We start from the raw sequence: 72,089 nt of genomic DNA on the forward strand, positions 1-72,089 counted from the left end.
GAAGGATGAGGGTGGCAAAGGAAAACACTGGTGAGGCTGGTTCCCGAGATGTTCCATTTTAGGAATTGAAAATGGAAATTGATACCCACTAACTTAGCCCCACTTGCCTGTCCGGATTTGTTTCATGTAAATGCAAGACGATCAAAGTATTCTGGACCTGGCTTCTGCCAAACCATTAACTGGCTACTTTTCACAGTATAAAATGCAATATTTCCTCAAATCTCCCTGATTTATGATGTGTCAAATTTTGAATGATTTTGTACATTTTTAATTTTTTTAAATAGAGAAAACGGGTATAATGCTGTTCTCCTTGTCTTGTTACAAACCCGAATATCTTCTCAAAAAACAAGACTGGGTTATCATTCGCTTTCAGTTATGTAAAACCTGCAACTGCAATCGGTAAACTGATAAGGACTGATCAGCAGCAGCTTCAGCAACCGTCTTAGCGAAGATGAATAATATAGGATCACATGTTATTTTCTTACATAGAAAGGCAAAATGTGAGGAATGGGAATGGATGTTGCTGATCAAAAGGGAAAACAACAACATTAATATCTCCCGAAATATCAAACAAGGATAACAACATGATTTGAAAAACATGCTTTTGCCTCCCAAGCAAGGTTTCCCCCTTCCCTTTTTTTTGAAATGGCAAAATTTTTTTTAGAAGGATATAAAAGAAAAGAGGTGGTGGAAGAAACAGAATTTGTCCTGTGGCCTAAAGCTGACAAAAACTCAGTCTTCCATTTTCTAATAAAAGGATTTACACCAATTTTTTTCCAAAATTTATTTTTTTAATCCATACATAAATCCATATAATTTCAAATATCGTAATGTTACAGTAAATACGTAGTTATGCACTTTAGTCAATGTTAAATTCTTTATATATATAAAACACTTTTTCCCAGGTATATTTTTCTAAAATTGTGTGCTTGTAAAAAAAAAGAAAGAAAAAAAATATAAATCTAATTTTGTCATCAGGAGTACCAATTAATTTCCAACCCCCCCCCCCCAAAAATAATCATTAATAGCTTATTTTACCATAGTAGTTATTCTTTCTCGTCTTTTTAATTTTAAGCCACATTTGCTTCTTCACCTTTCTTGATCTTATAATTTATCATTTGTTTTGTCTTGTCCTAACCAAATGCCCCATAAAAAATGATATTTATATAGTTTGACTTACACCAAATTGTCATATCTCAGAAGATATGCTAGTGTATTAGTAAAGATGGGTGCTATATATACACGTGGATTCACATGGTAATTCTGGTGGATGCTATTTTGTAGGGTTTGTGTTACTTACTCATTCCTGAGAGCAATTACAGAGATTTCCCCCAGAGTAGAGGGACTAATTAAAAAATGCAATGCAAAACCAGCAATTTACATGCAGATAGTCCCTATGTAATAGTGCCTGCCTTATTTAGTTAGTGATTGTTCAGTTACGACAGTGATGAAAAACAGAATTACCAATCTTCACTATTACAACTTTTGCAAGTCTGTAAACAAAGAGAAACTTAAGTAAGAGCATAAGCAGAGTCCTAGTTTTATTTCACAGCCAAGTTGCCAGTCCCAATTGTGATCACTAAACCAGGACTACCTATCCTTCCATACAATGTTGGGATCCAAGTACAAAAGGGTGAGGAAGTCTCTGAATTATATACCGTATTTTTGGAGTATAAGATGCACCTTTCCCTGTCCCAAAAGAGGCTGAAAATTTGGGTGTGTCTTATACTCCGAATGTAACTTTCGAAGTTTTTCCCCCAGCCCCTAACTAGGTGCTAAAGCTCTTCCAGGCTTGCAGGATTTTTTCAATGCTACTCCCTCTGAAGAATGTTTTTTTTTTCCAGCCCTAAATCTTTGCAGGCTTTTTTTATTGCTACTCCCTCTAAAGAAGACTTATTTTTTCAGCCCTAACCAGGGGATAAAATAATGTGCTGAAGCTGACCAGACTAAGGATGCTAGCCAGTTGAATACCTGGAAGGTAGAATTTTTAACCCTATTTTCCTCCCCCAAAACTAAGGTGTGTCTTATACTCCCCAAAATACATTATGTTATTTTTGCAGCAATGTGTCAAGCTCTTCCCCTAGATCCCACCAAGCAACATTGTCTAGTTGATGGGACCTGTAGAAGGCCAAATATGTGGGACCTAAACAGCCGCTTATCTGTACAGTGGTACCTCTACATAAGAACTTAATTCGTTCTGTGACCAGGTTCTTAAGTAGAAAAGTTTGTAAGAAGCAATTTTTCCCATAGGAATCAATGTAAAAGCAAATGTGTGTGATTGGGGAAACCACAGGGAGGGTGGAGGCCCTGTTTCCTCCCAGGAGATTCCTAGAGAGGCCCCACAGAGGCTTCTCCCTGCCTTTTCCGGTTACAGTTTCGGAGGCTCGGGTTTGTAAGTGGAAAATGGTTCTTGAGAAGAGGCAAAAAAATCTTGAACACTCGGTTCTTACTTGGAAAAGTTTGTAAGTAGAGGCATTCTTAGGTAGAGGTACAGTACTTACTTTGTTTATGTTTATACCTGCTATATTGTACATTTTTGACAAACAAGTAAGTAAATATTTTCTTTTAAAAAAATTAGTCCATTCTAAGTACCACAACTAAATGTCTTGGTTTGATAAAAAGGCACCAGGATTCAGAAAAAAAGGCCCGAAAAAGACGAACGCGAGGCCTTTTCTCCAAAATTTCTCCAAAAGTCCACGATGGCGGCAACGGGGGAATGGGCTCCCCTGCTTTGAGTGAAAAAAACCTATTGCGACCCCGCCTCCTTGCAGCCACCTTTCCAGGGAGGAACGAAGGCGGAGCCGCCGACACAGACCGCGGGGGGAAAGGAAGGAAAGGAGCAAAATGACTGGACCTCCAGGCGCAGCGCTTCGGCGGCTACGGCGTCTCTTCTCACACCTCGGCCGCTCTGCAACGCTGGCAGCGGTTCCGAGATCGACTGCTGCCTATAGGTAAAAAAAAATGCCCGCGGGATGCGCCACCAACCCACCTACGAGCCTAATAGCGCAAGCGAGGGGGACGAAACCGCGATGCGCACGCGCGATTGGTAGCAGAGCAAAGTCGCCAATGTTTAATGCCAGAGCAAAATGTTGGTGGGCCGGGTGGAGGTGCAGTGGCGAAATGTGTGTGTATGTTTTCATTTCATCAATTTAGAGGGCCCGAGGGCTTCATTGGAAAGCTGGAGAGAGTTTTGAGCCCTACCAAGCACTTGGCAGTGTTGTTTAACGGGATGTTTTGCCTGTTAACAATTTAACACAATTTAGCACAATTGCGCTGTGTTTTAAAGAGGCTGAACGGTTTTGGTGATCCCGCGCAGGCTTTTCTTGAAGAGCACCAAATCTATAATAGGAATCCCGAATTTTAGATCAGTTTAGATAAAAGCCTTAAGGCAGTGTTTCCCAACCTTGGCAACTTGAAGATACTTGGACTTCAACTCCCAGAATTCATCAGCCAGCATCCGCTGGCTGAGGAATTCTGGAAGTTGAAGTCCAAATATCTTCAAGTAGCTAAGGTTTTGAAACACTGCCTTAAGGCTTAATTCTGAATTCATTGATTCATTTAAATTTAATTAGTTGAATTTAAGAATCAACACTCTGTACAGATCGTTTCCTTTATCGGAGGCTCCGCAAAATTCGCCTTGGAAGAATAAAATTGATATACTGTATTGGCAAGTGGGAAAAGCTCCCTCCAAAGCTGCAAGAAGATTCGTTAGGGGAAGAACAATTATTATTATTATTATTGTTGTTGTTGTTGTTGTTGTTATTTATTAGATTTGTATGCCGCCCCTCTCCGCAGACAATTGCATCTATTCTCCCCCCCACCCAAAATATATTTTAAACGAACAGCTGTCGGAGAATAAGATTCTGAACGAGTTAATAAAATTAAAATTACTTTTTAATTAAAAATGACATCCTAACTTTGACTTATTTATTATACTAACAAAGCTGAAAGTTTTCTTTAAAAAATGCTCTGGACTATGCACCATTGCATAATTTATTTATTATTCAGATTTGTATGCCCCCCAACTCCCAAAACACTCTTTATCTGGAAGCAAATTCTATAAAGATTTCTTTGCAAGCAGACTGCAAATGGCCTTCCAGTTGCAACAACCAGGCTGCTTTTCAAGAAATGCCTTATAGTACTGCATGGCAAAATTCTTAATGGAAAAAGCAGTGTAGCCATGCACAGATTAGTTTGTCTCTTATACCAGTGTTCCCCAACCTTGGCCACTTGAAGATATCTGGACTTCAACTCCCAGAATTCCGCAGCCAGCAAATACTACAGGTCAGATCTGCTGTGGAAAAACTGTTTGCCTATAAGAGTTTTAGGGGAAGGAGGAAATCCCAAAAGTCCGCCAGGGCAAGGAGACCTCTAAGGCACAACCAGTTCCCACAACATTCTTAACCTGTGTACAGTATTAATCCAATATATAGAATAAAATTATTTATTGGACACACAAGGAATTTGTCTTTGATGCATATCCTCTCAGTGTAAAAGAAAATATACAATATACATTGATCACGTGATCAAAATTCAGGCGCTTGGCAACTAGTTCATAGTTATGACTTCTGCTGAGTCCCGTCCTGCGGTCATGTGATCCCTTTTTGCAACCTTCTGACAACAAAGTCAAGGGGGAAGACAGATTCACTTAACAACCAGGTTGCTGACTTATCAACTGCAGTGATTCACTTAACAACTGTGGCAAGAAAAGTAAAATAGGGGCAAAATCCACTTGACATATGTCTCACTTAGTGGAAACTTGGGGCCCATTTGTGATCCTAAGTTGAGGATAATGTATCTTTTCTTTTATGTACACTGAGAGCATATACACCAATGACAAATTCCTTACGTGCTCAGTCACATTTGGCCAATAAAGAATTATGCTCTATTCTATTCTCATAACAACCATGAAATCTTGCCAAACAATTCTCCTAGTGCAAGGGTAGGCAAAGTTGGCTCTTCTATGACATGTGGACTTCAAATCCCAGAATTCCTGAGCTAGCATGATTGGCTCAGGAATTCTGGGAGTTGAAGTCCACAAGTCAACTTTGCCTACCCCCGTCCTAGTGTGATAAAGGCACAACTGCTCTTCTTCCTCTGCTTTCCCCTCTTCCCTGCCCTAAGCCGGAATCTTTGGTGAAATGAGTTTACCTCAGAGGTCTTCAAACTTGGCAACTTTAAGACTTGTGGAATTCAACTCTCAGAATTCTCCAGCCAGCTATGTTATGCTGGCTGGAGAATTCTGGGAGTTGAAGTCCACAAGTCTTAAAGTTGCCAAGTTGGAAAACCTGTAGCTTGCCTCCTCTGTTGGATATGTCATTACCCCTCCCAACTTGATTCTTTCCTACAGGTCTCACCTTTCTCAACAATTAATTACCCTGAGGAGACATCAGATAGGAAAAACCTAGAATAAATGATTTCAGTATTGCATAATTTCTAGAATTAAAAGTATTTAAAAGCAGTACTGTTCTTAATGGCATGCTGTATTCATAAGTCTTAAGTAGGTTGTGGCATTTCCACATCAAATGTGGATGAAGGTTTTTTCCCTCAGATCTTTTGTATTAAAAATATGGACTGTTTCCAAGTGTGTTTGGGTGTGCGTGCAGGGTTCATGTATAACCCCAGATAAGTGAGGAGTATTCATTATCTTTTGTGCCATGTTACTGATCTTTATAAATGTCACAAAATAAAATTATGTTCTGTAGTTCTTTCAGCAGATTAAAACAAAACTCTTAGCCATTTACAATTAGTATTTTGTAGGGAAAGCAAGACAGAAGGTCAGCATAGAGCAATTACTGGTAGAAATTAAATAAATGTTTCATTTTATGCTAATCTGCAGGTCCTGAGCTCAGTCAGAATTGATGAGATTTAATTTGCACATGTTCCATTCATTTAAATGGGTACACTCTGTTGAACTAGGACAATTTCAATTCATTTGAGGAAAGATTTTCCAGTTGAACAAAGTACTGAACTCCTTAAAGGCAAAAAGATCTTGAAATCTTTTCTAAAATGACTTTTGCATGAGCCTTGGGATTTTTGTTTCGTATTATCATTCCTTAGAACAGTTTCTGGTATTTTCCATGCAAATTAATGGCAATTAGTTGATTTCTACTTGTTCTGACAATATTTTTGAATCTTGATTAGGAAGAATACTTGTAAGAGAGTAATAAAGGAAGAATTGAGCTTTCTTTCAATTTTTGTGATTCTGTTGCCTGTGCTTGTATTTTTAACAGCATGGGAAATTTTAGAAAACCTGGTGTAAGCAAATTCAGAACAGGATACTGTAGTTCTTATTTGTAAAAGGCTTTAGTAGCTATTGTGGATTTTTTCCACCATCGGTGTACTATTGGAAGCCCTGTAGGTCTGAGTTGGGGATAGAAAACCCAGGAGAAAGTCTGTCTCTCTGATCCAATGTGGCTTCAATTTGATGGTAATAATCAGTTCTTATTGTGATTAAATATGGTTTCCTTACCTAATGTCCACAAAATTTGTTGGAATTGACACTCAAAAATTCCTGTTAGTTTTGCTAATTGGCAATTTTGGAAAACACATTTACCAAATCCCTCTCCCCTTTCCATTCAGTTGTGTCTGATTCATGGAGACTAGACACATCCTTTCGGTTTTCTTGGAAGGTTTTTCACAAATGGTTTGCCATTGCCTCTTTCTTAGGGCTGAAAGAAAGTGACTGGAGCAAGGTTACCCAACTGGCTTTGTGCCTAACAGATACCTTGCTGCAAAAATCTGAGTTGGAAAGTTGGACTATAGCTTTAAGACACAAAAACATACCTCACTTGAACATAGGACTAGATAATTGTGAGTGTCAGGGAGCAGAGCCATGCTGTATACCAGAGGTGTCAAACTGAAGGCCAATGGGCCAGATTCGGCCTGTGAGGTAATTAGAGTGGACTGCAAGGCTGTCCTGGAAAGAACAAAGGACCAGCCTGTGGTACCTCTGCCAGCAAAAACAAGCAACCAATCTCCATTTTTGGCTGAGACGGCCTCTTGCAACCCTCTGCCAGTGAACGGCCTTCCCAGCCAAAAATGGAGATTGGTTGCTTGTTTTCGCTGGCAGAGCAATAAGGCCACCACAGGTACCCCTCACACGAGTGAGGTCAAGCTGGCCATGGCCACCTTGGGTACACCCACCCTGACCCCCTGAGGTCAAACACAAACCTGATGTGACCCTCAATGAAATCAAATTTGACACCCCTGCTGTATACAGTGTCTTTGTCAACCTCCATGCTGCTTGCTTGCTTCAGCTGCCTTAGAAATGGGAGGGAAGGGGAAGGTCTAGGTCAGTGATGGCGAACCTTTTTTTCCTTGGGTGCTGAAAAAGTGTGGGTGTGCACTATCGCACATGCGTGAGTGCCCATACCATAATTCAATGCCTGAGGACGGTGGAAACAGCTTCTTTCGCCTCCCGGAGGCCCTCTGGAGGCCAGAAATGGCCTGTTTCCCAACTTCTGATGGGCCCATTAGGCTCATGTTTTGCCCTCCCCAGGCTCCAAAGGCTTCCTTCGAGCCAGGGGCAGCTAAAAATGCCTTCCCCCATCACCCCAGAGCCTCTCTGGAAACCAAAAATGCTCTCTCAGAGCTTCTGTGTTAGCCAAAAATCACCTTGCTGGAACAGACATGAATGTTGAAACTGAGCTAGGGCAACAGCTCACATCCCAGCAGATATAGCTCTGTGTGCCACTTGTGGCACCTGTGCCATAGGTTCGCCATCCCTGGTCTAGGTAATTGTCCAACTCTGGTAATGATAGATTCTGAAGAGGATGAGCCAGGGCCATCTTGGTACCCATGGCCAGTGGTTTTGCCAGCTGATGCAGAGAGTGAGAGTGAGGGAGAGATAGACCTGGATGAACCCGAAGGACCACGAGAGGTGGCAAATAAGCCACTGACAGTAGAGTCTTACTTAGAGGAGGAGGAAGAAGATCTGGAGCCTTTGCTAGATGCCCGCTTTACAATATTAAGAAAAAGACAAGAATACTTGTATGGAAAAAGGAAGTAGTCTGTAGTTTGTTAACTCTAGGGAATTGTTGACCACTTCCTATAGGTATTTAAGGGTGGAGTATGGGTAATTCGGGGTGGAGTTACAACGTTTTGCAATGGAATCGGGTGATGTTTGAGGTCTCAGCCAGGTTACGCTAGAAAAGGTGGCGCAGTGGGTAGAGTGCAGTACTGCAGGTCATGAAAGCTGACTGCTAGATCTGCGGGTCAGCGGTTCAAATCTCATCACCGGCTCAAGCCTTCTATTCTTCCGAGGTGGGTAAAATGAGGACCCGGGTTGTGGGGGCAATATGCTGGCTCTGTTAAAAAGTTGTAAGCTGCCTTGAATCTAAGGAGCTTTGGCAACAGCCTAGCCGCGGAAGTGTTATATCTTAAATATCCTCACTGAGAAACTGCCAAGATTATCTCACATGCATGACTTTAGCTTGTAAAAATGAGACTTTACATATAAAAAGACTGATTTGAAATATCAATGCATGGATTCCTCCTTTGTTTTCAAAGTTGCGTAGCCCCGGGATAGAACCGGTATTTGGGAGGAGGAGGAGTGAGCAGTCCTGTAGATGTCTCCATGTGTGGTTGATTAGGGAGTTAGGGAGGAAAGTTCTCATCATAGCTAGAGGTATAACAAGCAGGAAGAGGGAGATTGTGATCCTGCTATATAGAGCGCTGGTGAGACCACATTTGGAATACTGTGTTCAGTTCTGGAGACCTCACCTACAAAAAGATATTGACAAAATTGAACAGGTCCAAAGACGGGCTACAAGAATGGTGGAAGGTCTTAAGCATAAAACATATCAGGAAAGACTTAATGAACTCAATCTGTATAGTCTGGAGGACAGAAGGAAAAGGGGGGACATGATCAAAACATTTAAATATGTCAAAGGGTTAAATAAGGTTCAGGAGGGAAGTGTTTTTAATAGGAAAGTGAACACAAGAACAAGGGGACGCAATCTGAAGTTAGTTGGGGGAAAGATCAAAAGCAACATGAGAAAATATTATTTTACTGAAAGAGTAGTAAATCCTTGGAACAAACTTCCAGCAGACGTGGTTGGTAAATCCACAGTAACTGAATTTAAACATGCCTGGGATAAACATAGATCCATCCTAAGATAAAATACAAAAGATAGCATAAGGGCAGACTAGATGGATCATGAGGTCTTTTTCTGCCGTCAGTCTTCTATGTTTCTATATACTGTGTGGCTGAATGGACATGTTTGCAGCCAACTCAAGGTCAACAGTTTCTGAAGATTAGATGCGAAGGCTCTATCTGAAGATGTGGCCCATATGACATCAGGAGGGGGGGCACTGGGGTTGGATGGCTCTTTGAGGGGAGAGATTTGGGATTACTACTTTTTTAATGTAATTTTTGAACCTTTTGCCTCAGATCTTGCTTTCAACTTCTTGCTATCAGTTCTCATGCAATAAAAGTACCTTTCTCTGCCATTTTGGTGTTTTTCTTTCCTGGGTTTTGAGTGGAGGCTCAAAGCGGAGGGGAGAACAATTAGAGCTATTTCTTCCAGCACTGCCATAACCTCAGCGAAAGTAGAAGTGAATGGTGTCCACCTGCACTACCAACAGACTGGAAATGGGAATCACGCTGTCCTTCTAATGCCTGGCATGTTAGGTATGGATCTAACACTTGTCTTATGCTACTGATTTGGAATGAATAATAAATACATGCAAAAACTATATAGATACATTTAGCAGAAGATCTTTTTTAAAAATATATATATTTATTAAATTTTTTCATATATTTTTTTTAATACATGGTCATATTTACAGATGAATCTACATCATATATACATTCCTATCGATATTGTCTTTTAATTGCTTTTAAATTAATATTTTATTTCAATGCTTCTTTTAAGTTTCTTTTTTTTTGTCCATTGGTACCATTTTGTCCAGGTTTCATAATAATCCGATTCTTTTCGATTATTAAGCTCCATTATCAATCTGTCCATCTCTGCACAGTCGTATATTTTCTTGATGATTTCATTGTCTTCAGGTATTTGCGGATTTTTCCAGTTCTGTGCAAATACAATCCTTGCAGCTGTTGTAATATGCAAGCTTAAATATTTTACATTTTTAGAATAGGTACCTCTCATAATACCCAATACAAAAAACTCTGGCGTATATTCTATTTTTGTATTTGTTATTTGACACAACCAATTATTTATTTTTTTCCAATATTTTCTTGTCTCTGGAAATAACCACCATAGATGAAAGGAGGTGCCTTGAGTGTTATTACAGTTCCAACACATTGGACTGTAATTTTTGTGCTCACTATAAAGATCTTCTGACAAATGATTCTAAAATAATTTCTTTTAGACAAGACTAACTATCTAACTAGATTAACCTAACCATCCAAATAGACTGAAGGTGAGATAAAATTGATTGGTTTACTTTGGGTTGATAGCAAGAGATCGCCAAGGATTTTGCATTACCGTTTCCTAAATGAGGGTAAGTAAAATGATAAGAATAATTCTACCTGCCTTGACTGACCTCGGAGTTATTGCTTAAATCTCAGCCCTGATTGTCTATAAAGTAGAAATACTCTATGATACAAGTATTTTTCTCCCTGCTGTCATACTAGCTGCATTAGGTAGAACAAAGGTGGCTTCGCACCGGTTCCAATAGGTTCTTTAGAACCATTAGTAATTCAGCGATGATGTCACCAGACTGGTCTGTCAGTGTCTCCGTGGGTGCCGCCATCTTGGATTTTGCTTCTGCGCATGCGCAGAAGCAAAATCCAAAATGGCGGCACCCACAGAGACACTAATTTTTGAAAGCATGCACATGCTGCTACCCTAAGCAAACTGGCAGCAAAAGGATCCAGAACCCACCCCTGAAGTAGAACCAGTGATGAGTTACTACTGGTAGAGTCTACACCATAGCTCCGGTAGCAAAAATGGGTGACCAGCAAGCACACCCGCATGCCCGAGTGAGATTTTGCCTCTGAGCATGAGCAGAAAGCAAAATCTTGCAGGGGAACGTGTGCATGTGCAAAATTTCAGCAATTTTTTTGCTTCCACGTACACGAAGAAGCAAAAACAATAACCAAAATCTCACATGCGTATCCTCTCGTGAGATTTTCCTTCCAGGGCATGTGCGGAAGCAAAATTGTGCTCGAACGCATATGCATGCACTCCAGTCACACAGAGCTGAGCGCACAGCACCCAGGTAGCAGCGGTAAGTAGGAAACCCCGCCTGAGTAGAACACTGCTTAGCTCTCCACTAGAGAGAGAGAGTGATGTTTTATAGTCACTAAACCAGTGATAGTGAGTTTTTGAGGAGAAAGCCAAAGAAAAAGAAAAGATTGGCTGTACAACGGTTGGAGAATAACTCACAATTGAAATTGATCATAGTGTTGCAAAAGGGGAATATCTCTTAACTTTAGAGACAAAAGGATACAGGTAGTCCTTCATTTACATCAGTTCATTTAGTGACCATTCAAAGTTACAATGGCATTTGAAAAAGTGACTTATGGCTGTTTTTTACACTTATGATCATAGTTCCCTCTAAGCTGAGCAGTGAGCAATCGCTCACTTAAAAATCATCATCAACTCAGAGTTTTCCAAACCTGCCCAGAAGCCGAGAGGGAAAGAGTGAGAGGGAAGGAGAGAGAGAGGAAGAGAGAGAAACAGATAGAAAAAAGAGAGGAAGGAAAAGAGAAAGAAAAAGAATGGGAGTAAGGAAGAGAGAAAGAAAATCAAAATCTAGTTTGAAACTAGCTCAACTATTTAAGTGGCATTTTGATATTGATAGAGTTGCCCTATTATGAGCTCACTGTTATAGACACACAGTACAGTATTTTATTTTGAAATTCTCTGAGGCAAAACAGGGTGGGTTTTTTATTTATTTGTTTGTTTGTTTGTTTGTTTATTTGTTTATTTATTTATTTATTATTTCTGTGCCGCCCAGTCCCAAAGGGACTGCCGCTCAGACACTATAGTTTTCTGCCCACCCCTAAAAAAAATTAGAGGGAGCACTGCTTATGATCGATGCAGCATCTCCTTGGTCACACAATCAAAACTTAGATGCTTTGGCAACTGGATCATATATATGATGGTTGCAGCATCCCGGGGTCACACGATCAATTTTTGAAACTTTCTGACAAGCAAAGTCAATGAGGAATCCAAATTTACTTAACAGTCATGTTACTATAGTATTTTTCAGAGTGTAAGACGCACCTAGGTTTTTGGGGAGAAGAATCTGCTCACCAGGTATTCATCTGGCTAGTGGCCTTAGCCAGCACATAATTTTATCCCCTGGTTAGGGTTTTTAAAAAAACCTTATTCTGAGAGAGTAACAATGAAAGAGCTTGCAAGCCAGTAAGAGCTGGGAATATCATTAGCACCTGGAAAGAAACATTTGGAGCAAATAGAACAATGGAAAAAACCCAGCAAAGACTTAGGGCTTGAAAAACATTCTTCACAGAGAGTAACAATGAAAGAGCTTGCAAGCTGGTAAGAGCTGAGAACATTGTTACCGTGTTTCCCCGATAGTAAGACAGTGTCTTACTATCTTTTTACCCGCAAAAGCCCCACTAGGTCTTACTTTCGGGGTATGTCTTACATACCCCCCCCCTGCCGTTTCCCGCCTCCACTAACCAAATTGACAGGGTGAAGTCGGGAAGACCCAGGGAGGCCGCCCAGCAGCTGATCTGCTCGGTTCCCTCCGCTTTGACAGCGCTGGTCCGCTCGCTCGTTCCCGCAACCGACCCGCTTCCCCGACACGCGTCTGGAGGGGAGGAGCCGCTCTGCGCAGTTGGGCAGCCCCACCTGCCTGCCGGAAAGGAGGCGGGCGAAGGAGGGCGCAGCTCCGGCCGCCCGCTCGGCTCGCTTCTACAACTTCGGACCAGCGCCGTCCTTCGCCTCGCATTTCCGGGTTGGCGAGCCTGGATTGTTTTTCCTGCGAGCGCTGGTCCCCGCTAAGCCTTCTGCGCCTGACTCTGCGAGGCGAGAGGGAAGAAGGAGAAGCGCTTCTCCTTCTTCCCTCTCGCCTCGCCGAGTGAGGCTTCGGACCAGCGCCGTCCTTCGCCTCGCATTTCCGGGTTGGTGAGCCTGGATTGTTTTTCCTGCGAGCGCTGGTCCCCGCTAAGCCGCAGAAGGCTTAGCGGGGACCAGCGCTCGCTGGAAAAACAATCCAGGCTCGCCAACCCGGAAATGCGAGGCGAAGGACGGCGCTGGTCCGAAGCTTCACTCGGCGAGGCGAGAGGGAAGAAGGAGAAGCGCTTCTCCTTCTTCCCTCTCGCCTCGCAGAGTCAGGCGCAGAAGGCTTAGCGGGGACCAGCGCTCTCAGGAAAAACAATCCAGGCTCGCCAACCCGGAAATGCGAGGCGAAGGACGGCGCTGGTCCGAAGCCTCACTCGGCGAGGCGAGAGGGAAGAAGGAGAAGCGCTTCTCCTTCTTCCCTCTCGCCTCGCAGAGTCAGGCGCAGAAGGCTTAGCGGGGACCAGCGCTCTCAGGAAAAACAATCCAGGCTCGCCAACCCGGAAATGCGAGGCGAAGGACGGCGCTGGTCCGAAGCCTCACTCGGCGAGGCGAGAGGGAAGAAGGAGAAGCGCTTCTCCTTCTTCCCTCTCGCCTCGCAGAGTCAGGCGCAGAAGGCTTAGCGGGGACCAGCGCTCGCAGGAAAAACAATCCAGGCTCGCCAACCCGGAAATGCGAGGCGAAGGACGGCGCTGGTCCGAAGTTGTAGAAGCGAGCGGGCGGGCGGAGCTGCGCCCTCCTTCGCCCGCCTCCTTTCCGGCAGGCAGGTGGGGCTGCCCAACTGCGCAGAGCGGCTCCTCCCCTCCAGACGCGTGTCGGGGGAAACGGGTCGGTTGCGGGGACGAGCGAGCGGACCAGCGCCGTCAAAGCGGAGGGAACCGCCGCCAGGGCGCTGCGAACTGCTCCCTCGCTTTTAGTACCGTGTTTCCCCGAAAGTAAGACATATGTCTTACTTTCGGGGTATGGCTTATATAAGCCGACCCCCCTGAAACCCCCCATATGTCTTACAATCGGGGGGGTCTTACTATCGGGGAAACACGGTAGCACCTAGTTAGGGCTGGAAAGAAACTTATTCAGAGCATGTTAGAGCAATGAAAAAACCTTGCGAAGACTTAGAGCTTGGAAAACATTCTTCGCAGAGAGAAACCATGAAAGAGCCTGCAAGGTAAGAACTGGGAACATTGTTAGCAGCTAGTTAGGGCTGGAAAGAAACTTATTCGGAGCATATTAGAGCAATGAAAAAAACCTTGCGAAGACTTAGAGCTTGGAAAACATTCTTCGCAGAGAGAAACCATGAAAGAGCCTGCAAGGTAAGAGCTGGGAAGATGGTTAGCAGCTAGTTAGGGCTGGGGGGGGGAAAGCTACTTTCAAAGTATAAGATGCACCCAAATTATCAGCCTCTTTTAGGGAGGAAAAAGGTATGTTTTATACTCGAAAAAATACAATAATTTTTAACAAACACAGTGATTCACTTAGCAACTGTGTCAAGCAAAGTCGTAAAACGGGGCAAAACTCACTTAATAAAAGTTTTATTTAACCACATACATTTTGGGCTCAATTGTGGACGTGACTTGAGACGTAACTTAATTTGATCGTGCTTTTGGGGACTTAGTTTTTCTTTTGCATATACTGTATTAATATGCGTATCATATCTTTCTCTCTTGCGTTATGATGATCCTGCAGTGTTTTTTGTGTGCTGATTTAGGCAGCGGTCAGACTGATTTTGAACCACAGCTGAAGAATATGAACAAAGAGATTTTTACTGTTGTTGCCTGGGACCCTCGAGGATATGGAAAATCAATCCCTCCCCTTCGAGATTTTCCTCTGGACTTTATGAAAGAGACGCAAAAGATGCTGTTGACTTGATGCAGGTAAATATGTTCAAGGTTCTCTGAAACCTGGTTTTGTATCTTTTGGTTACTGAGAATTTTGCACATTAAGTTTGGAAATAAGCATGCAGAACCTCCAAGGCTGTGCCTTTGAAACTTGGTGAGAATAAAGATTGAACCTGTTCAGAAGTAGCAGAATGTTTCTATAGAGGACACTTTTTTGGGGGGGGGGGTGTATCTGTGACAGTGATTGCCTAGACAAGTGTTCTGAGCCAGCTCCCAAACACAACAGGCACTTTGTATTTAATGAAACAGTCCCCTTTATTAGGAGTTTCAGCAGCCACTCTCTCACAGGAGGCTACAAAGCCTCCAAATGCTGTGGGAAGTGACACTCCCTCCCTTTCCCCCAGAATTGGCTCCAACACACCAGGAGTCAGTCTCTCCCTCTCTCTCTCTCTCTCTTTCTCTCTTTCTCCTCTCTCTTTCTCTCTCCTCTCTCTTTCTCTCTCCTCTCTCTTTCTCTCTCCTCTCTCTTTCTCTCTCCTCTCTCTTTCTCTCTCCTCTCTCTCTCTCTCTTTCTCTCTCTCCTCTCTCTCTTTTTTCTGTCTCTTACTCTCCTCTCTTTCTTTCTCTCTCTCTCGTTCTTTCTCCTCTCTTTCTCCTCTCTTTCTCTCTCTCTCTCTCTTTCTTTCTCTCTCTTTCTCTCTCCTCTCTCTCTCTCTTTCTGTCTCTCTCTCTCATTCTTTCTCTCTCTTCCTCTCTCTTTCTCCTTCTCTCTCTTTCTCTCTTGCTCTTTCTCTCTTTCTCTTTCTGTCTCTCTCTCTCTCTTTCTTCTTTCTCTCTCTCTCTCTCTCTCTTTCTTTCTCTCTCTTTCTCTTCCTCTCTCCCTCTTTCTTTCTTTCTCTCTCTCTCCTCTCTCTCTCTCTCTTTCTCATTCTGTCTCTTTCTCTCTCTCTTTTTTTTGTTCTGATTGGACCCGGCCCAGATAGAACATTCACATACAATATAATTCAGTAATATTATTCAATATATTGTTTGGGCTTTTCATTGTCGCAATTTAGCCATGTTAAATTCCTTTTATATCAGTGAGAAGGTATTGCTTTCAAAGAATACGTTAAGTATAGGCCAGGCCCCTCATCCATTAAAATGAGTTATCTGTTTCTTTTATAATCAACAAGGCCCTGAAGTTTGAGAAGTTCTCCTTGTTGGGTTGGAGCGATGGTGGAATAACCGCACTCATTGCAGCTGCAAAATATCCAGAACTGATCCGCAAAATGGTGGTTTGGGGAACCAATGCGAAGGTTACAGAAGACGATTTGAAAATTTACAATGGTATGTATCTGTCAGCCCTTGAGGTAGTCTAGACAGGAAATCAAACCAGGAGTAGTAATTTAATTTAATTTAATTGACTTATATGCCACCCAAACCCAATGAGACTCAGGGTGGTTTACAAAAGTAAATAGTACATACAATAAACAAAGTCAAATAATTAGTAATAAGAAGAATAAAACCCATAATAAACATTAATGGAATACTGTGTTCAGTTCTGGAGACCATACCTACAAAAAGATATTGACAAAATTGAACGGGTCCAAAGACGGGCTACAAGAATGGTGGAAGGTCTTAAGCATAAAACGTATCAGGAAAGACTTCATGAACTCAATCTCTATAGTCTGGAGGACAGAAGGAAAAGGGGGGGACATGATTGAAACATTTAAATATGTTAAAGGGTTAAATAAGGTTCAGCAGAGAAGTGTTTTTAATAGGGAAAGTGAACACAAGAACAAGGGGACACAATCTGAAGTTAGTTGGGGGAAAGATCAAAAGCAACATGAGAAAATATTATTTTACTGAAAAAATAGTAGATCCTTGGAACAACCTTCCGGCAGACGTGGTTGGTAAATCCACAGTAACTGAATTTAAACATGCCTGGGATAAACATAGATCCATCCTAAGATAAAATACAAAAAACAGTATAAGTGCAGACTAGATGGATCATGAGGTCTTTTTCTGCCGTCAGTCTTCTACTTTTCTATGTTTTCTATGAACTATCTAATCAAACCCATATACATACAGAACAGTTACAAATCAAACAAGATAAGCAAGTGTGGGCTATTGGCCGGACTGGGGGAAACGCAATGGGGTCGCGAAAATGGAGCTCCACCCCAGAGCACCCAATTTGCACTGAAAGATGTTGAAAGAAAATGCATAAGCCACGCCCACAGTGTGGTAGTAAAAATTTTGATAGCCCTTCACTGGAGATAAGATGTTCCATTCATGGCCCCCCCCCAGTCTTGCCGGCAAAGCCAAATCTTCACAACCTTTCGGAAGGATAGTAGGATGGGGAGCAGTACGGACATCGGGGGTTAGTTGGTTCCTTAACATTGGGGCATCCACAGAGAAGGGTCTCCCCCACAGGCCCGTCAACCTGCATTATTTAGTAAACAGGGACCTGGAGGAGACCAACTCCTATTGAACCTTTTATTGAAAGGTTCGATAAGGTTCAACAGAACTTTGCAAGCAACAGGATTTTGCAAGTCTGAAAGCACTTCTTTCCTTTCTTCCTTTTGGTTCTCAGAGAACCAGGTCGTTTCTGTGGGTTGAGATACCTCTTGGACTGACCTTTGCTCTGGCTGTGGTTCTTCCTCTTGTTTCTCAAGATTATTCTCACAGAGTATTATAATACAAATGGGAGGGATTGTGTAGGTCTGGTTATATGTGTACACCTTCAAGTTTGTCTTGACTTCTGGATGAGTTTGGCTGAAGAACTCTAGGAGTTAAAGTCCACAAGTCTTAAAGTTGCCAAGATTGGAGAGCCCTGGTCTGGACATGTCCACTGCAAGTTATCTTGGCAACTTAAGTGGCTTGTTGCCTTCCTAGGACTTGTTGTACATACCCCTGGTCAGTTGGAAGATGATGAAGAAATTGAGGACTCTGATACAGATAGTGGTTTATGAATTAGTGGTGGGCCTGGGGGTTACAGGTAGTAGAACAGATGGACAGGATGGGGCTATGAGCCCAGGATCTAGTGAGGAAGAATCAGACGTTCGCTGGGTAAACCCTAAATTCAGAAGGGCCCAAAAATGTACAGAACAGTTGTCTGGAAGAAGATATTAAGGGGGGGAATGGATAAAATACTGTAGTGATGTATTTGGCACGTCAGGGGATCAGTGAGGAAGAAGGGTGGAGTTTCAACATTGCAGAGAGAAATATGGAAGTTTTCTGTGCCGCTTTCAAGTAAGCAGAAGTATTCTGTGTTGATTAACAAGTCAGTTCTGCTGTTTTGTAATCATGCTGTTAGGAAATAAATCTTGTTAAGTGGAAAAGGTTAGAAGGAATGCGAAGAATGCAATTAAGGAAGATAACGGGCCAAGAGATGTGTGCCAGTATGAAATGTGTTTGAATCCAGAAGAGAAGAGAATAAAATGGAGTTTCTTTGTTTATGAAATAATGCATTTAATAAGAGTTATTTGTAATTGCTGAAGTTCTGCCAGAAACCAGAACAGGACTGACAGAAGGTGATCGGCCCAGGGTTACCCAGCTGGGTTTGTGTCTTTTTTTAAAAAAGTTTTTTTATTAGTAGTACAGTGTTCCCTCGATTTTCGCGGGTTCGAACTTCGCGAAAAGTCTATACCACGGTTTTTCCAAAATATTAATTAAAAAAATACTTCACCGTTTTTTCCCCTATACCATGGTTTTTCCCACCCGATGACATCATATGCCATCACCAAACTTTCGTCTGCTTTTAATAAATATTTTTTTAAATAAACTTTAATAAATAAACATGGTGAGTAATAATCTAAGTGGTTGCTAAGGGAATGGAAAATTGCAATTTATGGGTTTAAAGTGTTAAGGGAAGGTTTGTGATACTGTTTATAGCCGAAAATAGTGTACTTACTTCCGCATCTCTACTTCGCGGAAATTCGACTTTCGCGAGAGGTCTCGGAACGCATCCCCCGCGAAAAGCGAGGGAACACTGTATAGTTAAAAACATTGGACGTGGTAAAACTTCCCTCGTTTAAACAATTCCATTCAGTATAAACTTACAATAAATCAAAAGTTTCCCCATATAACATTATAAACATTATGTACAATTTTATACATTATAACTATATCTATTCCAGTCTATCTTTCACAAAATAACTATCATGTTTTCCCGAAAATAAGTTCCATCATATTATAACTTCTCTTACACTTATTCAATGGATGCTATTCAGCAACCGTTTTGGGGTGACCAGGACTGTGTCAGGGAAGAATAACTGAAAGAACCACTAGAGGGCTGCTACAACCTTTTAGAAAGGCATTTGGCAGATAAAATTCACATTTGTTTGCAGTTGGAAGCCAACTGGACAGATTCTGAAGAGTAGATGAGGTAATTCCCTGCAGTGTCATGTCAAAAGGCATTTGAGTTTGTAGATGTTGATGAAGTAGACATTCCCTGTGAGATGATATTTCATTTTTGACCTTGAATCAACTTTTAGGCTCTTCGATATGCGGTGTCCTAGGTTTAAATCTCTCTCTCCAGGTGACTGGAATTAAAGAGGGAATGGCAGGAAACTGGCGGGACCTTCGTGCCGCTCTCAAATTTCCTGGGAAATTTTTCCAGGCTCGGGTTCTTAAGTAGAAAATGGTTCTTAAGAAGAACCAAAAAAATCTTGAACACCTGGTTCTTATCTAGAAAAGTTCTTAAGTAGAGGTGTAGTTGAGGTATCACTGTATTCCCTTAATTTTTTTGATCAGTGTACATACATACGTACTGTGGCCATCCATCCATCGCTGGTGGTTCAGTGAACCACAGGTGGCCTTTTCTACCACTCCACCTAAACCTGTGACCAGGTTCTTAAGTAGAAAAGTTTGTAAGTAGAAGCAATTTTTCCCATAGGAATTAATGTAAAAGCAAATAATGCGTGGAAACCCATTAGGAAAGAAATAAAAGCTCAGAATTTGGGTGGTATGAGGAAGAAGAAGAAGAGGAGGACGACAGTCACTGGCGAAGGAAGAAGGTGAAGTGAGGAGAATCAAAAAAATCAAAACATTTAAGACTTTAAAAAAAAGAGAAAGACTCTGAGGTGGCGAGGAGGAGCACACACATCCCTCCGTTCACTCTGGGCTGCCAAAGCCTCCTTAAGCGCCATTGAAAGGCTCCTCTGGCAGCCCAGAAAATCCTGAAATGGCCGGGATTAAAGAGGGAATGGCAGGAAACTGGCCGGGCCTTCGTGCCGCTCTCAAATTTCCTGGGAAATTTTTCCAGGCTCGGGTTCTTAAGTAGAAAATGGTTCTTAAGAAAAGGCAAAAAAATCTTGAACACCTGGTTCTTATCTAGAAAAGTTCTTAAGTATAGGGGTTCTTAGGTGTTGTGGTTCCGTCTGAGGCCCCTCCGGGAACGGCTGACCTTCTGTCGGTTTCCAGCTCAGAGGGAGAGGCTGAGGAACAGGAGGTGCAGACAGACGAGGAGGAATCCCAGGCTGAAGAAGAGGGAGGACAGCCAGAGTCCCACCAGGGGGAGCTCTCCTCAGCAAGCAGCCTGGATTCCTTAGAGGAAAGTGCACAAGCCATAATTGATCTGCGACAACGAAGAGCTAATCAGAGACGGAGTCAATTGGCTAAATACTTTCAGCATTAAAGTGGCAGCAGCTGGGTTTGGGTGTGGTGCTCTTGGGAAAGGCTAAAAGGCAGACCCACCCTTCCTGGCTTGTGGAGTTTTATCTTTGAGAGTCGTGGGACCTGACTGTGAACTTTGGTGTCTTGGAATCCTGGTTTGTGCCTTTGACTATTGAAACCTTGGGGGGGTGTGCCAGCAAGAAGCTTGCTGTATTGTCTGGACATCAGGACCCTGCTGTACCGTATTATATCCTGTCTGTTGGGAAGAACAGGTTTTCCTCTGTGCTTATTTTTTCCAGTTATAAAATACTTTTGGCTTTTACCAGAGTGTCTGGCTGTTTTTTCCAGTTGGTGTTGAGGTCTGAGGGAACCCAGACAGAACATTAGGTAGTAGTACCACTGTATACTACTCAAAAAAACAAAGGGAATAACACATTCTAGATCTGAATGAATGAAATATTCTCATTGAATATTTCATTCGCACAACTATTCCATTTGCACAACATCATGTGAAATTGTCAATCAGTGTTGCTTCCTAAGTGGACAGTTTGATTTCACAGAAGTTTGATTTACTTGAAGTTATATTCTGTTTTTTAAGGGTTCCCTTTATTTCTTTTTTGAGCAGTGTATATACATTTATGTAAATGTTCTACAGTGACAATTGTTCATTGAAGTCAGTAGAAAGCCTGCCTTATGGTTCCCAATAATCTAGAAATCTGTTAAACCTTTCTGCCTATTACAAACAGATTTCCATGCAAATATTTCCAAAGAGGTAGTAATATTTTATAGGAGCAGCAATAAGCCCAGAGAAATTCTTAGTGCCTGAAGATTAGAAAAAAATCTTACTAAAGCATACCACAAACTTTTATGGATCAAATCCAAGTAATCAGATGATAGCCTGAAGACCATAACTGAACAAATTGGGTAATCCAAATTGAATACAGAGGTTTTCTTCAAATAACTCATTGCTTGATTCAGTTCCTCAGAATAACATAAAATAAATAAAAATATCTGTTCTGCTGCCAGCATATCAAAATATGAGATACTGTATACAGTGGTCCCTCAATTTTCACGGGTTTGAACTTCGCGAAACGTCTATACCACGGTTTTTCAAAAATATTAATTAAAAAATACTTTGCGTTTTTCCCCCCTATACCACGGTTTTTCCCACCTGATGACATCATATGTCATTGCCAAACTTTCATCCGCCTTTAATAAATATTTTTTTTAATAAACTTTAATAAATAAACATGGTGAGTAATAATCTAAATGGTTGCTAAGGGAATGGGAAATTGTAATTTAGGGGTTTAAGGGAAGGCTTGTGATACTGTTCATAGCCAAAAATAGTGTATTTACTTCCGCATCTCTACTTCGCGGAAATTCAACTTTCGCGGGCGGTCTCGGAACGCATCCCCTGCGAAAAGCGAGGGAACACTGTACTACTGTATATGCATTTAATAAGAGCCGGGGTGGCGCAGCAGGTAGAGTGCAGTACTGCAGGACACTGAAGCTGACTGTAGATCTGAAGGTCAGTGGTTTAAATCTCATCACCGGCTCAAGGTTGACTCCGCCTTCCATCCTTCCAAGGTAGGTAAAATGGGGACCCGAATTGTGGGGGCAATATGCTGGCTCTGTTAAAAAGTGCTATTGCTAACATGTTGTAAGCCGCCCTGAGTCTAAGGAGAAGGGCAGCATAAAAATTGAATTAATAAATAGATAAATAATAAATTTAAAGTCTCTCTAATTATTTTCAGGCAATTTAATCATTTTTAAAATACCCAGCTTGTTCAAAATGCTCAGACAGAGATTTAAATATTGCATACCAGGTCAGAGATAATACTGAAGGAAAAACTATATTTTGTCATTAAATGTAGGTATCCGTGATGTTTCAAAATGGAGCGAAAAAACAAGAAAACCTTTGGAAGAAATGTATGGATATGAATATTTCAGCAAAATGTGCTCAGCTTGGGTAGATGGAGTCTCCCAGTTTATGCAAAAGTCAGATGGTAAGAACCTGGAACTGCGGCCCAGTTTGTTTTATCTCATTTATTTTAAAAAGTAATACTTTTGTGTTCTCCATATCCCTACCGGTACAGTTGACAGATGCAAACTCTTTATTTTATTTATTTATTTATTTATTTATTTATTATTTTGATTTGTATGCCGCCCCTCTCCGCAGACTCGGGGCGGCTCACAACAAAGTGAAACAATTTACAACAAATCTAAATTACAGTTTAAAAATATTTTTAAAACCCCATTTTCTAAACAAACATACATACAGACATACCATTCATAAATTGTATATGCCCGGGGGAGATGTCTCAGTTCCCCCATGCCTGACGACAAAGGTGGGTCTTAAGGAGCTTACGAAAGGCAATGAGAGTAGGGGCAGTTCTAATCTCCGGGGGGAGTTGGTTCCAGAGGGTCGGGGCCGCCACAGAGAAGGCTCTTCCCCTTGGGCCCGCCAACCGACATTGTTTAGTTGACGGGACCCGGAGAAGGCCCACTCTGTGGGACCTAAGCGGTCGCTGGGATTCGTGCGGCAGCAGGCAGTCTTGGAGATATTCTGGTCCAGAGCCATGAAGGGCTTTAAAGGTCATAACCAACACTTTGAATTGTGACCGGAAATTGATCGGCAACCAATGCAGACTGCGGAGTGTTGGTGAAACATGGGCATACCTAGGCAAGTCCATGACTGCTCTCGCAGCTGCATTCTCCACAATCTGAAGTTTCCGAACACTTTTCAAAGGTAGCCCCATGTAGAGAGCATTACAGTAGTCGAACCTCGAGGTGATGAGGGCATGAGTGACTGTGAGCAGTGAGTCCCGGTCCATATAGGGCCGCAACAGGTGCACCAGGCGAACCTGGGCAAACACCCCCCTCGCCACAGCTGAAAGATGGTTCTCTAATGTGAGCTGTGGATTGAGGAGGACACCCAAGTTGCGGACCGTCTCCGAGGGGGTCAATAATTCCCCCCCCAGGGTGATGGACGGACAGATGGAATTGTCCTTGGGAGGAAAAACCCACAGCCACTCCGTCTTATACGGGTTGAGTTTGAGTCTGTTGACACCCATCCAGGCCCCAACAGCCTCCAGGCACCGGCACATCACTTCCACTGCTTCTTGTGAGGGGATATCAGCAACTTTTTGCTTCTGCGATGCGCAGAAGCAAAAAAATTACCAAAATCTCTCTCATGTGCATCCCCTCACGTGATTTTACTCTTTGCGCATGCACAGAAGCAAAATCTCGCTCAGATGCACCCACGCGTATGCTGGAGACATGGAGCTGTGATACGCGGAGCTGTGTGCCTCCACCTGTCCCCAATACATTGTCCTTCTGCCTTTGCTGCAGCTTTCCATTCCTACCATCTTTCTCTTAATGTTGTTTTCAGGAGAAGTTGCCTGTGAAAGGGAGACTGGGGGAAGAACCTACGGGGTGCGTTCTAAAAGTAATGCAATTATTTTTAAAGTAATTTATTGAACAGATTTTTATTTATTTATTTATTTTATTTTATTAGATTTGTATGCCGCCCCTCTCCGAAGACTCGGGGCGGCTCACAACAATAATAAAAACAATATTCCAGCGAAAACAAATCTAATATTAAAAAGCACATAAAAACCTATCATATTTAAAAAAGCAAACAACATATACATACCCAAACATCAATATAAAAAAGCCTGGGGGAAAGGTGTCTCAGCTCCCCCATGCCTGGCGGTATAGATGGGTCTTGAGTAATTTACGAAAGACAAGAAGTGTGGGGGCAGTTCTAATCTCTGAGGGGAGTTGATTCCAGAGGGCCGGGGCTGCCACAGAGAAGGCTCTTCCCCTGGGGCCCGCCAGATGACATTGTTTGGTCAACAGGACCCGGAGAAGGCCAACTCTGTGGGACCTTATTGGTCGCTGGGATTCGTGCAGTAGCAGGCGGTTCGGGAGGTACTCTGGTCCAATGCCATGCAGGGCTTTAAAGGTCATAACCAACACTTTGAATTGTGACCGGAAACTGATCGGCAGCCAATGCAGGCCACGGAGTGTTGCAGAAACCTTTTGCACAAACACTTAAAATTCTTCAAAGTACTGTCCTTGGGCCTCTACACATTTTTTCCAGTGACTCTGCCATGACCAGTACTCGCCCTGGAAGGCGTCTTCGGGGATCTCTCGCAAGGTCTTTGTCACGGCTGATTGGATCTCTTCTATGGACGAAAAATGGGTTCCTTTCAGGGCTGGGAACAAAAAGAAGTCTGCTGGGGTGACGTCAGGACTATAGAGGGGGTACAGCAGCGTTGGCACCCGGTGTTTGGCCAGGAACTCACGGACTCGTAGTGCGTTGTGCGTAGGCAAGACGCGTTTTTCGTCCATAGAAGAGATCCAATCAGCCATGATGAAGACCTTGCGAGAGGTCCCCGAAGATGCCTTCCAAGGTGCATACCGGTCATGGCAGAGTCGCTGGAAAAAATGTGTAGAGGCCCAAGGACAGTACTTTGAAGAATTTTAAGTGTTTGTGCAAATCTGTTCAATAAATTACTTAAAAAAAAATAATTGCATTACTTTTGGAACGCACCTTGTATGACATAGTTGCTTTCTGAGGATCACGGTGTTATGCTTGATGAAGTTGAATGAGCTCATTCAAGCCCTTTGCATCCATAGAGACTGGGAATGAATAAATAAGTCTCTCCAAACCTAATGTTTTCAATAGGTATTAGACCATAAATCCCAACACCCTCAATCAGCATTGCCCTCCACTCACAGTAGCTGAGTTGGAATATTGTAATTTAACACAGCTGGAGGGCATTTAAGGAGCTGCCCTTAACAGTAAAGTGTAACCTTGGAATTCCTCCCCTCTGTGTCCTCATTTTCTCGTGAGTGGAGAACTGGAAGTGCCAAAGGGTGAAGTATTCATTGAAGTACAGTACAGGCAGCCCTGTATTTGGAACAGTTTGTAAAGACCATCTCGAAACAGATTATTGTGTGGAAAGATTATAAACTAATTGTAGATAGTCCTCAATTTATAACCAGTTGACTGCCACACATCTTCCCCATAGCTGCATTTCAGATATTTGGCAACTGATTTGCATTTACAACTGGTTGCAGCACCCCGTCGTCATATGATTATGAATTGCAATGGTAAAAAATGCCCATTAGATATGCTGTATTTGCTTAATGTCCACATGTCCACTTTACGGCCACATGTTGACTATTGCAATGCGTTCTACACGGGGCTACCTTTGAAAAGTGTTCGGAGACTACAGTTGGTCCAAAATGCAGCTGTGCAAGCTGCATTGGCTCTCAATAGGTCTACGGACACAATTCAAGGTGTTGGTCATCACCTTTAAAGCCCTTCATGGCACTGGACCAGATTATGAACGGGACCGCATTCTGCCACATCCCTCCTAGCGGCTGGTCAGTCTTCTCACAGTTCCTTCGGCCAGGCAATGCCGACTGGCGGGACCACATTGGAGGGCCTTCTCTGCGGTGGCTCTGGCTTTATGGAATCAACTCCCCCTGGGAGCCGCACAATGTCCATCCTCCTGGCCTTCCGAAAGGGATTAAAAACATGGATTTTCTGGCAGGCCTGGAGCCGGTGATTGGTTTCATCTTGTCCCAGCTGAATGGATGAATGTTTTAATTAAGGGTTCTTAAAATTGTTTTATTGTTTTTTTAGATTGCTGTTTTTATATTGCTGTTAGCCGCCCAGAGTCCATAAGGAGTTGGTCAGCCTACAAAGGTAGAATAAAATAGAATAGAACAGAACAGAACAGAACAGAATTTTATTGGCCAAGTGCGATTGGACACACAAGGAATTTGTCTTTGGTGCCTATGCTCTCAGCGTACATTTAAAAAAAGATACATTTGTCAAGAATCATGTGGTACAACAATAATTGTCGTAGGAATCAAATAAGCAATGAAGAAATAATCAATATTAATAAAAATCGTAGGATACAAGCAACAAGTTACAGTCATACAGTCCTAAGTGGGAGGAAAAGGATGATAGGAACGATGAGAAAAACTAGTAGAAATAGAAGTGTAGATTTAGTTAAAAGTCTGACAGTGTTGAGGGAATTATTTGTTTAGTAGAGTGATGGTGTTCGAGGAAAAAACTGTTCTTGTGTCTAGTTGTCTTGGTGTGCAGTGCTCTGTAGATATATGGATGGATGGATGGATAGATAGATATATGATAGATAGATAGATGGATGGATGGATGGATAGATAGATAGATAGATAGATAGATAGATAGATAGATAGATAGATAGATAGATAGATAGATAGATAGATAGATAGATAGATAGATAATGACTGTGATGCAGTTTACAACTGTCATAAAAACAGTCGTAAAATCAAATTTAGTCACATGGTGCCTCACCTTATGATTGCAATGACTTAACGACTGAAATTCCAAGGCCGTATTGTGGTTGCAAGTCAAGAATTACCTGTACTATTCTGGAACATTCTGGTGGATTGGGGGCTGGAGAGAGGGCAAGGTTCTAACAAAGAAAACACAACTTTTAGTGAAATAAATTATTCAAGCCAACCTTTCATGTAAATTCACACAGCACCCCTGCAAGTGTTCCTTTCACTGATGAAGAATAAACTTCAAAGCAATGGTTGCCTTCTAGCTGTGTAAACAGTTCTCTAGAGTCAGCGTTTCTCATAGGCTGACATCTTAACTTCCCTTAGAGAGTAATTTTTTAAAAAAAAATTACCAAGAATTACTCACGTGAACTGTTTCCTGCATGGAACAAAAATGTTTTGGGGCCCAACAAATAGTAACTGAAAGGGTTGCATTTCATTCTTTCTTTACTGAGCCATATATACTCTACAAAGCACATGATATAAGCCTCAGACCGGTTTCTACCTCTTAAATTCCAGGCTGGATCATAATAACAAGACAGGTGTGATTGCTCTAATTATTCTAATTCGTTCATAACCTGAGGCAATGTTTGGTTTACCTAGAGAAGTGTGTGGGAGGGGGTTGAAAAAAACCTTCATTTAAAAACGTCCTAAAATAAGTCTCCATCCCCCCCCCCCCAATAACCTTTGCTAGGAATGTAGACGAGAATAAGAAGTTGCTTTATTGCATATGGATACCTTTATGTTGTTTTACTTCCATTCTAAATACGGTACCCATTAACTTTACCTATTTCTGCTTCTCCAGAGGTAAGTCAATCATTGCCAGTAGTGGTTTAAAAGCAATAGTTGTTCAGAACTAATTACCATTTGGTGGGTTTTTTCCAACAAGGTCATCTTAAGTGCTTTCTTCTTGAAACTGTTTTCCAACATATCAAGGACAGAAAATTAGGGTATATAGAATTAGCACCCAGTCTGGGAAATAAAGCAGTGATAATTACTACCTCCTGTTTAACATTTTAGTGATTCATAGAGTCACTTTCAAGGTAAGTGCCAAATAAATGTAAGAAATAATTTCCAAATGTATGTTTGGTTTTATAATAAGGGTTTTAACTGTTTTAATATTGGATTTTTATATGCTGTTTTTATTACTGTTGTTAGCTGCCCCGAGTCTATGGAGAGGGGCGGCATACAAATCCAATGAATGAATGAATGAATGAATGAATGAATGAATGAATGAATAAATAAATAAATAAATAAATTTTCTATATTTATTTATTTATTTGATTTTTTTTTTTAATGCCATCCTTCTCCTTAGACTTTGGGCGTCTTACAACATGTTAGCAATAGCACTTTTAAACAGAGCCATATTGCCCCCACAATCCAGGTCCTCATTTTACCCACCTTGGAAGGATGGAAGGCTGAGTCAACTTGAGCCGGTGATGGGATTTGAACCGCTGATCTCTAGCAGTCAGTTTTAGTGGCCTGCAGTACTGCACTCTACTCACTGCGCCACCTCAGCTCATTTATATGCTGGACAAGGCCCCTTTTACAATGGTAGTTCTGTCTAAAATGCTAATCTGTTATTTCAAAGTTGAGATGACATTTTTAGATGTCTTTTTAATTATGGTGATGGCACAGTCGTCTTGTTTCAAAAGCCCATGTAGGTATTTTGTTTTGTGCCTGTGCTCAGAGCCGCCATCAGGAATTTTGGGGCCCCATACAGCCTAAGTGTCTGTCCCCCCCCCCCCATTTTAAAACTACTTTATTTTGCGACATACCAATTATATATTAAACGCCAACCCCCCCCATTTTTCAATTTGGCCGGGCCCCTGACGCCAGTAGCAGTAATACTGGCTTATCGGTGGCCCTGCCTGTGCTTACACCAGATCATGTATTTGAACATTGTTGTTCCATGTATGAAGAAAGAGCATCAAGATTTAATCTTCTAGATATATTCCATTGGCTCTTAACCTTCCTAATGCCGTGACCCTTTAATACAGTTCCTCATATTGTGGTTATCCCCGATCATAAAATAATAAAATTATTAGGAAACTCGGGTGGGTTCTAACCTCACTGATTTGCTTCCTCCTGTGCTGCATGGCTGCACCTCGGCGTGCATGCACTTTGCATGCGCACGCATGCGCAGTGCTGGGAAAAAAAATTGCCAAAAAAAAGCCAAAAACAAGATGCTGACGCATATGCAGTGCCAGAAATTTGGCTTCTGCACATGTTCAGAAGTTTCTATGGTACAGATTTTTTTTTTTAACAGTAGTCTATATGCATGTGGGTGGACCTGCCTGGAGCAATGTCTTGGTTTGTTTGTTTGTTTGTTTGTTCATTTATTGGATTTATATGCCGCCCCTCTCCGTAGACTCGGGGCAGCTAACAACAGTAATAAAAAACAGCATGTAAATCCAATACTAAAACAACTAAAAAACCCTTATTGTAAAACCAAACATACATACATACAACCATACCATGCATAAATTGTAAAGGCCTAGGGGGAAAGAATATCTCAGTTCCCTCATGCCTGATGACAGAGGTAGGTTTTAAGGAGCTTACGAAAGGTGAGGAGGGTGGGAGCAATTCTAATCTCCGGGGGGAATTGGTTCCAGAGGTAAGACCATCAGAAATATGTGTTTTCTGATGGTCTTAGGTGACCCCTTATGAAAGGGTTGTTCGATCCCCAAAGAGGTCACGACCCACAGGTTGAGAACCCCTGATATATTCGGAGATGGGAAGGATGCAGCCACTTTCTGAACCATGGTACAAGTGTCGTTTTTAATTATGTAGACAACATTTAATCGCATATAAATTGAGCATTGTTCATTTTCCTTTATATAGAAACAATGAAACAAGATAAACAGAATGAAACACAAACACTGGTAGTTTATTTGGGTTTTTTCCCCCAATTTTCATTTATAGTGGTCACAGAATTTGGTTATTTTGTCAGATGAATGTAGGCTACTTTTTGGGGGGAAAAGGAACTAAATTAAATCACCCCAAAGGCAACATAACCTTCAGTTTCCACAAAAATTAACCAGGTTCTCTTTAGGCAATCCATAAACATGATTTATTATGTAGTGGAGAGGCAGTAACACTTATGTATCAACTGCAATATATTTTGCTTGCTTTGACTAGATAACGGAGAGGGGCGGCATACAAATCCAATAAATAAATAAATAAATAAAATGTCATTGCATTAAACTGAATGGGCTCTTATATTTAACTATCTGCATTTGATTAACTGGGGTGTTCATTACTGGAAGGGAATCTGGAGAGAACAAAAAATAAATAAAATTGCAGCTGTGATTAAAACAATGCAAAATATTGTTCTTGCCCAACTGCATTCATTTGCTGTTCCAAATTGCTCTTGACAGTGATGTTTAATGTTAAGAGAAACGCAGCTGTTTTGCAATGGGGATGTACATTCTATTTTCACATTTTAAAAATCTGTTTTAAATAAAAATATTAATTTCAGTTCAGTGTCTATTGAGATTCTCAGTCATCCGGGTTATGGTTGTTCCAAAGGTGTTTTTTCAAGAGGCAACTGAACTGGTTTCTCTTTGAGGATGTTTCGCTTCTCATCCGAGAATCTTCTTCAGCTCTGACTGGATGGTGGGGAATGGAAGGATTTATACTCCCTGCAGACAGCTGGTCATTTGCCTTCTTTTAGTTCATTTCGTTCCTCCATAGGTGATATCTGTCAGCATATGCTGCCTCTTATTAAATGCCCAACACTAATTATAAACGGGGAGAAGGACCCATTGGTACCCTGTTTCCATGCAGAAATCCTCCATAAGTATATCCAAGGTTCACGGTAAGTCTCATACTTTACTGGTGGGATGAGAATCTGATGTAATAAATATTTCTGACAACATACATACCCAGGTGGTGGGTGCATCATCACAGGGCACTGTTTTATGTTGTATGATGTGCAGTCTGTGTGTAACATTTAAAAACCAATAAAAAATATATTTTTTAAAAATGATGTAATAAATATTTCTCATTTTATAAAATGGGTCTCCAAACCTAGCAACTTTTAAGACTAGTGGACTTCAACTGCCAGAATTCTCCAGCTAATATGCTGGCTGGAGAATTCTGGGAGTTGAAGTCCACAAGTCTTAAAAGTTGCCAGGTTTGAAGACCTCTGTAAAACTAACTCCCCTCCCACATCTTTCAGCATTTGTTATAGGTGACTTCAGGTTCTATAAAAGTTTTAAGAGATATACAAATATTTCCAAGATGGCTAAGGAATTAGGATTTGTACATTAAATTCACCTTACAGTTTCCCTGAAGCACAAATCTCCATTCTGCTTGAGAATGCAAATTGGGGGGCAGTTTGCCTTGCTATGGTACTAGGAGTCTGCAAGTCCTAGTCTGGATTTAGGAATGAAAAACCAGTTGGGTAACTCTGGACCAGTTGCTTTCTATCAGCCCAACTCGCCTTTACAGAGGGTTTGTTGCAGGGAAAATAGGAGGAGGAAGGAATATTAGGTACATTCCTTGCTTTTGAGTTATCTGTAAAAATAATAAAGGCATGATAAAAAATAAATTTGGAATTAACAGCAATAAAATGAAACATGAACTGGATTATCCTCTACTACCACCCCCTTCATTCTGGCAACATACATATTGCCAGGTAAATCCACCCATAATGGATTCACAATAAATGGCATTTATTGTGAAACCATTAAAGTCCAATAGCAATAGCACTTAGGCTTATATATCGCTTCACAGTGCTTTACAGCCCTCTCTAAGCGGTTTACAGTGTCAGCATATTGTCCCCAACAATGTGGGTCCTCATTTTACTGACCTTGGAAGGATGGAAGTCTGGGTCAATCTTGAACTGGTGAGATTCGAACTGTTGACACTCAAGTCAGCAGAATTAGCCTGCAGTACTGCCTTCTAACAACTGCACCACCATGGCTCTTGTTAAAAAGGTCTGAGTCAAGTAACAAGAACAACAAGAAACATCAAGGATTGCTTCTTAGGAAGCAGACTATGGGCTTTTTGGTAGTGGTAAGGCAAATCTTTAGCCTTCTTTCACAGAACAGAAGCCTGTTTCTAAGGACAAAACCAGGCCCTTATTGGTCCCCAGTTTGTTGCTTCTAGAAGCTTCAGGCTTCAACCTCCATTATGCCTACAAGCAGCATAACCAAAGGGAAAGTGACATTTGTTTATTCAGTGTTTCCTTTGGAAGGGGTTAAAATAAACCATAATCTTATTTAGGTTCTTCAAAGAATCAGATCAGTTCTATTGCAATACCTGCACTTATAGAGGCCTAATGAAATGACCAGGCCTTAACCCAGAGAAGACTTATAAATGCAATGATTTGGCTTCAGATCATCAATTTCTGTTCTGGATTGGTTTCTTTTGCTATCAGCCTATTTCTTCATTTCTAAGTGTGTACAGTAATCTTTACCAATCCAGTGTTCCTTTGGTGTGCTAGAAGTCGCAACGCCGAGAATGACCAAGTGGGATTTTCATGGGCTGCCATTTCTAATTGTAGTGTCATTTTGGAAAACAAGTTAAAGTTGGCTAATACCAGTTTCCTTGCATAATTTAACCTATTCAACTTTTGCTGTTGCAGGTTGCATTTTATGCCTGAAGGAAAACATAATGTACATCTAAAGTTTGCAGAAGAGTTTAACAAAATGGTAGAAGAATTTCTTGTGTAAAGCATCTTTGCTGTTCCTGAGACTGGTATAGTTCTGCTAAAACTGGCAACAGCGAAATGTATTTTAAGGGAAAGAATGCAGCAAGGATTTATTTTAAGCAATAGCAACAGCATTTTATATACTGTTTCATAGTGCTTTTACAGTCCTGTCTAAGCGTTTGACCGAATCAGCATATTGCCCCCAACAATCTGGGTCCTCATTTTACCCACCTCGGAAGGATGGAAGGCCGAGTCAACTTTGAGTCGGTGGTGAGATTTGAACTGCTGAAGTACAGATAGCAGTTAGCTGAAGTAGCCTGCAGTGCTGCACTTTAACCACTGTGCCACCCTGACTCAGTTTGTTTGCCCTACTCATCTTTTCTCCAAATGAGAGCAAAACTGATGTATGCCAATCATTCTAAGACATGGAAAAAATGATTTAAAACTGCTAGACGCGGGAATATTTTTTCAAAAGCTTTGTCGAAATGTTAAGGGAGCCGTGTAAGTTTCAATAAATTTTTTTATTGCCCAGATTCAATCTTGAAAAACCCCCAACACAAACAGAAGTCATTATCCAAAGTGCATGCCTTGATACAGAGTCCTCAACACTGAACACCACACAAAAGCCATTATAGAATTTTACTGCAGACATTCTTGAAGAGTTTACACAATGCACAAAAGAAAGCAATGCTAAAACAATTCCACAGAAAACATGCTCAATCCCAGCTGTCTGAATTCATGCCTGCTCTACTAGTATTCTAGTTGCAACTGTGCCCGTTTCTTCCTCAAATTCTTAAGGTTTTTTTAAAGACATGATCTGAAACATACAGCAATTCTGAATAGTAAAAAAATACCTTAGTTCTTAAAGTGAGGGAATAAGCTCCTAACCTTACAAGCCAATGATTTCCCTGTATTACAAAAAAAAAGTGTTTTAGAATCCAGTTATTGCAATACCTGCGTCTTTTGAGGAGCCTGTATCCCAAAAGTTGGAAATGATCAGTTCGAATTACAATTAAAGCGTTGCAAGTTACACACAGAATTCCAATTGCAACTGTAAGCACTTCTATCCAGTGTGTGTTCATGTGAGGGCACAAGACAAGGAAAAAGTATAATTTACCTACTGCCTCTGCAATTGTGAATATTCTCTTTAGCACTTGCAAAAATATTTCATGGGGTAGACCAAAATTTTTCCCCCCTGCTTATTCTGATAGACAAATCTACTAAAAATCTATTTCCTGATTACTGCCGTTCCAGTGGAGTCAAGATCAATTGTCAATAATGAGGGATAAGCAAGTCTTCTCCAATGTAACTTCCTCCAGAAGTGTAGGTCTTATGGTTCCCCATGAAAGAAAATCTTGTGCGGTCTAGAAAATCTGGGAATTGCAAATTACAACACATCTAAAATATACCAATCTAAAGAAGCTTTATTTTCAAAGCACTCTGTAAATCTCTTTCTTAATTTAGATAAAGTACAACATCTCTCTTTAATAAAACTTTAATCCCTGCAGGAATTTTCCTTGAAAATTATCTTAAATGCCAATTATGGGTGCAGAATCTAGAGTTACATAAACGTGGAAGTGAGTTTATTCTTAAGATTTTAATATAAAGTGTAGAGCTGGTCCGACTACCAGCATTGTTGTTGAAGAGTTCAGCTTTCAAATTGAATAAGATTTGTAGCTCCCTAATTAAATCATCTTGCGAGTTTATAAATATTAAAGTAATAGAGCAGAGTCGCAAAAACTGCTGACAGGCAACAGTGAAAAGCATCAAGAATAACTGGAAAAGCATGGACTCATACAGCTGAACAACCCTCACCTTGGACACTTGCCTATGGACTAACCCTACCAAACCTCTAAGCTTCATCCTCCTCTCCTTCCTCCTCAAACTCTCCTTGTTCATCTGCAGTAGCATCTTGATACTGCTGGTACTCGGAGACCAGGTCGTTCATATTGCTCTCGGCTTCTGTGAACTCCATCTCATCCATGCCTTCGCCGGTGTACCAGTGCAAGAAAGCCTTCCGCCGGAACATGGCCGTGAACTGCTCCGAGATCCTCTTGAAGAGCTCCTGGATTGCGGTGCTGTTGCCGATGAAGGTGGCAGACATCTTCAGGCCTCGTGGAGGGATGTCGCACACGGCCGTCTTCACGTTGTTGGGGATCCACTCCACAAAGTAGCTGCTGTTCTTGTTCTGGACATGCAGCATCTGCTCATCCACCTCCTTCATGGACATTCTGCCCCGGAAGATGGCTGCCACCGTCAGGTACCGGCCGTGGCGGGGGTCGCAGGCCGCCATCATGTTTTTGGAATCGAACATCTGCTGAGTCAGCTCTGGGACTGTGAGGGCTCGGTATTGTTGGCTGCCGCGACTCGTCAGGGGAGCGAAGCCCGGCATGAAGAAGTGCAGGCGAGGGAAAGGCACCATGTTGACCGCCAGCTTGCGAAGATCTGCGTTCAGTTGGCCGGGGAACCGGAGGCAGGTGGTCACTCCGCTCATGGTGGCAGACACCAAATGGTTGAGATCGCCGTAGGTGGGAGTTGTGAGTTTCAACGTGCGGAAGCAGATGTCATACAGCGCCTCATTGTCAATACAGTAGGTTTCATCCGTGTTCTCTACCAGCTGGTGGACAGAGAGGGTGGCGTTGTATGGCTCCACCACCGTGTCTGACACTTTTGGAGATGGCATTACACTGAAGGTGTTCATGATCCTATCAGGATACTCCTCCCTAATCTTGCTGATGAGGAGCGTTCCCATGCCAGAGCCGGTGCCCCCACCCAGCGAGTGGGTGAGTTGGAAGCCCTGTAAGCAGTCGCAGCTTTCCGACTCCTTCCTTACTACATCCAGCACTGAGTCCACTAGCTCGGCTCCCTCTGTGTAGTGGCCCTTGGCCCAGTTGTTCCCAGCACCACTCTGGCCTAGAGAAATAATTAGAAAGAAAAGAGATGCTTACAAAACCATTTGCACGCCAGGAATGCTAAAATAATATTCATGTTTGATCTATGGACCAAATTCACTCCAAGCTAAATTTGTCATCTGGCCCAGTAACAGTCACGTTATTCATTCCTACACCTACACCATGGAGAGATGAAAAATGACGGAATTCAATCTAGGAGAAAAAGAGTGGAGGACCTTTGTCTAAGATACAAAATTTTGGAGATCTCCCATATTCTGTAATTTGAGGCTAAAAGATTAGAAATAGATCAGGGAGATTTTTCATTAGATAGCAAATGTGGAGATCATATTAATTAAAGCAGTCTGTGGTTATATCATCTTTTTGTCATACTCATTTTGGTTATGGCTATATAGAGGTTGAACTATACTGCTCAAAAAAAAATAAAGGGAACACTCAAATAACACATCCTAGATCTGAATGAATGAAATATTCTCATTGAATATTTCATTTGCACAACTATTCCATTTGCACAACAGCATGTGAAATTGATTGTCAATCAGTGTTGCTTCCTAAGTGAACAGTTTGATTTCACAGAAGTTTGATTTACTTGGAGTTATATTCTCTTTGAGTGTTCCCTTTATTTTTTTTGAGCAGTGTGCTTAATGGATCTTACAAATGGTACACTTTTATATACACTGCTCAAAAAAAAAATACTTAAACAACACAATGTAACTCCAAGTAAATCAAACTTCTGTGAAATAAAACTGTCCACTTAGGAAGCAACACTGATTGACAATTTCACATGCTACTGTGCACATTCAACTTTGTACAGAACAAAGTACAGTGATCCCCCGCTCGTTGCGAGGGTTCCGTTCCAGGACCCCCCGCAACGAGCGGGTTTTCGCGAAGTAGCGCTGCGGAAGTAAAAACACCATCTGCGCATGTGCAGATGGTGTTTTTACTCCCACAGCGCTAGCAAGGAACCGAAGATTGGGGGCGGCGCGGCTGTTTGCCGCCGGCATGGGGGGCTTCCTAGCAGCCCCCCAAACCCGGGTTGGGGGTCCGGGGGGTGCTGGCAAGCCCCCCATGCCGGCGGCGACATTTTAAAATAGCCGCGCCGCCCCCAATCTTCGGCTCCTCCGCGCTGGCTCTCGGCGCTTTCGAGCTGAGTCCGGGAGCGAATTCTCTTCCGGACTCAGCTCAAAAGCGCCGATAGCCAGCGCTAGCGAATGGCTTGTCCACGCTAGCTATCGGCGCTTTCGAGCTGAGTCCGGGAGCGAATTCGCTCCAGGACTCAGCTCAAAAGCGCCGATAGCCAGCGCTAGCGAACGGCTTGTCCACGCTGGCTATCGGCGCTTTCGAGCTGAGTCCGGGAGCGAATTCTCTTCCGGACTCAGCTCAAAAGCGCCGATAGCCAGCGCTAGCGAACGGCTTGTCCACGCTGGCTCTCCGCGCTTTCGAGCTGAGTCCTGGAGCGAATTCGCTTCAGGACTCAGCTCGAAAGCGGCGAGAATGAACCGCGTGGGCGGGCGAAGGGCGGGCGGCAGCGAGGAGTTTGCGTGGGCGGTGGGGAAACTCCTCGCTGACGCCAGCAAGAGGGGGAAGACCCAGGGAAGCCGGTTGCCATCTACGCATGCGTGCCCATAGAAAAAACGGGCACGCATGCGTAGATGGTATTTTGACTTCCGGGTTGAAAAATCGCGAAGTACCCTGTTCGCAATGGTTGGGGATGCAATAAACGGGGGATCACTGTATTCAATGAGAATATTTCATTCATTCAGATCTTTGAGTGTTCCCTTTATTTTATTTTTTTTGAGTAGTATATTGCATTAGAGCTATAAGGTGTATGTAGAGGAGGCTTGTCAAACTCATGTCGTCATGGCATCACTTGATATGTGATTTTTCCCTTCGCTAATCGGCGTCGCCGTGGCCAATACTTGATGCATCCAGCCTACAGGTTTGACATCCCTGATTTAGAGGAAGGGGAAGCCCCCAGGTGTTATAGTTATAGTAGTTTATCGTTTATTAGATTTGTATGCCGCCCCTCTCCGAAGACTCGGGGCGGCTCACAGCATAGCAATAATACAATACATTACAAATCTAACAATAAAAAATTAGATCCATTTAAAAGACATTAATAACATAATAAAACCCCTAGCTATGCAGTCACACACATTCAACCTAATCTATCATGCAGTAAGGCCAAAAATATGATAAAAAGGGGAAAGATGGTAATTATCCCCATGCCTAGTGACAAAAGTGGGTCTTGAGCATTTTACAGAAGGCAAGGAGGGTGGGGGCTATTCAAATCTCTGGAGGGAGTTGATTCCAGAGGGCCGGGGCTGCCACAGAGAAGGCTCTTCCCCTGGGTCCCGCCAGCCGACATTGTTTGGTCGACGGGACCCGGAGAAGGCCCACTCTGTGGGACCTAATCCGCTGCTGGGATTTGTGCGGCAGGAGGCGGTCTCGGAGATATTCTGGTCCGATGCCATGTAGGGCTTTATAGGTCATAACCAACACTTTGAACTGTAACCAGAAACTGATCGGCAGCCAGTGCAGGCCGCGGAGTGTTGGTGAAATGTGGGCAGATCTTGGAAGCCCCACGATGGCTCTCGCTGTTGCTTATCTATAGTTCCTAGCAGGTGAGGCCATTGATGAGGACTGCTGGAAATTTCAATTTTGCAACCCCCAGGGACACACAGTGCCTACCTTTGACTGGGAACAAATTGAATAGTAGGAATGATGCTGCAGCTATTTGAGATGCAATCGGAGAAAAACATAATGAGTATTACATACCAAAGACAAAGTTATCAGGTCTGAAGATCTGGCCGAAAGGTCCAGATCTCACGGAGTCCATTGTGCCCGGCTCCAGGTCAACAAGGATTGCTCGGGGAACGTACTTATTTCCTGTGGGGAAGAACAAAAGCTAGTTTTATCTGACAGCTTTATAAAAGACCTCCCGACTACAGTACCCTTGGCGACTTCAACGTTTTAAAGGATGGCATGAAGTAATCCTTTGTGCGACTTTTTTTTAAAAACAAATCTCACTCTGAAAGTACAACAAGTACACCAGCCATGATTAATATTCTGTTAAGTTTCCTGCACCAGGTTGCATCATATTATGGCCTCTTTGTCTCAGATGGATATCTCTAATACAGTGTTCCCTCGATTTTCGCGGGTTCGAACTTCGCGAAAAGTCTATACCACGGTTTTTCAAAAATATTAATTAAAAAAATACTTCGCAGGTTTTTTCCCTATACCACGGTTTTTCCCACCCGGTGACGTCATATGTCATCGCCAAACTTTCGTCTGCCTTTAAAAAACATTTTTTTTAATAAACTTTAATAAATAAACATGGTGAGTAATAATCTGAATGGTTGCTAAGGGAATAGGAAATTGCAGTTTAGGGGTTTAAAGTGTTAAGGGAAGGCTTGTGATACTGTCCATAGCTAACAATAGTGTATTTACTTCCGCATCTCTACTTCGTGGAAATTCGACTTTCGCGGGCGGTCTCGGAACACATCCCCTGTGAAAAGCGAGGGAACACTGTACTGTATGTGCACAGAAACAGAACTGCATCTCCAAAGTGCTTGAAGGGGGAGAACTTTACACCTTCACCTCTTCAAACTCAGATTTAGTGTTGTGCTTAAGAAACAGGCTATAAAACAAGAAGTCTGCAAAATTTTTGTTCTTTTCTGGAGCGCAAAACCTGAGTAACCTCTTTCTCAGCCTTTGGGGGAAGGCTAGCTACTTTAAAAAATCCTGCCAAGAAAACTGCAGGGACTTGTCCAGGCAATTGTCAGGAGTTAACAATGACTAGAAGGGAGCAACAAAGTTGATGTAGTTTAAAAATACTCTGGATTTATTACCAGTTACATAGAACATGCACGATGTGCCACTTGCTCTCAGACTATTCTGAAATCGGCTTTAAAAAAGCTTGTCGTAACCTCACCAAAATTCCCCAGTGATTTCCTGCCCTATATAAAATCAAGACTTGAAAATATTATTATTATTATTATTATTATTATTATTTATTAGATTTGTATGCCGCCCCTCTCCGTAGACTCGGGGCAGCTCACAACAACAATAAAACAATGTATAACAAATCTAATAATTTAAAAGTCACTAAAAACCCCTTATTAAAAAGCAAAAACATACACCCAAACATACCATGCATAAACTATATGGGCCAGGGGGGTGATGTCTCAATTCCCCCATGCCTGATGGCAGAGGTGGGTTTTAAGGAGTTTACGAAAGGCAAGGAGGGTGGGGGCAATTCTAATCTCTGTGGGGAGCTGGTTCCAGAGGGTCGGGGCTGCCACAGAGAAGGCTCTTCCCCAGGTCCTGCCGAATGACATTATTTAGTCGACGGGACCCGTAGAAGGCCAACTCTGTGGGACCTGACCATTCGCTGGGATTTGTGTGGCAGAAGGCGGTCCCAGAGATATTCTGGTCCAAGGCCATGAAGGGCTTTATAGGTCATAACCAACACTTTGAATTGTGACCAGAAACCAATCGGCAACCAATGCAGACTGCGGAGTGTTGGTGTAACATGAGCATACCTAGGGAAGCCCATGATTGCTCTCGCAGCTGCATTCTGCATGATCTGAAGTTTCCGAACACTTTTCAAGGGTAGCCCCATGTAGAGAGCATTACAGTAGTCGAACCTCGAGGTGATGAGGGCATGAGTGACTGTGAGCAGTGAGTCCCGGTCCAGATAGGGCTGCAACTGGTGCACCAGGCGAACCTGGCAAACGCCCCCCCTCGCCACAGCTGAAAGATGGTTCTCTAATGTAAGCTGTGGATCGAGGAGGATCCACTTAGTCTTAACTAAGCCAGAGAAAATTAAATATGGCCCTAATGAGTCTAAACTAAATCTCTCAGGTCATGCTGATTACTTATAAATAATAATAATAATGATAATAATGATAATAAAAAAATAAATTTATTGTCATTGTCAAAACAACGAATTGTCATTGGCAATGAAAGTCGTGTGACACCCAGAGACCAGTCCCACCATACATAAAATTTAAAAATAGAATAAAAAATAGAATAAAAGGAGTCCGTTTAATTCTTATTTCCAGAAAGAGGCAAACCTTCTTTAGAGATTCGCAACTGCCTGTCTTAGTTGTTTTCACTAACCACACAAGAGGAGGAACGGTGAAAAACACAAAAAGATGGTGGAGGGAGGGGCAGTCTGGCCAGCCGTAAGGGATGGCTCTGGAGGAGTGGGAGGTGGTGTGATGAACTACAGTGAAGCAGCAGTTTCCCAGGAAGGAGGGAGATCATTCCAAAGCCATTGGGGTGGGGGGAGAGAAGAGGCAGCACAGCCTGGAGCTGGATAGGAGGCTGAGACAACCACTCCTTAGAATCTCCCTAATGGGCATATATATCCATTAAGATGAGAGTAATATACATTTACTCTGGCAAGATTCTGTTTATTGTGTGTAAGCAAGTAAAGAACTGAACTCTAGATGGCTTGCTCTACCTGTTCTTGGGTTAAGCCTGACCACAGCATTGCCATTTGCTTTGGGGAGGGCGGAATAAAGGAAAAGAACAAGAACTGGGAAGTAGCAATCTTTTCCTCTGGATAATTTAAAAATACGGATGACCAAGTGACAATTTCAGCCACCGTGTACTGCTGGCCTAGTCTGTTCCTGGGGAAGGAGATGTCAGGTTCATTCATGGCATACGAATAGACCCAGAAAATTTTATCTGGGAGAGTCTTACTTGCTTTGTTATGAAAATCCCAAATAGTTTTTATTTAATTACCAACATTTCCCACTTGAATAAACACTAAACTCCGTGAAGACCTAGCTTTGCCGACAGGCCTGTTGGGGGCATGAATGTAACCTTTTGTCATAGCTGAATTGTGCCTGATTTCCTATGTGTGTGTGTTTGATTTGATACTTTGTTAAGGGTTTTCTAAAGGGGTTTTACCGTTTTGTAACTGTTTGACTTTTGGCTATATTGTATTGTATCATTTGTTGTTGTGAGCCGCCCTGAGTCCCATTTGGATTAGGCAGCGTAGAAGTCAAATTAATTAAATTAAATTAAAATTGCAATCCTAGGGTTCCTCAGATGAAAAGTGCTAATCTGGACTACCCATTCTCACCTTCTGCACCAACATATAAGACACAAGCAGGGAAGGATTTGACACGTTGGAGACAGACCACAGGCTATATGTTAGAAGGAATAGGCTATTCAAGCCTTTAAAAGCAAGACGTCCAAGGCACTTTCGCCCATCAATGCCCAACATGGGTTTGGCTTTCCCTTCGTGGTTGACAACAACTCATTATTTCCTCAGTATTAACCTGGAGGTCGAAGTGGGGTTAAAATATCCTCATTTTGATTGATTGCCTATTTGACCTCTATGACAATCATTAAGTATTGTACCACATGATTCTTGGCAAATCTATATTTTCTTTTATGCCCATTGAGAGCATATGTACCAAGACTAATTCCTTCCGTGTCCATCACACTTGGCCAATAAAGAATTCTATTCTATTTCCCCCAATGCATCAGAAGTAGTAATATCTTAAAAAGGAGGAACAAGGCAAAAGCAGAATGTCTCCCTCTCTATCTCTGATTGTGTGAGTGTGTGTGTGTTAAACCAAGGTATACAATTCAGATATTTTCCTGCTCCGAAGCCACCCTGTGTAGGTTTTGTTTTGCCCGATTTCTACTGCCTCGCAAGGCTTTTACAAAAAGCCTCCAAGCATTTTGAAACAGCAAGAGACGGCGGGAGTTGAGTTACCAGCTGCTTCATTGTAGTAGACGCTGATCCTCTCCAGCTGCAGGTCGCTGTCTCCGTGGTAGCTGCCGGTGGGGTCGATGCCGTGCTCATCGCTGATGACCTCCCAGAACTAGAATGAGATTATTTTTTTGGGGGGGGGGGGGAGCATTATTCGTCAGTTCCTTTAATAACACCAAACAAGGCTGCACCGGCACGTGCTTCTTTGCAGCCACACCTTAGCCGCATTCTGCAGCCATGCCCACCTCCCCGCCGGGGTTCGCTCACTCATGCCCAAGTGCGGCTCCAACCTTACCAAAAAGGGGGTTGTGTCACTACAGGTGTTTGCAATGCTACAAGCTGTGGCAAGGGTTCAAAAGCCACTTAAGAGTGGCATCATTTTTAATAGGAAAGTGAACACAAGAACAAGGGGACACAATCTGAAGTTAATTGGGGGAAAGATCAAAGGCAACATGAGAAAATATTATTTTACTGAAAGAGTAGTACTGTAGATGCTTGGAACAAACTTCCAGCAGACGTGGTTGGTAAATCCACAGTAACTGAATTTAAACATGCCTGGGATAAACATATATCCATCCTAAGATAAAATACAGAAAATAGTATAAGGGCAGACTAGATGGACCATGAGGTCTTTTTCTGTCGGCAGTCTTCTATGTTCTATCATTAGCCCATCCACCCTCCTCCAAGAAATCGAAGTTATACGTTCGGCTTTTCTTTTCTCCATGCGGAAGAGAATCTGCTAATTTAAGGTTTGTCTGCAAACCCCACACACTCTTTGTAGCAGGCTGTCTCTTTCTTATCCAGGTTTCATCCCCCTTAAAAATGGGCGAGGCCATCCAAGGCTGTTATTAAAACCAAGCCCGGTTCCCAGCTGAAGACACCTTCTTACTACCCTTCTTACTACCATGGCTGAAAAGAGAATTTTACTAATGAAAAAGCTTGCTTCTTTTTTCCTCGGCGTGGAAGAAATGGGGATGGTCCTCTTTGTCTCCAAATAGACCCATTTCTAAGATGCAGGGAGGAAGGGAGGGAGGCAAGCATGGCAGAAACCCCCCAGATTTTGCAAATACACACACACAAACACTCACATAATCTGAAAAACAAGCTCAACTAGCAGAGAGGCATATATACATACATACATATATGAGAATAATTTAATCTGAAAAAAAGCTCAACCAGTTGAGAGACTTTCATCTCTGTGTCTCTGTGTGCATGTATATCTATATCAGGCTCCTTTCCTTTTCACTTATCAGCAAAAATATGTAATTATATATATATAATTTAATATATTTAATAAGCCTGAAATAAATCTATAGTAGGCTCCCTTTTCATTATCAGCAAAAATATGTTTTACACACACACTTCTCTCTCCCTATATATATACACACATAAAAAAGCTCAACCAGTGGAGAGGCTTTTATATATGTGTCTCTGTGTGTATGTTTATCTATGTATGTATATCTATATTTGGCTCCTTTCCTTTTCACTTATCAGCAAAAATATGTTTTTTATATATATATAAATATAAATATAAATATATAAATATATATATATATATATATATATATATATATATATATATATATATATATATATATATATATATATATATATATATATATATATATAACACATATATAATAAGCCCGAAATAGATCTACAGTAGTCTCCCTTTCTTTTCATTATCAGCAAAAATATGTTTTGTACACACACTTCTCTCTCCCTCCCTCTCTCTCTATACACACACACACACACACACACATACATACATACATACATACATACTATACATACATATTTTTGCTGATAAGTGAAAAGGAAGGGACTCTAGTATAGATATACATACACACACACATATAAAAGCCTCTCCACTGGTTGAGCTTGTTTTTTCGGATTAAATTATTCTCTCTCCCTCCGCATTAAAGGTGGCACTATATAGAATTTATTACAAGCGCAGCAACCGCCGCCGCCTCCTTCCTTCCCACCCACCCCGTCCCTCCTCTCTGCCTCCTTTCCCCAAAATCGGACAGAAATCACCTCACGGCTTTCCCACGCCCAACCTTTGACAAGGCGACGACCTATTTCTCTCCCCAGAATCTCGGGACTACAATTTCCCAGCTAGGGAGGAGGCTACGCGTGGCATAATAATTCCTCTTTTATTTTTATTTTTTTTGGAGACTGTAAAAAGCTGACCAACAATGGAAACTCCACGCCCGCCCCCTCCCACTCCGCCGCCGCCAAACGCTACCTTGGCTCCAATCTGGTTCCCGCATTGGCCGGCTTGGATATGCACGATCTCACGCATGGCTGCGACTGTCGCTTTCGAGCTCTCCACCCAAACAGGGCAACCTTTCAGGCGAGCGGCTCCGTCTCTCTACCCGCCGAGCATCAGCAGCTGGGGAAAGCGGGCGCGCCTCGCCCCGCGGTGCTAGTTATACCGGCCTCGGCGTCGACTCCGCCCCCTCCATTCACAAAGGGGCGCCGCCCCGGCCCTCCTGCCCGCTTCGGAACCGGGCGGGGCTTTTAAAGGAGCCGCGCGAGGTATTTATTTATTTGTTTGTTTGTTTGTTTGTTTGTTTGTTTGTTTGTTTGTTTATTTAATACAAGTATAGAATTATAGTTTGTATTAACATAACAAAGTATAAACATGTGATAAAAAGGATAATAGGACAGAATGAGCTACATTTGAGCTACACCTTTAACTACTTCAACTTTAACAACAACAACACAAGAGCATGCAATAGATCAGGGTTTCCCAACCTTGGCAACTTGAAGATATTTGGACTTCAACTCCCAGAATTGAAGATACAGTATTTGGACTTCAACTCCCAGAATGGAAGATACTGTATTTGGACTTCAAGAGCCTTCTCTGTGGCGGCCCCAGCCCTTAGGAATCAACTGCCCCCAGAAATCAGAACTGCCCCCACCCTCCTTGTCTTTTGTAAATTGGCCCACCTGTATCGCCAGCCATGGGGGAATTGAGACACTTCCCCCAGGCTTATATGTATTGCATGTTTGTTGTATGGTTTTTAATGATAATAATAATAATAAAAGACAAAAAGATACTGTGAAATTTCCTGAAGTGTCTGCTTATTTTATTTACAGAAATATTGGTGGAGGGATGAGTTTGGTAGAAGGTTACTCTCCCTTCTGCCCCTGCCAGTGAATGTTTGTAGAAATGTAGATTTGCTTTCTTGCATTCTCATTCTTGGTCTCTGTCTCTCTGCCTCTCTCTCTCTCTCTCTCACACACACACACACAGAGAGAGGGGGAGAAAGAAAGAAAGAAAGAAGGAAGGAAGGAAGGATGGAAGGAAGGATGGAAGGAAGGAAGGAAGGAAGGATGGAAGGAAGGAAGGAAGGAAGGATGGAAGGAAGGATGGAAGGAAGGAAGGAAGGAAGGATGGATGGATGGATGGAAGGAAGGAAGGAAGGAAGGAAAGAAGGAAGGAAGGAAGGATGGAAGGAAAGAAGGAAGGATGGATAGAAGGAAGGAAGGATGGAAGGAAGGATGGAAGGAAGGAAGGATGAAGGAAGGAAAGAAGGAAGAAAGACCCATGTAAGTTGTATTTGGTTGATTGCAAGTCTAAGGTCTTAAGAAGGCAGCCATGTCATAGACTCATAGCCATGTGATGTTAGTATTTTTTTTAAACTCGAGAGGCCCAACAATTAAAAATGAGGCAACTCTACCACTGCCCTGCCCTTGTCTGGGCGCGTTCTTTTCTTTCATTTGCAACCATCCCTCCCTGTAGAAGACATTGATCAAAAATTAATAAGAATCAGATGTACACCTGTTTTTACTAGCATTCAGGATTAGGAACCGGCAATGCTAGGGATCTTCTATATCTGCTCCTTGAGAAAGATCTAGATTCTAGAATGATTGGCTTTTCAATTTGAGGGAGGGGGGACTGGTCAAGTTTGGTCTGACTCATATATTCTGGCATGTGGCTGACCTCTTCTACCATATTCTAGTTCTCAGGAAGAGGGGGAAATGGAGGTTGCATATACTTCAGTACTAATTGTAACATACTGTAATTTTATGGATTACACTTTCCTTCATCAAAAATTACTCCCAGCGTCTTGGTGTGAATATTACAATTATACCAGTGTAAAGAAAGATATACAAGAATGGTCATTGGTAGAGTAAACATAGTAACCTAAAGAGCATAGATTCTGCAACCTTTCTATACAGGTAAAAGTTCAAAAGTATACAGGTAAGAGCAAGAGTAATTGTCGATCATAGCTTTGCTTTCTTAATTTATCATCATACATTATAGCAAAATTATTGATCTTGGTTGTTTGCATTAAAGCTTATTGTTAGATGCATTAACCCATGTTTTTCTGATTCATGGTTTACAATCCAGGTTTATGATCAAATCATTAACTAGCCACAGTGTTGTGATTCCGTCTGAGGCCCCTCAGGGAACGGCTGATCCTCTGCCGGCTTCCTGCTCAGAGGGGGAGGATGAGGAACAGGAGGTTCAGGCAGACGGGGAGGAGGAATCTCAGGCCGAGGGAGAGGGAGGACAGCCAGAGTCCCCCGAGAGGGAGCTCTCCCCAGCAAGCAGCCTGGATTCCTTAGATGAAAATGCACAAGCAATAATCGATCTCCGGCAGAGAAGAGCAACACAACGAAGAGGACAATTAGCCAGGTACTTTCAGCACTAAAGAGGCAACAGCTGGGTTTGGGTGTGGTGCTCTCTGGAAAGGCTGAAAAGGCAGACCCACCCTTCCTGGCTTGTGGAGTATTATCTTTGGGAGTCCTGGGACCTGGCTGTGATCTTTGGCGTCTTGGAATTCTGGTTTGTGACTTTGAATACTGAAACCTTGGGGGGGAAAGGTGTGGGTCTTATTCTCTACAGTGGTGGGTGTGCCAGCAAGAAGTCTGCTGTATTGTCTGGCCATCAGGACTCTGCTGTGAAGTCTCATAGCCTGCCTGTTGGGAAGAACAGGTTTTTCTCTGTGTTTATTTTTCAAACTATAAAGTGCTTTTGCTTTTACCAGCGTGTCTGGCTGCTTTTTCCAGTTGGTGTTGAAGTCTGGGGGCACCCAGACAGAACACACAGTGGGCTGAATTTGCATAACAGATTGGGCTAAATTGCAGTTAGATGGTTTGTGGTTTGTGGTGTTCAACAAACATAGCTTCATTGAATCATTCCATTCTGGAGTGCCATTTAAATCTTTTCTTGATAAATGTATATTTTGGATCAGGTTTGGGGAGTGCTAAAAGTTTTCCTTACAGATTTATTAAAACTACAGTACTGTTTTCAATCGCAGATTTTTTGCTTACTAGCAAAACCTACGGTTTATAAAGTCCTTCCTCCAGTGGTGTACTGCCTGGCTTCCAATTAAATATATACAGTATTACCATTAGTGGTAATTGTAGAAAAAGAATATTTTATGATGAATAATCCATGATTTCCCCCCCCCTCATCTTTTCTCCTAAGATATAGACATTTACCCCAATGCCATCAATTACAGCCCAAAATGCAAGACCGGCAAACACCTTATATTAACATAGTTAATAATAACAATAATAACAATAATAACAATAGCAATAATAACAATAATAACAATAATAACAATAATAATAATAATAATAATAATTCTTATTATTATTATTTATTAGATTTGTATGCCGCCCCTCTCCGAAGACTCAGAGTTAATATCTATTTTCTTATCTATTAAAAGATATATATTATTCTTTAAATCTCACTTTACACTTTCATTCTTATAACATTGCAGAACTTGAGAGAAAAACTAGATCAAGATAAAGTTTGTGGGATTTCCATCTACCATATTTTTTGGAGTATAAAACACACATTAATTTTTTGGGGGAAATTTTGCCTGTGCTTCCCAACAATTTAACAAACAGCAAACAGTACAGATGATATACACTATTCACTGTGTATTTCTGTGCAAGTGTGCCAGACCCATAGAAATAGCAAAGAATTGGAGAAATGTACATTATGGCAGTATATTAATGCCAGAAAGTTTTCTTAAATGTGGTCACACTAATTCCTCCCAATTATTTAAACAGATCTTGTACTCCAAACATGACTAAGTCAGGGTTTAACTCAGCTGCCTTATCAGAATACTAAAACAGGAGACTGTTACATTTCAGACTGTACTTTTACAGATGCTGTTAAATTATTTATTTATTTATTTATTTATTTTGTCCAATACACAATAATACACAATGAAGGTAATAGAGGACACCTTCGAGGAAATAGAATTAGAGAAAGAATAGAAGAGAGAGTATAGGATAAAATGAGAGAACAGAAGAAAGGTATAGGGATAAAAGAGAAGATATATGGGATATAGGAGAGACAATAGGACAAGTGGATGGAAGGCACTCTAGTGCACTTATGCACGCCCCTTACTGACCTCTTAGGAATCTGGAGAGGTCAACCGTGGACAGTCTAAGGGTAAAATGTTGGGGGTTAGGGGATGATACTACGGAGTCTGGTAATGAGTTCCACGCTTCAATAACTCTATTACTAAAGTCAAATTTTTTACAGTCAAGTTTGGAGTGGTTAATATTGAGCTTGAATCTGTTATGTGCTCTTGTGTTGTTGTGGTTGAAGCTGAAGTAGTCGTTGACAGGCAGGACATTGATGTGGCTTTCTATAGTTATTCTCTGCTACATTATTATTATTATTATTATTATTATTATTATTATTATTATTATTATTATTATTATTTATTAGATTTGTATGCCGCCCCTCTCCGTAGACTCGGGGCGGCTTTTAAAGAAAATACAAAAGCTCAGGGCCTCTTCAGAGCACGCATCCATTTTAAAAAGCTTCTTTATTTTCTTGTTTAGAACAGGAATCCTCAAACTACGGCTGGTGGGACATATCCGGCACACACACACACACTATCCCGCCCCTTAATCCCAATGGTGGGATTAAGCCCCGCCCCTCATCTCGTAGCATTTCTTTGCAAGGCTGGCTTTTCCCACTGCCCTCATTGCCCTCCTCCAGCCTATAGAGATCGCATGATCTTGGAACACAGCAATGGCCATAAATATGAAGCAGGTGCCAAGCATCTGAATTTTGATGACATGATCATGTATACTAAGGAGATATGTGGTGCTGCCGAATTTGTCTTTATTGGGAACCGGCTTTCACAACAAAGTAGCAGCAGCATCTAACAGTTTAAAGTTCGCGACAAAAGTCTAAGCCGCGCTGCGTGGCATCTCTATTTAAAGGACTACAGTTTCAGTAGGCGCGGCTATGACAGCCGTTTGGATTTTCCCGCCCGTGAAGCAACCAATCACGGACGGCCTATGTAAATGAGTAAATTCAAATATACATTAGCATATTATGTACTGGGTACATAACAATGAGGATGCTACAAAGGTTGTTTCTGAAAAATACAATCCTATGTCTCTCTCTTTTCAGCGCTGCTGTAACTTTGAATGGTCACTAAATGAACTGTTGTAATTCGACGACTCACTGCACACTGATTGCAAATAAGACTGTTTGAAATTTTAGAATTTAGAATTCTTTTATTGGTCAAGTACGATTTGACACACAAGGAATTTGTCCTTGGTGCATATGCTCTCAGTGTCCATAAAAGAAAAAGATACATTTGTCAGGAATCATGAGGTACAACGCTTAATGATTTTCATAGGGGTCAAATAAGCAATGAGGAAGCAATCAATATTAATCAAAATCTTAAGGATGCAAGCAACAAATTACAGTCATAGTTATAAATGGGAGGAGATGGTTAATAGGAAAAAACTAGTAGCAATAGTAGTGCAGACTTAGTAAATAGTTTGACAGTATTGAGGGGACTATTTGTTTAGCAGAGTGATATCGTTTGGGGAAAACTGTTCTTGTGTCTAGTTGTTTTGTGTGCAGTGCTCTGTAGCGACGTTTTGAGGGTAGGAGTTGAAACAGTTTATTCAATTCAATTCAATTTATTAGATTTGTATGCCGCCCCTCTCTGAAGACTCGTGGCAGCTCACAACAATAATATGCCCAAGATGCGAAGGTTAAGTAAATATACTGCTCAAAAAAATAAAGGGAACACTCAAATAACACATCTTAGATCTGAATGAATGAAATATTCTCGTTGAATACTTTGTTCCGTACAAATTTGAATGTGCACAACAGCATGTGAAATTGATTGTCAATCGGTGTTGCTTCCTAAGTGGACAGTTTGATTTCACAGAAGTTTGATTTACTTGGAGTTATATTGTGTTGTTTAAGTGTTCCCTTTATCCTTTTTATTTTTTTGAGCAGTGTATTTTCACTGCCCTCTTTTTGACTCGTGCAGTATGCAGGTCCTAAATGGAAGGCAGGTTGGCAGCAATTGTTTTTTTCTGCAGTTCTGATTATGCCAAATGACAAAGACATCTCTGCACATTGCTTTTTAAAATGCATGTTCTCTATGAGCTAACACTGAGAAAAGATCTACCTGATCAGGAAGCAATTTGGGCAGAGGGAAGGAGAAAAACCTATATGTGTAAATGATATTGATTGCAGTGAGAAATGAGGCACTGTATATCTATTAGTGCAAAGAACAGACCTATTCTTACCCCTTGGTCCAAAAGTGGGAGAAACTGCACCCACAATACCCAGGAGAAGAGAATGCAAGAAATACAAACAGACCTTCAAAGTGATGCCCTTGGGTAGAAGGGACTATGGGGTGATTCTCTCCCAGGAGGGTTTCATCTCCTGGCAATTTCAGAAAACAAAAAGCCTCAACAAATCATTAAAGCCAAACAACTCATTAAAGGTAACCAAACACTTCTAGGGTATTGAATTGTTATCGAATGGTTTACTTGATTCGGGGACCAAAAAAACAACAGCAACAAAAAGTTTGGTGTGATTTTTATCAAAAGTGCACACAAGTTATTTTGCAGAAAGTAAGGGTCGGGTAGAAGAGGGAGTGACAAAGAACCCAATCCAGTTCAGCAGCTTCTTCGTGGAATAAATTAAGAGAGGCACATTTGCATATGTAAGCCGTTTACAGGGTTCTTAATTGGTTTTTCAGAGTTCTTCCAACAACGAGAGGGGGAGATTTTGTACCGGGCAGTTTAGTCAGCTGTACCCCAAAGCTAATGCTCTGTCCTACACATCGGCAAAAAGAATCAGAACTCCAAATACAAAGTGAATAATCAAATTATCACAGATAACCCCCATTCGGTTAAGGATCTCGGAGTACTAATTACAAAAGACAAAGTCCACTGCAACAACATCGTCAAGAAGGCTTCAAGAGTAGTTAATCTAATCCTACGTAGCTTCTGCTCTGGAAATCTCACACTGCTTACCAGAGCATATAAAACTTTTGCCAGACCCATCCTAGAATACAGCTCATCTGTTTAGAACCCATACCGCATCTCAGACATTAACGCATAGAAACATAGAAACATAGAAGTCTGACGGCAGAAAAAGACCTCATGGTCCATCTAGTCTGCCTTTATACTATTTTCTGTATTTTATCTTAGGATGGATATATGTTTATCCCAGGCATGTTTAAATTCAGTTACTGTGGATTTATCTACCACGTCTGCTGGAAGTTTGTTCCAAGGATCTACTACTACAGTGATTTTCAACCTTTTTTGAGCCGCGGCACACTTTTTACATTTACAAAATCCTGGGGCACACCACCAACCAAAATGACACAAATCTAATAAATAAATAAATAAATAAATAAATAAATAAATAAATAAATAAATAAATAAATAAATAAATAAATAAATAAATAAATAAATAAATAAATAAATAAATAAATAAATAAATAAATAAATAAATAAATAAATAAATAAATAAATACATACATACATACATACATACATACATACATACATACATACATACATAACCCCCTCATATATACAATCCCATGTAACATCCCCTTATAAATACAGTCAATCATCAATCATCCCTCCTGAAATTTATACCACTGTCTCATTTATGGGTACTTCTCCTGTCTTTCCCCCTTTTCTCTCTCATGTTTCTCATTTCTCTCTCTTCCTCCCTTTTTCCCTCATTCCTTCTCCCTCTCACTTCTCCTCTTTTTCCATTCCTGTCTCTCTCCCCCCCTTATGTGTGTGTATGTATACACACTCCAACCATTTCCAAAACCAGGTGAGGGCTTGGGTTTAATTCTCTTTTATTCTTTTCAAAAACAGGTGAGGGCTGAGGGTTTTTTCTTATTATTTGGGTGCTTTTTACCATATGCTTCAAGAATCACCTCTCTCTCTCTCTCGTTTCTCTCTCCTCTCATTCTCTGCCTCAATCATTTTCTCATTTCTCCTCCCCTTTTTGTTCTCATTTCTCTCTCTCTCTCCTTTCCTCTTCCTGTCTCTCTTGCTTTCTTTTTTTCTCTCTCTCTTGCTTTCTTTCAGTATCTCTTGCTATCTCTCTTTTTCTCTCTTGCTTTTCTTCTCTCGTGCTTTTTCTTGTTCTTTCTCTCTCTCTGTTGCTCTCTCTCATTCTCTTATTTTTTTTCTCTCTCTCTTTTTTTCTCTCTCTCTTAGTCTCTCTCTCTCTTGTTCTCTCTTATTTTCTTTCTCTCTCTTTCATGCTTTCTCTCTCTTGTTCTTTCTCACTCTCTCTCTGTTGCTCTCTCTCGTTCTCTCTCTTCCTTTCTTCTCTGTGGAGGCCAGCGAAGGTTTCCCTTAGTTTGAATGTTCCGAGCAAGCAGCCCCTTTACTGACAGCCCGGGACGGGACTGTGAGAGGGGTGGGCGTTCCCACAGCGCTTAGAGCGGCTAGCGGCCGAATCGCCAGCGCCGCTGCAGCCACCGCTGTGGAAGAAGCCGCACCCCAAAAAATCTGGAGAGAAGGAAGGATCGGGCGGGCGGGGACAGCCACAAGTGGAAGCCTCAGCCCTGGAGCCCCCTCGCGCCCATGGCTTCTCGTCGATGTCTCTGCCTGCCCGATCCGCGGGAGTGCTAATAGCGGCTGCAGCGGGAATAGCGGGGGGGGCCTCCTGCAAGTGGAAGCCTCAGCCCTGGAGCCCCCTCGCGCCCATGGCTTCTCGTCGATGTCTCTGCCTGCCCGATCCGCGGGAGTGCTAATAGCAGCGGCGGGCAGGAGCCCCCCCCGCTATTCCCGCCGCCGCCGCTATTAGCACTCCCGCGGATCGGGCAGGCAGAGGCATCGACGAGAAGCCATGGGCACAAGGGGGCTCCAGGGCTGAGGCTTCCACTTGCAGGAGCCCCCCCCGCTATTCCCACTGCCGCCGCTATTAGCACTCCCGATGCCACAAGTGAAAGCCTCAGCCGCTGCTATTGCCATCCCGCCGAGTCCCAAGCTCACCTGCTGCAAAGAAGGAAGGCACGAAGAAGAAAGGCGCGAAAATTAAGGTGTGAAGAAGCAAGCCGGGACACTCAACTTCCGGTTTGGAAGCGGAACTTCGCGGCACACCTGACCTTGTCTCGCGGCACAGCGGTTGGGAAACGCTGTACTACTACACCCTCGAAAATGTCCAGAGATACTTCACCAGAAGAGCCCTGCATTCCTCCTCCCGTAACAGAATACCGTATGAAACTAGACTTACAATCCTGGGCCTAGAAAGCTTAGAACTAAGACGCCTTAAACACGATCTAAGTATTGCCCACAAGATTATATGCTGCAATGTCCTGCCTGTCAATGACTACTTCACCTTCAACCACAACAACACAAGAGCACATAACAGATTCAAACTTAATATTAACCGCTCCAAACTTGACTGTAAAAAATATGATTTCAGCAATCGAGTTGTCGAAGCGTGGAACTCATTACCTGACTCATTAGTATCAACCCCTAACCCCCAACATTTTTCCCTTAGACTATCCACGATTGACCTCTCCAGGTTCCTAAGAGGTCAGTAAGGGGTGTGCATAAGTGCACTAGAGTGCCTTCCGTCCCCTGTCCAATTGTCTCTCCTTTATCTCCTTTATGTTTTTTTCCCTTCATGTATCTTCTCTCCTATTTTTATATCTTTTCTCCTACCCTTTTCTTTATATATATTACTACTTGTCTATTCTCTTCAATGTGTATTGTGTATTGGACAAAATAAACAAATAAATAAATAAATGCTCAAATTGACTTAAAGCTTCAACCATTTCTGCAACACTCAGAATGGCCTTGTTTGAAATCAGAATATATGATGAAAGAAGTTTTTTGTGTATTTAACAGGCCACCCCTCTTTTCTAATACCTCAACATCTATACACGTGTGCTCCAGCAACAATTATTTTGTGGAAACATGTGGGCAAGTGCTTATTTATATTAATTCCTCCTGAGATTCATCAAAATTCATGGTATCTCTGTTATGAATCTATTTATGAAAGGCACAGACAGTACTGCCCAGTGTGGATAGATGTAATTAATTACAGGTACTTCTCGTTTAGCTACTACAATTTGGACCAGCAATTCAGTTAAACAAAGCAGTTGCTAAGCAAAATTTATACTGCTTCCAACCTTACATCAACTTTCCTTAGTTTTACAGACCTATAAAAATCATAAAGACAAGGGCTGGCCATAAAGTTACTTTTTTATTATCTTTTAATTGTGAACTGTGAACAGTCACTAAACCGAGGTGGCGCAGGAGGTAGAGTGCAGTACTGCAGGCCACTAAAGCTGACAGGTCAGCGGTTCAAATCTCATCACCGGCTCAAGGTTGACTCAGCCTTCCATCCTTCCAAGGTAGGTAAAATGAGGACCTGGATTGTGGGGGCAATAGGCTGGCGCTGTTAAAAAGTGCTATTGCTGACATGTTGTAAGCCGCCCTGAGTCTAAGGAGAAGGGCGGCATTAAAAAATCAAATGAAAGAATGAATGAATGAATGAATGAATGAATGAATGAACAAATTGGGTTGGAAAGAAGCAGCAAAATGGACGATACAGAATTGGTATCGGTACAGGGTGGACCACATTTGCTTTGAAATTATGGAGGCAAGGATGAATACATATAATGAAAATAAATTGAAAAAACTGATGGAACGATGGGGAATGATGAGAGGTTATATGACAAGTAGAATTTGTGATTTAGCCATAAAGAATAAATTAGAATCACTCTTTGATATGTAAATAGAATGCAGATTCCAGCTTAGAAGAATATTAAAGATGTTAGTAGAGACCCTCCAATGGGTGGTGGGGTATATATGTATGTTGTCAGGTGATGGGTGCACCTTCACAGGACACTGTTTTTATGTTGTATGTATGTAGTCTGTATGTTTTAACAAATAAAACTAATAAAAAAATTGATATAAAAGAAACAACGAATGAACGAACAAACGAACAAACAAACAAACAAACAAAAACATTTTTAAATGAGGACTACCTGTACCAGATCTCCAATTGGAAAGCATTGGGACACTAGATGCAGGGGTATTTATGGTATTTATTCCACTTTTATTATTTTTGCAAATAACTCAAGACAGCAAACATATGCAACACACCTTCCTCCTCCTAGTTTCCCAACAACAAAAAACCCTGTAATGTGCATTGGGCTCAGAGGGACTGTCCCCGTTGTCCTGCTAGTTTTCATGACTAAGGCAAGACTAGAACTCCTGGCCTCCCACTCTCTAGCCTTGTGCCTTAACCACTACTCTAGTCCAAACTGACTCTATACAGTAATACCAAATGTGAATATTGTGTTGTCATAAGGAGTCATCTGAGTAAACAAACTTACTGTATTTTTGGAGTATAAGACGCACCTTAGTTTTGGGGGAGGAAAATAGGGGAAAGAATCTGCTTACCAGATATTCATCTGGCTAGCATCCTTAGTGTGGTCAGCTTCAGCACATTATTTTATTCCCTGGTTAGGGCTTTTAAAAAACCTTATTCGGAAAGAGGAACAATGAAAGAGCTTGCAAGCCAGTAAGAGCTGGGAACATCATTAGCACCTGGAAAGAAACATTTGGAGCAAGTAGAGCAATGAAAAAAGACTTAGGGCTTGGAAAACATTCTTTGCAGAGTAACAATGAAAGAGCTTGCAAGCCAGTAAAAGCTGGGAACATCATTAGCACCTGGTTAGGGCTGGAAAGAAACATTTGGAGCAAGTTGTAGCAATTTTTAAAAAACTGCAAAGACATATGGCTTGGAAAACATTCTTCACAGAGAGAAATAATGAAAGAGCCTGCAAGTTAAGAGCTGGGAAGATCATTAGCAGCTAGTTAGGGCTAGTAGGACAACAAGCCTACATTCAGAGTATAAGACACACCCAAATTATCAGCCTCTTTTACAGAGGAAAAAGGTGCATCTAATACTCTGAAAAATATGGTATTTTTACAGTATATAGATCAGGTTCTTCAAACTATGGCCTGGGGGCCACATGCAGCCCACCAAAACCATTAATACAGCTGCCCCATCCAAATCACCCTGCCCACCCTTCAGCAGAGCCAGGATTTGGTTTTGGGAGCCCTGCAGGCTGGAACAGAAAGATAATTTGAGAGAATTCTGAGAGTTGAAGTCACAAGTCTTCAAGGAGCCAGGTTTGAAGATCTCTGCTCCAGAGGCTTTAGGAAGCCTTCCTGAAGCCTCTGGAAGGCGAAACAGCCATCCCCAAGGCCAAAAATCAGCTGGCCACGCACACATGTACACTGGAGCTGATATAGGGCAATGCTTCGCCCACATGACTCCATGTGCCATAGGTTTTGGCAACACTGGCCTAAAACATTGGGTCTGCTTTAATACAAAATACAAAATTTGAGGGGGGGATTTTATTTTTTTATTTTTTTATTTGTCAAACAATTATAGGGTGATAATTTGTACATATAAAACACTAGATAAGTAATGATAAAAAGAAGACAGTAGGACAGGGACAGTAGGCACAATGGTGCGCTTATGCACGCCCCTTACAGATCTCTTAGAAAGGAGGAGAGATCAATTGTAGATAGTCTAAGGTTAAAGGTTTTGGGGTTAGGAGTAGAAACCACAGAATCAGGTTGTGCATTCCAGGCGTTGATTACTCTGTTGCTGAAGTCGTAATTTTGGCAGAATTAAGGATCATACTGATTATTCAACAGAAAAAAGTTCATTACTCCTCTTATGAGCTAATTTTATTTTAAGTACAGTATCACTATGTATTATTGAATTAAAACCTGTTATATGATCTATGGCCCTACCTCAATTATTTTTGAAATCTTGTATGTCATCTGATTCTGGAAAAATTGATACTCTTTTCTCTTTAATTGTTCAGTCGTAGACTTAGAAATAAAATGTATGATGGCATTATTTTTGTTGTTGTTGGAAGGTGTTGTGGTTAGCTCTGGCCCAGCTCCTGCCCAAGGACTGTGGATGTGGGGGAGACATCCACATGCTGCAGGCCTGTTTTGCCCCCCCCCCCGGTGGAATCTGCTGATGAAGGCTCCTCTGACCAAGAAGACATGAGTGACAGGGAGGAGGAGAGTGTGGCAGACAGCTCAGAAGGAGATCAATTATCTAGCTCCTCCTTGGATTCAGAACAAGAGTTAATGATACAGCCATGCATGAGGAGAGCGATGCATAGGCAACAACAACTAAGAGATTATTATCAAAGAAAATGAGGCCACCTGTGGTTGGGTGGGGCTGTGGTCATTAGTGAGGCTGCTATAAATAGCAGCCTGTGGGTTTTGGCCATTGTGGAGGATTATCTGATCATTGTGTTTCGTGACTGCTTTACTGACTTTGACCTTTTGTGCGCTGATTTTTCCCCGCTTTGAAACTTAACCAGAGCAAAGTGTGTTTCACTTTGTGAAAGAAGAAGGACTGTGAATTGCCTCACAGCTGCAAGCTAAGTATCACAGAACTGATAAGGGACTTGTACCAATTACCAGTTTGTTTGGAGACGAGTGCTCTTTGCTATATCAAAAGAGGGCTTGGTTTAAGTGAATTTTCATTATAAAGAACATTGTTTTGAATTTTCAAACGTGTGTGTGTCTGAAATTTGTACCTGTGAATTTTTGGGCGAAGTATACCAGAGAGCCCGACAGAACAGAAGGGACCTTGCAGGTCATCTAGTCCAGTCTTTTCTTGAAAGCCTTTAGTGTTGGAGCATTCACCACCTTAGCAAGAAAGCCGTTCCACTGGTTGATCGCTGTCACCATCAGAGAGTTCCTCCTTATTTCCAGGTTGAATCTCTCCTTGGACAGCTTCCAACCATTGCTCCTTATCCGGCTCTCTTATGCTTTGGAAAATAATATGACCCCCTCCTCTCTGTGGCAGCCCCTCAAGTATTTGAAGACTGCTATCATGTTGGGCTATCAAGACTTCAAGACTGCTGTGAGGCCGGTTACACTGGGGGAGGCTGACAGGACAAAAGATTTTCATTCCCAGGATGCCCATCCTCTGGGTTTTTATCTTTGCTTCGAATTTAATTGCTTATTGCACGTTTTAGCTTTTATTATAGCCACCAACTCACTGTATCATTGAGATGGGTGGCATACAAATCCAATAAATACAGGCAGTCCTTGACTTACAACAGTTTGCTTAGTGACAATTCAAACTTACAATGGCACTGAAAAAAGTGACTTATGACCATTTTTTACACTTATGACTGTTGCAGCGTCCCCATAGTCACGTGAATTACATTCAGATGCTTGACAGCTGACTCACATTCATGAGTTAAAAGTGTGCCAGGGTCAGGTGAGCTCCTTTTGCAATCTTCTGACAAGCAAACTCAATGGGGGAAGCCAGATTCACTTAACAACCAGGTTACTAATTTCACAAGGCAGGGATTCACTTAACAACTGTGGCAGGAAAGGTCATACAATGGGGCAAAGCTCACTTCGCAACATACATTTGGGCTCCATTGTGGTCATAAGTTGAGGACTACCTGTAAATAAATTCTGTTTGTGATCAGAATAGAATAACCGAGTTGGAAGGGACCTTGGAGGTCTTCTAGTCCAACCCCCTGCTTAGGCAGGAAGCCCTACAGTACTTCAGATAAATGGTTATCCAATATCTTCTTAAAAACCTCCTTTGCTGGAGCACTCACAACTTCTGGAGGCAAATTCCATTTATTATTCTGTCAGGAAATTTCTCCTTGGTTCTAAAGTGCTTGTCTCCTTGATTAGTTTCCACCCATTGCTTCTTGTTCTACCGTCAGATGCTTTGGAGAATAGTTTGGCTCCCTCTTCTTTGTGGCAACCACAGAGATATTGAAACAGTGTCATGTCTCTCCTAGTCCTTTGCATTAAACTAGACATTTTATTTATTTATTTTATTTATTTATTCAATTTTTATGCCGCCCTTCTCCTTAGACTCAGGGTGGCTTACATGTTAGCAATAGCACTTTTTAACAGAGCCAGCCTATTGCCCCCACAATCCAGGTCCTCATTTTACCCACCTCGGAAGGATGGAAGGTTGAGTCAACCTTGAGCCGGTGATGAGATTTGAACCGCTGACCTTCAGATCTACAGTCAGCTTCAGTGGCCTGCAGTACAGCACTCTACCTGCTGTGCCACCCCGGCCACATACCCAGTTCCTGCAGCCTTTCTTCATGTTTAACGTCCAGTCCCCTAATCATCCTTGTTGCTCTTCTCTGCATTCTTTCTAGAGTCTCAACACCTTTTTTACATTGTGACGACCAAAACTGAATGTAGTATTCCAAGTGTGGTCTTACCCAGGCCTTATAAAGTGGTATTAACACTTCACGTGATCTTGATTCTAATGCAGCCTAGAACTGTGTTGGCTTTTTTGGCAGCTGCTGCACACTGCTGGCTCATATTTAAATGATTGTCCACTAGGACTCCAAGATCCCTCTCACAGTCACTACTATTGATGTACCATATATATCGTACCTTGCCTAAATATAGAACCTTGTTTTTTTCACCATTGAATTTCATTTTGTTAGATAGCACCCAATGGTTTTCTTGCCTAAATATAGAACCTTGTTTTTTTCACCATTGAATTTCATTTTGTTAGATAGCACCCAATGTTCAAGTCTGTCAAGATCCTTCTGTATCTTAAGCCCTCCAGGGTGTTGGCTGCTCGCTTGGTTTCATCTGCAAAGTTTCCTTTGACAGGTCCATAATCATTTATGATGTGTTGCTTTGATTAAAGAAACATAGATAACACTAACATTATGGTGTGCAGAGTCATATAAATTTGATATCCTCAGACCAATAGAGATTCATGTCAACCTTTCATGCAAATAAAGACCAGAAATGCAGAATCCAATTGCTACATCGTTAGTAGTGATTGACTTTTATTAACCTAACACATTGAACCATGTAATGGTTTGACCTAGCTTATTATCCAACCCATTCAAGGAATCAAACTGCTGCTAAGGCAGAGTCCTCTTCATTTATTTTTATCAACCTCTGGGGACAAAAATGCATGATTGGAAAAGCATCTGGCTGCAGGAATCTGATACAGACCAAAATGATGAAAAATAATGAAATGTGCATCATGGCATCCATCGCATTACACACTCCAACCTTTTGCTCATTCATAAATCACATGGTTGGTGCTGTTATGGTGACAGTACACATCATTTGTACTGTCATGGCCTGTCTGGTTTGCATTTATTGGATTAACTGTTGCTGGAAATCTTCTGATTCAGTACTTCTCTTTTAATTTAATTAGGGAAGAGTGAATCCTAGTATTATTGTTTGTTTATTGTTTGTTTTATTAGATTTGTATGCCGCCCCTCTCCGAAGACTTGGGGCGGCTAACAACAATATAAAAAGACAATGTAAACAAATCTAATATTAAAAACAATCTAAAAAACCCCAATTTAAAGAACCACTCATACATACAAGCATACCATGTATAAATTCTATAAGCCTAGGGGGAAGGGAAATTTCAATTCCCCCATGCCTGACGACAGAGGTAGGTTTTAAGGAGCTTGCGAAAGGCAAGGAGGGTAGGGGCAACTCTGATGTCTGGGGGGAGTTGGTTCCAGAGGGTCGGGGCTTATATTTATTTATTTATTATTTATTTATTTTGTCCAATACACAATGCGTGTTTTAGTGGGAATATATCTATATACATCTATCTATCTATCTATCTATATCTATATCTATATCTATATCTATATCTATATCTATCTATCTATCTATCTATCTATCTATCTATCTATCTATCTATCTATCTATCTATCTATATATATATATATATATATATATATACTGTATAATGAGAAAGGGAAGATTTTCTAGTTAACAAAGAGAAAAAAGTACTTCCTTGGAACTGATGATGTTACCAAGTTAGGGTAATGAAATTCTGTAAGAAAACAAGCAAGCTCACGGCACATCAAGGACCTCTCTCCTTAATTAAGAATATTTTGGTTCTTTTCTGCAGTCTTCCAATTCTAGAATATTCTTGCAGGGGTAAAGCAACAGAACCTCCTACAGCGCAAATCACGTAAAACCATTCCTTCATCCATACATCATACAAAAATGCATTATTCACAAAACTGCGCTGGGCTTCCATCCCACAATCTCAGTATCTAGAAATTAACCATGGATGCTTCACAAAAACATGCCTGTGGGTTTTCCTATCTGGATTTCCAAATATGTGGACATTGGGGGGCAGGGATGCAGCTGCATAACCCATTCTGGTGCTTGACGGACAGATGTCAATTCATATTATTTGGACTTAAATGCAAATACGGTAGGAGAACAACTGAAGTATCCCCATGAACATTCATGTCAGCTGCAAAACTTTTTCTTGTATCAAATTTCTCTGCCAAGTAGATTTTCCTCAACGTGTCTTTGTCCCTATATTTAAAGGCCATTATAACTACACAAGGTCAGAAAAATACTCCATTATTACATTCCTAATATTTCTCAAGAAATTTGAAGCTTATGTTTACCACTACTTTTCCTCAAATGAATATGCAGTATTCAAGTCTAATACTGTTACAGAAAACAACTGTATTATTTCTATCTTAAAGACACTAAAATTACAATTTGGAATAAACTTAATTTCTTCAGTCTTAGTTTACCTTATTTTCTCTAATGAGGCACTGGGAAAAGATAATCAAGTGAATTACTGATAAGTCCTACAACAAATTAAGAACAAACACTAAGAGTGAAAGGTTGAGCTGTCAATATACTGTAGATAGCACTTTTCTTCTTTTTTGGTTTCCTTTTTCCCTTTGTGTATTGTTTGTATTTTTGGCTTGGTATGTGTTATTTATCATGATTTTCCATTTTTGTTTCTGTATGACCTTTTGAATGTATATAAATTTAATAAACATTTTTAAAAAAAAAAAAAAGAACAAACCCTATGGAGGAGAAATGTTTATGTTTTTTATATTGGGGTTCCTTGCTTTTTAGACTTTTTAAATGTACTATTGTTAATTTAGATTCTAATTATTAGATTTGTCATTATGTATTGGTTTTATCACTGCTGTGAGCCGCCCTGACTCTACGGAGAGGGGCGGCATACAAATCTAATAAATAATAATAATAATAATAAAAAATTGCTAATTAAGTGGAGTTAAAGCTGTCCTGCAAAAACTCAAGATGGCTTTTGCCTCAATTTTGTTTCAAAGTAAGAAAGAAGGGCTAAGATATCTATTGGCTAAAGTAATTGAACAAGTTTCATACTTAGAGGTTTAGTTTTCTGTATCATCATCATACCCTAGCTGTCATACTTCATACTCCCAAAACATCGTCCTTCACACCATGATTTCAAAATATTTTTAGAGTGATTTCAAGGAAGGTCCACACCATACCTTAATTATTCCTTCTCCCTATTAAGTTTGACAAGCAAGCTCAGACTTGTTTCTGGATTTGAATCAACATCCACCCTTTTCTCAACACCAGTTGGCTTCAGGCTGAGGTCTTGGCTCTTCACATTGAAAGCAGAGTTAACTTTGTGGTTTTTAAGATGGAGTTTGAATGCTCACGAAATGAACATTGAAGGACTAAGGAACAACATACCAGTTGCTTCAAGTCATTTATGTATGAATGGGTTTGCTGTAATTATACACCAGGACGAGTTAAAAATAATTATTACTCTAAAGGCAGATTTCACCTCAGAGGAAAAACAGTGAGGAATTCATTAGTTTTCAACCATGCTATCACAAATATCTTCATTTTTAAAATTATACCTTTTAAATTGCTTTAAAAAGATAGCCAACTTGTGTTGCCTTGTGGGCCATTCCTGAATTTGCATAGCATGTCACGAACCCATTTCCATTAATCTTTTTTGCAATTTAAGGCATTTGTTTTGCTCAATACCCCAAAATGCCAAAAAAAGGGGTGAAGGTCTGGAATTTTCAAGCAGGAGGGAAAGAATTAAAAAACAGGTTGGGAGGCTACAACTTTTTAAACATCTAAAACCAAAGCCCATAAATTTGTGCTAAATTTGTGCGACAAACTAGTGATGACTATGCGTTATAGGGAAATGATGAATAATTACTTGGTCAAAATTTCTTAACAGCCATTGTTATTATCAGGGAGAAATCTAAACTACAAAACCACTTAAGGAACAATATTCCTATTTTTTTTACTGACTGTCCACAGTATAAAGGCAAAAGAAAATTAGTATCAGCTTGCCATACCCTTTCAATTAGCTAAAAATGCCTTATGCCATTTTGTAAGAAAAGAATCCAGACACCAATGAGAAACACAAATACTTTTTATGTTTCAGATCAGACATTGAAACAGAAGACTTTTTTTTCCTCCAGAAATCTTTTGCAACTAGTGCTACATAAAGAGTGAAGTTACAAAAACTGCTGACGGTAGCAACAGTGAAAAGCACCAAGAATAACTGGAAAAGCATGCACTGGTACAGCTGAGCAGCCCTCACACCTTGGACACTTGCCTATGGACTAACCCTACCCAACCTCTAAGCTTCATCCTCCTCTCCTTCGTCCTCAAACTCTCCTTGTTCATCTGCAGTAGCATCTTGATACTGCTGGTACTCGGAGACCAGGTCGTTCATATTGCTCTCGGCTTCTGTGAACTCCATCTCATCCATGCCTTCGCCGGTGTACCAGTGCAAGAAAGCCTTCCGCCGGAACATAGCCGTGAACTGCTCCGAGATCCTCTTGAAGAGCTCCTGGATTGCGGTGCTGTTGCCGATGAAGGTGGCAGACATCTTCAGGCCTCGTGGAGGGATGTCGCACACGGCCGTCTTCACGTTGTTGGGGATCCACTCCACAAAGTAGCTGCTGTTCTTGTTCTGGACGTTCAGCATCTGCTCATCCACCTCCTTCATGGACATTCTGCCCCGGAAGATGGCTGCCACCGTCAGGTACCGGCCGTGGCGGGGGTCACAGGCCGCCATCATGTTTTTGGAATCGAACATCTGCTGAGTCAGCTCTGGGACTGTGAGGGCTCGGTATTGTTGGCTGCCGCGACTCGTCAGGGGAGCGAAGCCCGGCATGAAGAAGTGCAGGCGAGGGAAAGGCACCATGTTGACCGCCAGCTTGCGAAGATCTGCGTTCAGTTGGCCGGGGAACCGGAGGCAGGTGGTCACTCCACTCATGGTGGCAGACACCAAATGGTTGAGATCGCCGTAGGTGGGAGTTGTGAGTTTCAACGTGCGGAAGCAGATGTCATACAGCGCCTCATTGTCAATACAGTAAGTTTCATCCGTGTTCTCTACCAGCTGGTGGACAGAGAGGGTGGCGTTGTATGGCTCCACCACCGTGTCTGACACTTTGGGAGATGGCATTACACTGAAGGTGTTCATGATCCTATCAGGATACTCCTCCCTAATCTTGCTGATGAGGAGCGTTCCCATGCCAGAACCGGTGCCTCCACCCAGCGAGTGGGTGAGTTGGAAGCCCTGTAAGCAGTCGCAGCTTTCCGACTCCTTCCTTACTACATCCAGCACCGAGTCCACTAGCTCGGCTCCTTCTGTGTAGTGGCCCTTGGCCCAGTTGTTCCCAGCACCACTCTGGCCTAAACGGGGAAAAAAAATACCCAGAAGAAAATAATTAATAATTATTTCACAAACATTAACTTGCACCACACATATGTATTAACTATTTATATGCTTGTGTTTTGATCAAATTCTAAAAACAGGTCTTTAAATCAGGGGTCTCCAACCTTGGCAACTTTAAGACTTGTGGACTTCAACTCCCAGAATTCCTCTGCCAGCTTTCAAGGCTGGAGACCCCCTGCTTTAAATGACTATGCCACCTATTCCAAACACAGGAGATGCATTACATATTAATATATTACAGGTTGTCTTCCTTTAGTGACTGTGATCCTTCAGTTGTGACAATGATGAAAAAGTTTGTGACCAATCCTCACATATGGTCTTTGCAGCTGAAGTCTAATCACTTGCTGGTCTCAATTGTTGCTAACTTGTATAGCCTTATGATCAGTGAAGATGCAGCTGTTTTAAGGAGCTACCCATAGATAATGATGTGTGTCCTTGCAAATACCAAATTGTTTCCTTTTTTTTCTGAGCACCCCAAGGTTGCATTTAAATATCAGAGTTATCACACATAGAACTAAGCCAAAATGAAGCTTTTATTGTCAGCCTAACATATCACATCTGTCCTGTCCCGTCCCTATAATTTATTTAATAAAATTATATGAATCCAGGCAACGTTTGTTATAAATAGGGTAGATACTGCTACTGATTTCTCAGCTGTAACCTACTCTAGGGAACTAGTTTCTCTAAGGCTTCAAGACTTTAATATTTTTAAACAACAAATTTCCTTTGCCTAGAGATGCTTGACTCTTTTTTGGCGTCTACTTTCAATATAGAGTGAAAACGTTTTTTGCCACATGTAGGGGAAGTTGATTTAAAAGAAACAGTAGTGTGTCCTTCTACATATACAGTGTTCCCTCGATTTTTGCAGGTTCGAACTTCACGAATTGCCTATACCACGGTTTTTCAAAAAATATTAATTAAAAAATACTTCATGGGTTTTTTTCTATACCACGGTTTTCCCCGCCCGATGACGTCATACGTCATTGCCAAACTAATAATTTTTGCAAATAAATAACAAAAAAAAAAATTATTGTTAATAAATAAATAATGTTTATAAATATCAGGATCACTAAGTGTCTTATTCAATAGTGAGTACCAGTAATAATGGTGAGTAAATGGTTGCTAAGGAAATGGGAAATGGTAATTTAGGGGTTTAAAGTGTTAAGGGAAGGCTTGTGATACTGTTCATAGCCAAAAATTGTGTTTTTACTTCTGCATCTCTACTTCGCGGAAATTCGACTTTCGCGGGCAGTCTCGGAACGCATCTCCCGTGAAAATCGAGGGAACACTGTACTCTAGAGAAAAGGTTGAATTCAAATGACTTAAAACAAGTCTAGGTTTTGGCAATTCATGGAAACTGCAGCAACTGACTGGGGAGTGTTGGAAGTCATTATTTAAAAATTTATGGAAGGCCACTTAGCGCCCACCCTTGCTCTTATGCAAAACAAGAACAACATCCCATTATTTTTCATTGAGAGTTTTCTCCCAGAATAGACAATTTGCTTTTCAAACACCATGGAGTATTTTTAAAGAGAAAGTCACGTATATCAGCTACACACCAAAGACGAAATTATCAGGCCGAAATATCTGGCCGAAAGGTCCGGATCTGACCGAGTCCATTGTGCCAGGCTCCAAGTCAACGAGAATTGCACGGGGAACATACTTGTTACCTGTGGAAAAGACAAAATGCCCAGTGTTATTGATCCAACCAATTTTTTAATAATAATAATAATAAAAAAAACCAAAGCTGCTTCTATGATCTTGGCAACTCATTGCTATTCAGTGAAGAAACACAGCTACCATACAGACTGATAGAAGGGGAGTTGTACATTTAAAGGAGACAGCCTGATTCATGGATGGCCAATCTTTTGGCTTGCCTGGGTTGCTTTGAGGCATTATCTTGGGCCACATATAAAATATATAATGTAGTAATGTATGCTGCTCAAAAAAATTAAAGGGAACACTCAAATAACACATCCAAGATCTGAATGAATGAAATATTCTCATTGAATGCTTTGTTCTGTACAAAGTTGAATGTGCACAACAATATGTGGAATTGACTGTCAACCACTGTTGCTTCCTAAGTGGACAGTTTGATTTCACAGAAGTTTTGAAACATAGAAACATAGAAGACTGATGGCAGAAAAAGACATCATGATCCATCGAGTCTGCCCTTATACTATTTTTTGTATTTTATCTTAGGATGGGTCTATGTTTATCCCAGGCATGTTTAAATTCAGTTACTGTGGATTTACCAACCACGTCTGCTGGAAGTTTGTTCCAAGGATCTACTAGTCTTTCAGTAAAATAATATTTTCTCATGTTGCTTTTGATCTTTTCCCCAACTAACTTCAGATTGTGTCCCCTTGTTCTCGTGTTCACTTTCCTATTAAAAACACTTCCCTCCTGAACCTTATTTAACCCTTTGACATATTTAAATGTTTTGATCATGTCCCCCCTTTTCCTTCTGTCCTCCAGACTATACAGATTGAGTTCATTAAGTCTTTCCTGATAGGTTTTATGCTTAAGACCTTCCACCATTCTTGTAGCCCGTCTTTGGACCTGTTCAATTTTGTCAATATCTTTTTGTAGGTGAAGTCTCCAGAACTGAACACAGTATTCCAAATGTGGTCTCACCAGCTCTCTATATAGCGGGATCACAATCTCCCTCTTCCTGCTTGTTATACCTCTAGCTATGCAGCCAAGCATCCTACTTGCTTTTCCTACCGCCTGACCACACTGCTCACCCATTTTGAGACTGTCAGAAATCACTACCCCAAAATCCTTCTCTTCTGAAGTTTTTGCTAACAGAGAACTGCCATTACAATACTCAGATTGAGGATTCCTTTTCCCCAAGTGCATTATTTTACATTTGGAAACATTAAACTGCAGTTTCCATTGCTTTGACCATTTATCTAGTAAAGCTAAATCATTTACCATATTACAGACGCCTCCAGGAATATCAGCCCTATTGCACACTTTAGAGTCATCGGCAAACCTTCCCTTTGATTTACTTGGAGTTATATTGTGTTGTTTGAGTGTTCCCTTTATTTCTTTTTTTGAGCAGTGTATATAGATCACATACAGGCAGTCCTCAACTTACAACAGTTCACTTAATGACCATTCAGAATTACAACAGCACTTAAAAAATGACTTGTGACCGTTTTTCACACTTATGAGCATTGCAGCATCCCCATGGCATGTGATCAAAATTCAGACGCTTGGCTACCGGTTCACATTTATGGCAGTTGTAGGGTCCCAGAGCCCACTTTTGTGACCTTCTGAAAAGCAAAGTGAATGGGGGAATCCTGATTCACTTAGACGTGTTACTAACTTAACAAATGCAATTATTTGCTTAACAACTGGGAAAAGTCATAAAATGGGGCAAACTCGCCTAACGAAAGTTTCACATAGCAACATAAATTTGGGGCTCAATTCAGTATTGGATTCCTTACTAGTACGGGCCACACTGCACACCGGTAGTAAAAACGGCGATGCGTGTGCAGGTCTGGGTGATTGGCGGGCGGGGTGGACGCATCCTGGTGAGATTTTGCTTCTGCATATGATTAGGAAGCAAAATCTCGCCAGGACGCGCCCACCCGCCAGTCACCCGGAGCTACGTGTGCATTGCACCAGTAGTAGTGGGAACAGCAATCACTATCTAGCTTCAAAACTACATGTAATAGGGTTTACTATCTTATCAGCTACATTATTAGCTGTCCATGCATGCAGACTCTTCTCAAGAGAAGGATTTAGGGGTAGTGATTTCTGACAGTCTCAAAATGGGTGAACAGTCCAGTCAGGCAGTAGGAAAAGCAAGTAGAATGCTTGGCTGCATAGCTAGAGGTATAACAAGCAGCAAGAGGGAGATTGTGATCCTGCTGTATAGAACACTGGTGAGACCACATTTGGAATGCTGTGTTCAGTTTTGGAGACCTCATCTACAAAAAGATATTGATCAAATTGAACGGGTCCAAAGACGGGCTACAAGAATGGTGGAAGGTCTTAAGCATAAAACATATCAGGAAAGACTTAATGAACTCAATGTGTATAATCTGGAGGACAGAAGGGAAAGGAGGGACGTGATTGAAACATTTAAAGATGTTAAAGGGTTAAATAAGGTTCAGGAGGGAAGTGTTTTTAACAGGAAAGTGAACACAACAACAAGGGGGCACAATCTGAGGTTAGTTGGGGGAAAGATCAGAAGCAACGTGAGAAAATATTATTTTACTGAAAGGGTAGTAGATAATTGGAACAAACTTCTAGCAGACGTGGTTGGTAAATCCACAGTAATTGAATTTAAACATGCCTGGGATAAACATATATCCATCCTAAGATAAAATACAGGAAACAGTATAAGGGCAGACTAGATGGACCACGAGGTCTTTTTCTGCGGTCAATCTTCTATGTTTCTACAGCCAGCCACGCCTGATCTAAGGAAGCAAGGATGGAATTTCTAGCAGGCCTGCAAGCTTTGCTAGGGATTTAAGCAGGCGGCTTTATGAATGATTCGTCACACTTTGGTCTTTGTGGCTGCCTCCTTTCTTCTGTTGTAAAAAATATCAGGCACAACGTATGACAGATTTTTTTTCTCCCCTCCACCCGCCCCCTACCCCAGTTACCAGTTGCTTCATTGTAGTAGACATTGATCCTCTCCAGCTGCAGGTCGCTGTCTCCATGGTAGCTGCCGGTTGGGTCAATGCCATGCTCATCGCTGATGACCTCCCAGAACTGGAATGGGATTTTTGAGAGCTGTTAGCAACTGCATTCAAAAATGCCAGGAAGCTGCTGCTGCTGCTCCCCAGAAGCATGTGCTCCTTGGAGGCACACCCTGTCTGATTCTGCCATCAGAGCCGCTGTTGCTACCCCAGCAGAAATGAAGGCAGCTCTGTTAAAAGGAAGGTGATTTTAAAGTACAAAGAAATGACAGAGTTGCAGCTGAAGGCAGAAAGATGTTCTATAAATCACTGGCTTGTCATTAATTCTAAAAAAAAAATTCTATACACATTCTTCCAGAAGGAGAGTTGGAGACCATAAATGAAAGACAGCAGCTGTTGCTGCTTTTTTAAAATTTTCAGATAGGTTCTAATTAAAACTAGTCTTTTTCTCTCTATATATATTATTTTTTTCTCCACAATTTCCATATATACACCAATACATATAAGAATATGTCAATAGTACACACTTTTGGAGACCATAAATGAAAGACAGCAGCTGTTCCTGCTTTTTAAAAATTTTCAGATAGGTTCTAATTAAAACTAGTCTTTTTCTATATATATTTTTTATTTTTTCTCCGCAATTTCCATATATGCACCAATACATATAAGAATATGTCAATAGTACACACTATTGGAGACCATAAATGAAAGACAGCAGCTGTTCCTGCTTTTTTAAAATTTTCAGATAGGTTCTAATTAAAACTAGTCTTTTTCTATACTATATATATATATTATTTTTTTCTCTGCAATTTCCATATATACACCAATACATATAAGAATATGTCAATAGTACACACCTTTTCCAATCAATCAAAATTCAACAGCCTATTTTAACACCCAGTCTTGCTGTTATTGATCCTTCTCTCCCCATTTCTACCTTCCTCTCCTCCTTTCCTTCTTCCTTTCTTCTTCATGTTTCTCCTGGTTTTCATTAAAACTAGTATTAAGGGTTCCCCCCCCCCACTTTATGTTCAATGTTCTTTATGAAAGAACACGGCAGAAATTTACATCGGAAAGGCTAAATTAACCGCTGTCTTTAGAAAGAAAATATTTCGCCCATAGTGCAGTCTGGGTGTGCCACGTTAGAATAACTGAAGATGTAGGATCATGAGGTTCATACACCTACCAACCTCCCCTCCCCAGTTTCCTTAACCCCTCCCCCATATAAAATAAATGCTCAATTTGACTTCATATGATTGAGGACCCTTAAAAAAAGGAACCAGCGGTCCTTAGTATTTTTAAGATCTACGGAATGCGTGCTGAAGATTTTCTGACTGTCTTAGAGGGGTGGGGTTGCAGAAGGCTTAAAAAACCCGCAGCGCTGGATGGATCCTATTTCCAACCTTCAGAGCAGCTAACGTTTGCACCCCAATTTTCCAAGGCGGCTACGGAGTCTGCTTCTGGGTGGGTTGGTGTCAAAAGCACCCACAATGGGTACCCCCAACCAGATCTGCCTAGAGCTAAGATTCTTTTCTATCTGCAGCCTCCAATTGTTAGCTGGGTTTCACATTCAATAGTGTTAGCACCAGCTTTGTGAAAAAAAATCAACATATTAGAATCGCAAGGGGCAAATAATTCTATATTCCCCTTGCCTTTTGCTGGAACTGAAATGGCAGAATTCTGTTCCAATGAAATTATATGTAGTAGTTAGTTCTCTGGTTCCTTCTATCTCTGCACTAATAATATAATAGATGGTATGTCTGAATGGAAGGGTGTGGCCAAGGTCTTACTTGGCTCAACAGAATCTCTGCTTTCTCACCTAGTCCGGCAAAGCTGGCATCACATTTCCCCCCTCACTGAGTGTTAAAAAGCAACAGGGGAAAGACACACCTTTTTCCACCCTCCAGGCACCCCGGGGTAAAGCTCACTCGTCGGCTGGCTACCTTTCTTTGTGCCACAGCGATGAACCTGACTATGAACGCTAGCAAGCGATCTCCCCTCCCTTCCACTGAAGTAGAACAAAAGAAAAAAAGGTGCAACCTATATATATATATATATACATACATATATCTATACCTATAAAATGCACCTTTTTTTGTTTGTAAGTTTGAATATACATGCATATACACACATACATACATATATGTACATGTTTGAATATACATATATGCATATATACACATACATATACACACATAATGTACATACACACACACACACACATATATATATATATGTAGCTGAAAGCTCCCACCCATATTTGGGTATACTGTACCAGGATGATTCAACAGAAAAAAAACATATAAATCTTCCCTAGTACAAGCTGAGATGAGGAGGGGGTAAAGCTACTGCCTTACAGGCAGACTCCCCAGGTTCAAATGCCGGTAAAGGTATAGCTAGCTGATAAGAGCAAAATAGCTTGAAATAGATCTAGTCTCCCTTCCTTTTCATTATCAGCAAAAAAAAAAAGTTACACACACACACACACACACAAACATAAAGAAAGGCTCCCTTTATCAG

At 41.4% G+C, this 72,089-nt stretch overlaps 3 protein-coding genes across 3 annotated transcripts in view; 1 reads left to right on the forward strand and 2 right to left on the reverse strand.

Annotated features, from left to right (window-relative positions):
- Nucleotides 1-2,785: 2,785 nt before the first annotated feature.
- BPHL (biphenyl hydrolase like) lies at nt 2,786-32,968 on the forward strand. The gene is given in 8 exon segments (XM_070747175.1): nt 2,786-2,951; nt 9,531-9,634; nt 14,707-14,832; nt 14,835-14,872; nt 16,009-16,162; nt 22,306-22,437; nt 30,473-30,596; nt 32,370-32,968. Coding segments are annotated over 8 exon segments (873 nt in total). The 5' UTR covers nt 2,786-2,844; the 3' UTR covers nt 32,458-32,968.
- LOC139164724 (tubulin beta-1 chain-like) lies at nt 32,938-44,581 on the reverse strand. Its single transcript, XM_070747174.1, has 4 exons — nt 44,329-44,581; nt 42,084-42,192; nt 38,123-38,233; nt 32,938-35,348 (listed from the first exon to the last, which is right to left on the reverse strand). Exons 1-4 carry the CDS (start codon nt 44,383-44,385, stop codon nt 34,288-34,290), a joined length of 1,338 nt encoding a protein of 445 aa, XP_070603275.1. The 5' UTR covers nt 44,386-44,581; the 3' UTR covers nt 32,938-34,287.
- Nucleotides 44,582-63,579: 18,998 nt separating this feature from the next.
- The window catches only part of LOC139164726 (tubulin beta-2 chain), a 9,655-nt gene continuing 1,145 nt past the window's right edge, over nt 63,580-72,089 (reverse strand). Inside the window, exons 2-4 of the mRNA XM_070747176.1 lie at nt 69,534-69,642; nt 66,471-66,581; nt 63,580-64,868 (exon numbers count right to left, since the gene is read on the reverse strand). Of these exons, the coding sequence (XP_070603277.1) occupies nt 63,808-64,868; nt 66,471-66,581; nt 69,534-69,642 (1,281 nt within the window). The 3' untranslated portion in view covers nt 63,580-63,807. The remainder of the gene's footprint in view (nt 64,869-66,470; nt 66,582-69,533; nt 69,643-72,089) is intronic.

The sequence above is a fragment of the Erythrolamprus reginae genome, chromosome 3 (assembly GCF_031021105.1).
Source record: "Erythrolamprus reginae isolate rEryReg1 chromosome 3, rEryReg1.hap1, whole genome shotgun sequence".
Taxonomy (NCBI): domain Eukaryota; kingdom Metazoa; phylum Chordata; class Lepidosauria; order Squamata; family Dipsadidae; genus Erythrolamprus; species Erythrolamprus reginae.

Coding starts and splice junctions, on each gene's coding strand:
- LOC139164724 (XM_070747174.1), bottom strand. CDS start 44,385: ATGCGTGAGATCGTGCATATCCAAGCCGGCCAATGCGGGAACCAGATT. Junction 42,193..44,328: donor GGAACCAGATTGGAGCCAAG/GTAGCGTTTGGC, acceptor ATCTCATTCTAG/TTCTGGGAGGTCATCAGCGA. Junction 35,349..38,122: donor ACCTGATAACTTTGTCTTTG/GTATGTAATACT, acceptor TTATTTCTCTAG/GCCAGAGTGGTGCTGGGAAC.